This window comes from Triticum aestivum, chromosome 1D (assembly GCF_018294505.1).
Source record: "Triticum aestivum cultivar Chinese Spring chromosome 1D, IWGSC CS RefSeq v2.1, whole genome shotgun sequence".
Classification (NCBI taxonomy): domain Eukaryota; kingdom Viridiplantae; phylum Streptophyta; class Magnoliopsida; order Poales; family Poaceae; genus Triticum; species Triticum aestivum.
This window is the reverse complement of record NC_057796.1, coordinates 463,532,438-463,604,526: the sequence shown is the minus strand read 5'-3', so window position 1 is coordinate 463,604,526 and position 72,089 is coordinate 463,532,438. Positions and strand designations below refer to the sequence as shown.

Here is a 72,089-nt window from a genome sequence, read left to right as displayed (position 1 = left end):
AGTTACGTTGTGACGTTTGGTACACCCAAAGCATTCCTACGGTATCTGGGAGTTGCACAATCTCATGGTCTAAGGAAATGATACTTGACATTAGAAAAGCTCTGAGCAAACGAACTACACGATCTTGTGCTAGGCTTAGGATTGGGTCTCGTCCATCACATCATTCTCCTAATGATGTGATCCCGTTATCAACGACATCCAATGTCCATGGTCAGGAAACCGTAACCATCTATTGATCAACGAGCTAGTCAACTAGAGGCTTACTAGGGACATGGTGTTGTCTATGTATCCACACATGTATCTGAGTTTCCTATCAATACAATTCTAGCATGGATAATAAACGATTATCATGAACAAGGAAATATAATAATAACCTATTTGTTATTGCCTCTAGGGCATATTTCCAACAGTCTCCCACTTGCACTAGAGTCAATAATCTAGTCCACATCACCATGTGATTAACACTCATAGGTCACATCACCATGTGACCAACTTCCAAAGAGTTTACTAGAGTCAACAATCTAGTTCACATCACTATGTGATTAACACTCAATGAGTTCTGGTTTGATCATGTTATGCCTGTGAGAGAGGTTATTAGTCAACGGGTCTGAACCTTTCAGATCCGTGTGTGCTTTACGAATATCTATGTCATCTTGTGGATGCTACCACGCGCTACTTGGAGCCATTTCAAGTAATTGCTCTGCTATACGAATCCGGTTTACTACTCAGAGTCATCCAGATTAGTGTCAAAGTTCGCATCGACGTAACCCTTTACGACGAACTCCTTTTCACCTCCATAATCGAGAAAATTCCTTAGTCCACTAGATACTAAGGATAAGTTCGACCGCTGTCACGTGATCCATTCCCGGATCACTATTGTACCCCTTGACCAACTCATGGCAAGGCACACTTCATGTGCGGTACACAGCATAGCATACTGTAGAGCCTACGTCTAAAGCATAGGGGACGACCTTCGTCCTTTCTCTCTCTTCTGCTGTGGTCAGGTCTTGAGTCTTACTCAATACTCACACCTTGTAACACAGCCAAGAACTCCTTCTTTGCTGATCTATTTTGAACTCTTTGAAAATCATGTCAAGGTGTGCGTTCTTTGAAAGTATCATCAGGCGTCTTGATCTATCTCTATAGATCTTGATGCCCAATATGTAAGCAGCTTTATCCAGGTCTTCCTTTGAAAAACTCCTTTCAAACAACCCTGGATGCTTTCCAGAAATCATATCTGATCAACAATATATACTCATCAGAAATTCTATAGTGCTCCCACTCACTTCTTTGGAAATACAAGTTTCTCATAAACTCTGTATAAACCCAAAATCTTTGATCATCTCATCAAAGCGTACATTCCAACTCCGAGATGCTTGCTCTAGTCCATGGAAGGATCGCTGGAGCTAGCATACCTTTTAGCATCCTTAGGATCGACAAAACCTTTCTGATTGTATCACATACAACCTTTCCTTACGAAAACTGGTAAGGAAACTTGTTTTGACATCCATCTGCCAGATTTCATAAATGCAGCTAATGCTAACATGATTCCGACGGACTTAAGCATCGCTACGGATGAGAAAATCTCATCGTAGTCAACTCCTTGAACTTGTGAAAATTCTCTTTGCCACAAGTCGAGCTTCATAGACGGTAACATTACCGTCCATGTCCGTCTTCTTCTTAAAGATCCATTTACCTCAACAGCCTTACGACCATCAAGTAGTTCTCTCAAAGTCTATACTTTGTTTTCATACATGGATCCTCTCGGATTTTTGGCTTCTAACCATTTGTCGGAATCTGGGCCCACCATCGCTTCTCCATAGCTCGTAGGTTCATCGTTGTCCAACAACATGACTTCCAAGACAGGATCACGTACCACTCTGAAGTAGTACGCATCCTCTTCATCCTACGAGGTTTGGTAGTGACTTGATCCGAAGTTTCATGATCACTATCATAAGCTTCCACTTCAATTGGTGTAGGTGCCACAGGAACAACTTCCTGCGCCCTGCTACACACTAGTTTAAGTGACGGTTCAATAACCTTATCAAGTCTCCACCATCCTCCCACTCAATTCTTTCGAGAGAAACTTTTCCTCGAGAAAGGACCCGTTCCTAGAAGCAATTACTTTTGCTTCCAGATCTGAAATAGGAGGTATACCCAACCGTTTTGGGTATTCTATGAAGATGCATTTGTCCGCTTTGGGTTCGAGCTTATCAGCCTGAAACTTTTTCACATAAGCTTCGCAGCCCCAAACTTTTAAGAAACGACAACTTAGGTTTCTCTAAACGGTGTCGTCTCAACGGAATTGCGTGGTGCCCTATTTAAAGTGAATGCGGTTGTCTCTAATGCCTAACCCATAAACGATAGTGGTAAAGAGACATCATGGTATGCACCATATCCAATAGGGTGCAGTTATGATGTTCGGACACACCATCACACTGTGGTGTATCAGGCGGTATTAATTGTGAAACACTTTCCACAATGTCTTAATTGTGTGCCAAACTCGTAACTCAGATATCTCTATGATCATATCATAGACATTTTATCCTCTTGTCACGACGATCTTCAACTTTACTCTGAAATTACTTGAACCTTTCAATAATTCAGACTTGTGTTTCATCAAGTAAATATTCTCAGCATCTACTCAAATCATCTGTGAAGTAAGAACATATTGATATCCACTGCGTGCCTCAGCACTCATTGGACTGCACACATCAAATGTATTACTTCCAACAAGTTGCTCTCTTGTTCCATCTTACTGAAACGAGGCCTTTCAGTCATCTTGCCCATGTGGTATGATTTGCATGTCTCAAGTGATTCAAAATCAAGTGAGTCCAAACGATCCATCTGCATGGAGTTTCTTCATGCACATATACCAATAGACATGGTTCGCATGTCTCAATCCTTTCAAAAGCGAGTGAGTCCAAAGATCCATCTACATGGAGCTTCTTCATGCGTTTTATCCCAATATGACTCAAATAGCAGTGCCACAAGTATGTGGTACTATCATTACTTTTGGCATGAACATGTGTATCACTACGATCGAGATTCATTTTAGGTGCAAGACCATTGAAGGTATTATTCAAATAAACAGAATAACCATTATTCTCCTTAAATGAATAACCGTATTGCGATAAACATAATCCAATCATGCTCAACGCAAACACCAAATCTCGATGGTAGAGGGAGCATGCGATGCTTGATCACATCAACCTTGGAAACACTTCCAACACATATCATCATCTCACCTTTAGCTAGTCTCCGTTTATTCCGCAGCTTTTATTTCGAGTTACTAACACTTAGCAACCGAACCGGTATCTAATACCCTGGTGCTACTAGGAGTACTAGTAAAGTACACATTCATATAACGTATATCCAATATACTTCTGTCGACCTTGCCTGCCTTCTCATCTACCAAGTATCTAGGGTAGTACTGCTTCAGTGACCGTTCCTCTTATTACAGAAGCACTTAGTCTCGGGTTTGGGTTCAACCTTGGGATTCTTCACTAGAGCAGCAAACGACTTGCTGTTTCATGAAGTATCCCTTTTGCCCTTGCCCTTCTTAAACTAGTGGTTTTACTAACCATCAACAATTGATGCTCCTTCTTGATTTCTACTCTCGCGGTGTCAAACATCGCGAATAGCTCAAGGATCATCATAACTATCCCTGATATTTTATAGTTCATCACGAAGCTCTACTAGCTTGGTGACAGTGATTATGGAGAACCATCACTATCTCATCTGGAAGATTAACTCCCACTCGATTCAAGCGATTGTGGCACTCAGACAATCTGAGCACATGCTCAACGATTGAGCTTTTCTCCCTTAGGTTGCAGGCTTAAGAAACTTGTCAGAGGTCTCATACCTCTTGACGTGGGCACTAGTCTGAAATCCCAATTTCAGCCTTCGGAACATCTCATATGTTCTGCGACGTTTCAAAAACGTCTTTGGCGCCACAATTCTAAACCGTTAGCATTACGCACTGAACTATCACGTAGTCATCAAAACGTGTATGTCAGATGTTCCGCAACATCTACAGACGACGCTGAGGTTCAGCACACCGAGCGGTGCATTAAGGACATAAGCCTTCTGTGCAGCAATGAGGACAATCCTCAGTTTACGGACCCAGTCCGCATAATTGCTACTACCAACTTTCAACTAAATTTTTTCTCTAGGAACATATCTTAAACAGTAGAACTAAAGCGTATGACATAATTTGCAAAGACCTTTTGACTGTGTTCATGATAATGAAGTTCATCTGATTATTGAACTCCCACTCAGATAGACATCCCTCTAGTCATCTAAGTGATACATGATCCGAGTCAAACTAGGCCGTGTCCGATCATCACGTGAGACGGACTAGTCATCATCGGTGAACATCTCCATGTTGATCGTATCTTCTATATGACTCATGCTCGACATTTCGGTCTCTTGTGTTCCGAGGCCATGTCTGTACATGCTAGACTCGTCAAGTCAACCTAAGTGTTTTGCATGTGTTCCGAGGCCATGTCTGTACATGCTAGGCTCGTCAACACCCGTTGTATTCGAACGTTAGAATCTATCACACCCGATCATCACGTGGTGCTTCGAAACAACGAACCTTCGCAACGGTGCATAGTTAGGGGGAACACGTCTCTTGAAATTTTATAAGGGATCATCTTACTTACTACCGTCGTTCTAAGCAAATAAGATGCATAACATGATAAACATCACATGCAATTAAATAGTGACATGATATGGCCAATATCATCTTGCTCCTTTGATCTCCATCTTCGGGGCACCATGATCATCTTTGTCACCGGCATGACACCATGATCTCCATCATCATGATCTCCATCATTGTGTCTTCATGAAGTTGTCACACCAACGATTACTTCTACTTCTATGGCTAACGCGCTTAGCAATAAAGTAAAGTAATTTACATGGCGTTATTCAATGACACGCAGGTCATACAAAAAATAAAGACAACTCCTATGGCTCCTGCCGGTTGTCATACTCATCGACATGCAAGTCGTGATTCCTATTACAAGAATATGATCAATCTCATACATCACATATATCATTCATCACATCTTCTGGCCATATCACATCACAAGGCACATGCTGCAAAAACAAGTTAGACGTCCTCTAATTGTTGTTGCAAGTTTTTACGTGGCTTGTATAGGTTTCTAGCAAGAACGTTTCTTACCTACGTAAGACCACAACGTGATATGCCAATTTCTATTTACCCTTCATAAGGACCCTTTTCATCGAATCCGTTCCGACTAAAGTGGGAGAGACAGACACCCGCTAGCCACCTTATGCAACTAGTGCATGTCAGTCGGTGGAACCTGCCTGACGTAAGCGTACGTGTAAGGTCGGTCCGGGCCGCTTCATCCCACAATGCCGCCGAAACAAGATAAGACTAGTAGCGGCAAGAAGAATTGGCAACATCTACGCCCACAACTGCTTTGTGTTCTACTCGTGCATAGAAACTACGCATAGACCTAGCTCATGATGCCACTGTTGGGGAACGTAGCAGAAATTCAAAATTTTCTACGCATCACCAAGATCAATCTATGGAGTAATCTAGCAACGAGGGGAAGGGGAGTGCATCTACATACCATTGTAGATCGCGATGCGGAAGCGTTGCAAGAACGCGGATGAGGGAGTCGTACTCGTAGCGATTCAGATCGCGGTTGATTCCGATCTAAGCACCGAAGAACGGTGCCTCCGCGTTCAACACACGTGCAGCCCAGTGACGTCTCCCACGCCTTGATCCAGCAAGGAGAGAGGGAGAGGTTGGGGAAGACTCCATCTAGCAGCAGCACGATGGCGTGGTGGTGATGGAGGAGCGTGGCAATCCCGCAGGGCTTCGCCAAGCACCGCGGGAGAGGAGGAGGAGGGAGAGGGGTAGGGCTGCGCCGAAAGGAGACGTTCTCGTGTGTCTTGGGCAGCCCAAACCTCAACTATATATAGGGGGGGAGGGGGCTGCGCCCCCCTCTAGGGTTCCCACCCCAAGAGGAGGCGGCCAGCCCTAGATCCCATCCAAGGGGGGCGGCCAAGGGGAGGAGAGGGGGGGGCTAGGGTGGGCCTTAAGGCCCATCTGGACCTAGGGTTTGCCCCCTCCCACTCTCCCATGCGCTTGGGCCTTGGTGGGGGGGGGGGCGCACCAGCCCACCTGGGGCTGGTCCCCTCCCACACTTGGCCCACGCAGCCTTCTGGGGCTGGTGGCCCCACTTGGTGGACCCCCGGGACCCTCCCGATGGTCCCGGTACATTACCGATAACACCCAAAACTTTTCCGGTGACCAAAACAGGACTTCCCATATATAAATCTTTACCTCCGGACCATTCCGGAACTCCTCGTGACGTCCGGGATCTCATCCGGGACTCTGAACAACATTCGGTAACCACGTACATGCTTTCCCTATAACCCTAGCGTCATCGAACCTTAAGCGTGTAGACCCTACGGGTTCGGGAACCATGCAGACATGACCGAGACGTTCTCCGGCCAATAACCAACAGCGGGATCTGGATACCCATGTTGGCTCCCACATGTTCCACGATGATCTCATCGGATGAACCACGCTGTCGGGGATACAATCAATCCCGTATGCAATTCCCTTTGTCTATCGGTATGTTACTTGCCCGAGATTCGATCGTCGGTATCCCTATACCTTGTTCAATCTCGTTACCGGCAAGTCTCTTTACTCGTTCCGTAACTCACATCATCCCGTGATCAACTCCTTGGTCACATTGTGCACATTATGATGATGTCCTACCGAGTGGGCCCAGAGATACCTCTCCGTTTACACGGAGTGACAAATCCCAGTCTCGATTCGTGCCAACCCAACAGACACTTTCGGAGATACCTGTAGTGCACCTTTATAGCCACCCAGTTACGTTGTGACGTTTGGTACACCCAAAGCATTCCTACGGTATCCGGGAGTTGCACAATCTCATGGTCTAAGGAAATGATACTTGACATTAGAAAAGCTCTGAGCAAACGAACTACACGATCTTGTGCTAGGCTTAGGATTGGGTCTCGTCCATCACATCATTCTCCTAATGATGTGATCCCGTTATCAACGACATCCAATGTCCATGGTCAGGAAACTGTAACCATCTATTGATCAACGAGCTAGTCAACTAGAGGCTTACTAGGGACATGGTGTTGTCTATGTATCCACACATGTATCTGAGTTTCCTATCAATACAATTCTAGCATGGATAATAAACGATTATCATGAACAAGGAAATATAATAATAACATATTTATTATTGCCTCTAGGGCATATTTCCAACACGGGGCTACGGCCGCGGAGGAGGACGCGGAGGCGGACGCTGGGACGACCGTGACCCACGCCAGGAGTGGCGCGACCGGCCTCGTGAGGACCGCTGGCAGGACCAACCTCGCGAGGGCGCCTGGAGGGACCCGCCTCGTGAGGATCGCCCCCAGGGCAACGCCGGTCTTCCCCCACTGCCTCCACCAAGAAGGAACGACGATCACCACCAGGACGGGGGGGCTGGGGGCTTCCAGGAGCCGCGTGCAATCGCTTGCATCTTGGGCGGTTCCCAGGCCCCAGCCTCTCAGCGCATCTTCAAACAGTTCGCTCGCGAGGTGAACGCAGTGCTCCCCAAGCTCGAGGCCACGCGCCCGCTCAGGTGGTCCCAATGTGCCATCACCTTCAACTCGGCAGATCAGCTCAAGTGCGCAGCCACCGCAGGCGCCCTCCCTATGCTGTGCTCCCTAGTCATCAGCAATGTGCAAGTCACCAAGACTCTCATCGACGGCGGCGCAGGGCTCAACGTCCTGTCCGTCGACACCTTCGACAACCTCCAAGTGCCATATGAGCAGCTCCAGCCAACCAAGCCTTTCTCAGGAGTGCCCGATGGTTCCACCACACCAATAGGGCAGGTCCGCCTGCCTGTCACCTTCGGGGAGTGCAAGAACTATCGCACCGAGCTCATCGACTTCGACGTCGCGCACATCCGCCTGCCGTACAATGCCATCCTCGGGTATCCAGCCCTGGCCAAGTTCATGGCAGTCACTCATCACGGCTACAACGTTCTCAAGATGCCAGGAAGCGGAGGGATCATCACGGTCCCGTGTGAAGAGAGGGATGCGGTGTGCTCCCTTGAGCGCGCCTTTCAAGCCGCAGCAATCGACGACCCCGACAGCAGAAGTGAAGGCCCTCCGGAGACCACGCCGCACAGGACCTCAGGAGGATGGCGTCGCGGCAGGAGCCTCGTCAGGATCAGCGCCCGCTCCAGGGGCGCCTCCATCCATCGCATAGGAAGGCGCGCCGGGCGCCCTCCTTAGGCAGGGCTCGGGGGCTCTCTTCTGGAGAGCCTCAGACCTTGCCAACCTCACGAGGGAGGCGCTTGGGCACCACTTGGAAGCGTGCCTCACGGCACACCTTCCTCAGGAGAGCACAGGGCAAGGAGTGCCCATCACCCAGGAGTTCATCACCAAGACCACCCAGGAACTGCAAGAAGCAAGAGCCATGCGCGGCCACAGCCGCTCACAAGGCGCAGCTCCCCATCCAGGCGAGGATGCCGGGCTGCGTGTCTGCGTCGACGTCCCAGGGCTCAACGGGGCCGCATCTCAGGAGCGCTTCTGGCCATCGCGTGTGGGCCGCTGTGAGGGCCCACCACACAACTACGTTCGCATGCCCTCCGGCTTGCCGAGCGTGGCGTCGGCCTATCAGCGCAATCTATGGCGTATCCTGGCGGCTCAGGAGGCCAGGTACCACGCCGTCCTGGAGGAGATGGAGACAATCTTCAGGGAACCTCCTGAACCTCCAGAGCCTCCCGAGGCTCAGGGTCCCGGTGGCTCATGAGAAGCCATTCCTTCAGCGCGCGGCTTCAGCTGCACCAACTCTACTTCGTCTACAGAACCAGGTGACATCTTCCAAGTTCGTTTAAGCTGGGAGCGCCCCTCAGGCTGCATTATTCCCAGGCCACATGGGCCCATCCCTGTGGCATGTATCCCTTTTGCTTAAGTCTTTCGCTTACCTTGCTGGGGGCGCCCCTCGGGCTGCATCATCCCCAAGCCGCTCAGGCCAGACCCAGTGGCATGTATCGTCCTGCATTTATCCAAGTTGATCTTCTCTTCATGCTTAACCTGCCAACGGCTATCGCCTGCTCGATTGCCACCCGCCGCGGGTCTGTTTTGTAAGGGAACGCAGCAGAAAACAAAAAATTTCCGACCTACGCACCAGCCCAGGACCACTATGGAGACTGCATACATGGTTTGATCTTTTTCGTTACCGACTCGTAGCGCAGCGGGAAGTAGAGTCAATGACGATCGGCGGTGCAGATCCCCGCAGCTAGGATTTACAACCTCCCAACCGCGAGGATGTATACCCTCATCTGCTCCTCAGACAGCCCTCCAGGAGGCGGTCGAACAGCCCCCCGGATGGTGTCGCGAACAGCCCTTCGGGAGGACCTTCGAAACTCGAACGGTCACTCGGACAGCCCTTCGGGAGGACCTTCGAAACTCGGACGGTCACACGGACAGCCCTTCGGGAGGCACTCACGAACTAAGACCGAAACTACAATCTCTCTACAGAGTTGCACACATACGGTGTCATCTATCCGGCAGGGCTTCGCCGTCCAGAACTAGTTCCTGCCGGAAACCAGACAGCCTTACGGCTCTAGGAAACTCTTTTCGTGGGAGGGAGAGAAGAAGCCAGATAATGCATGGCATGTGTATGAGAGCAAGGGATGAGTGTGGAGGGCTGCCCCTCCACCTCTATTTATAGGAAATCCCAAGGGGAAGGGTAGTTTCACAAAAAACCCAAAATGCACATGAATGAAGTCCTTCCACAAGGACCTAGGAGTGAAACCAAGGAACAAGAGGGTCCCCAAGGGGGGATACCCCATGTGGCCGGCCACACCCCCATGAGGGGCCCAAAAAATGGCTCCTATCCATCCATGTCATCCCGAAGATCTTTTGGAGCAAAGCCCCAAAAGGTGGCTTTCCATAAAGTAACCATAAAGCTGATTTTCACTATTCACGACGACATTTTTCAGCGTCTGATCGAACTGAAAATATTTATGTGGGATAAGAACATTTCCAGTACCCACTAAAATGATTTTCAACGCGTTCCGAAACAATTCCGGTTTTAGTGATTTTCATCTGCGAAACGCATCTGAAGTGGCTCCGGCAGCTCCGGAACATTTCCGGTTTTTATCTCAGAAAATTCCAAAAAGCTTCCAGAATGATTCTGGCATCCTCCAAGAATTATCAGGCATGTGCCGAAACCAATTTGACTTAATGGTGTATCCCAAAACAACTTTTCGGTATCATCGAAACTTATCCGATGACCTCTCTCTGCGGTACGATTCCGCTGTCCGAAACTTTTCGGTTTCCGAAACTTTTTCGGTGATTTTCTCTCAGACTCCCTGTCTAGTATTCAGCAGATAGATGACCCTTAAGCGTGTGACCCTATAGGTTCGGTGAAGTATAGACATGACCCGGAACCCCTTCCGATCAATGATCAACATCGGAGCCGTGGACACCCATATTGACCCCTATACCCACATGAATAAATATTCGAGTGAACCTCCAGTTGCCGTGTGCTATTCCTGTTGCTTCGCGATATGTTACAAATACCCGAGGTGAGACATGTTGGCATTCCTGTGGATCAACAACTTGTCCACTATGCTAGTTACCTCGTTACCAGTATTGTTCTCTTTTCTCGTTATCGTGTTCCGGCATCCCCGTGATCAAATCACAAAGTGTCTGGCCAGACGATGATGGATACCATAACACCGAGAGGGCCCAGAGATATCTCTCCATCGTCGGAGGAGCAAATCCCAATCTTGAGCTATCAAGTTACTTGACACACTTTTCCATGAACCCGTAAGCCGCCGTAATAGCCACCCATTTACGGATGACGTTTAACAAACCCCAAAGTTCGTGAAGCAAGCACGAAGAAACTCGATACTCTCATGGTCTAAGGAATCATGCAAACGTTAACCATCTCTGTGTTATGTACCAATAAACTTGTGACGAATGAATCTCATAGCATAACATCAATCCGGGTCGATTCAACACAAATGTTCTCTTAACATTGTGCCCTCAAGGTTGCTGACATAGACATGCCCATGATCAGGAAAACATAACCATCATGCAACACTTGAGCTAGTCTTAGAGGCCAGACTAGGAATACATTTTACCGTTTATTATTCCACACGTGCATATGAGTCTTCCTCCGAGCCTCGTGGTTATTGCAGACTCGAGAACCATAGCAATTATAGCATGGAACATAAACATAATTATGAACTCGGAGATAAATAATATCATTTATTATTGCCTCTAGGGCATATCCCCTACAGACTCCCACTTGCACTGGAGTCAATAATCTAGCTTATGCTAATGCACTTCACACCTGTGGCACACCGGTTTAACTATGCTTCGCTTGTGGTATAGCCTGATGTCCAACGGATCTGATGACTTCAGTTCCGTGTGTATCTTTGCATGTCCTCGCGTTTTCACGTTTTCACAAAATTTATATTTTGTTTGGACTTGGCTTTGTATGTATGTGAATCACAGGTCGAACCTGGATTCCTCAGACTGAGTTATGGAGCAACTACCTGCAGTAGTGTCCCATTGTCAAAAGCCATCTTGGAACTATACTAAGTTCATGAATGAACTATATGATTCAACATCTTCTTTGTCGCTTCTAAAGCGTCAACATACTTAGCCCTTGTTATAGAATTCGCCACAGTAACTAGTTTGAACAAATTCCAACTAACTGTGCCACACATTGTGTGTTACACAAAACCCTTAATTTAAATCGAAAATCGCATGGAGAAAAGATGAAGACTGTATCGATGTAACATTTTACAACGAGCTCTTCATGATCTCTGCTTGCGAGAAAACCATGTCATCAGTACTTACGCTAGTACTCTGTGACATCTTTCACTGTTGTCCCATGATCAGTAATTTGATCACTTTGGTATCCATACTCGCAACACCTTGGGAGTATCGGACATATCTGGTTGTTTTACATACCATGGAATACATGATTAATCCAAACACAAAAGTGTGCGGAATCTACATCATGTATTTTACTCATCAGTGTTTTGGGACACCGAGTCTTGCAAAAACTCTTTCCATGTGACTTTGGCAAGAATCACTCCTTGGCGTTTTAAATGCTAAAAGGTTTTAGCATCTTGTCAATATGTATTCATTGCTTAGCCCCATAAGGTAAATCTATCTCCATAGATCATCATGCCTAATATTGAGGCTATTTAGCCTAAGCACTTCATCGAAAAACTATTTTCAAATGAAGTCCTAATTCGTGTCAAGAAATTTATTTCCAATTACCAATGTGCCAAGCACATAAGGTTTTTAGAAATATTATTACGCTCCCACTTACTTTCTTGAATTACAAGCATCTTCGTTACCCATTGATGAAGTCAAAACCCCTTTGACCATTTCATCAAAACACGAAGATTCCAACTCCATTTTGCTCTCTTCTGTCCATTGCTGGAACTCTGAAGTTTGCATACCTACTAGCATCCTCTGGATCGACAAATTACTTTGGACTATATCATATACAAGTCCTAGCTTTCATTTCCATCAGATGGAAATCCTTTTATCATCCATGTTTCATATCTCATGATTGAAATATGTATTAATTGCTAGTTCAACCCGAACCGACTTTAAGCATCGCTACGATGAAAACAACCTCATCGTAGTCAACGCTTGAACTTGTTATTTCAACAAGTCGAGCTTTATGGATAAAACATTTTATCCGTATCAGTTTTAAGTTCCATAAATATTCTTTAGACTCTAAGTCTTCCGAAAGGTGTATCAAGGTTTTAATCTTGAATCACTTATATGGAAACTAACTCGGGTTGTATTGGCATTTAGCCAATTCCGGAGTTAGGGCCCATCAATGCTTCCTTGTGTATCGTAGATATAATGTTGTCTAACAACAATATCTCGTTTGCGCACCTGAGAGGTTTGCACGAGCCTTGCCTACGTGGTTTAGCTGCAAGTTCGACCGAAGTTCATACATTTTATTGTAGAGACTTCCGTATCAGTCGCGGTAGGAAACTCTGGAATTACTTCCAAGGTCTCTTTCCTTTGATCTGATGACGTGGATATTGTTTATCTCGTCGAGTTGCACTATTCTCCCACTTACCTTTTTGAAAGAACCATTCTCTTTAAAAGCACACCGTTTCGCGGCAAAACTATTTGCCTCGGTATAGTGAGGGAGGAATACCCAACATTTTGGTATAACCTACAAAGTAGCACTTGTCTGATATGGAATAGGTTTGTAACCTTTTACACAAGCCCCATATTCCAAATGTTTAAGAAAAGATATAACATGGTTGGGCGTACCATACCATGGCTTCATTTCAACAGACCCGATGTAGCTCTTTTCAGTGTAAAAGCCGCAATCTCTAAAGCATTACTTTAAAAGGGATAATGGCAAATTTATTTATGTCATCTTTGACCTTACCATGTCATAAATGGTTTGATTACATCTCCACGGACTTTCCACTTTCAGTGGTGTTCCGGGAGGTGCAAGTTATGAAACCCCTTTCACAACTCATCAGACATTCGCTAAACATGTAACTCAAATATTCCTTTGTGCAATCAAATTGCAGAAACATAATTTTCTTGTTACAATAACTTCTACTTCATTTTTGAGAACCTTTCGAATGATTTCAAAATATCCAGACTTACGTCTCATCAAGTAAATATCCATATATCTACTTGAGTCATTTCTGAAGATAAATAAATCCACCACTAACAACACTTATCGGACTACACACATCAAATGTATGATCACTAATAAGTTTGTTGTTCGTTCCTTATGGCCTGTGAATGGTATTTTAGTCACTTCACTTTTCGGAGGAAAGTTGCAAGTGTCAGATGATTCAAAATCAAAAAGACTTCAAAATCCATCATAATGGAATTTTTCATGCGGGTTTCTCCAATGTGACCAAATGTAGTGCCACACTTGTGTGGTATTCTTTTAGTCTTGCGACATTTAGCGTCAGTGTTATGGATGTATCATATTACCCTCAATATTCATAACATACATCCCATCGATGATGGAAGTATGGCCTTTATGTTATTCATAATACTTAACAACAATTGTTGTTTTTATGAACAACTCTTTTGCAACAAACATTGTGCAATGGGCTAGAGTGTATGAAACTCTAAAATGAATTATGAAAAGTAAACCCAGAGGTATTGTATTATTATAAATATTCATAACATACATCTCATTCATAATGAAAGTATGGCCCTTGTGTTATTCAATACCCATACATCTCCATGTATTCTAGATCGAAACCTGCATCTACGCATAGCACGGCTCTTGATGCCACTGTAGGGTAACGCGACAGAAAACAAAAATTTTCCGACCTACGCACCAGCCCAGGACCACTATGGAGACTGCATACATGGTTTGATCTTTTTCGTTACCGACTCGTAGCGCAGCGGGAAGTAGAGTCGATGACGATCGGCGGTGCAGATCCCCGCAGCTAGGATTTACAACCTCCCAACCGCGAGGATGTATACCCTCATCTGCTCCTCAGACAGCCCTCCAGGAGGCGGTCGAACAGCCCCCCGGATGGTGTCACGGACAGCCCTTCGGGAGGACCTTCGAAACTCGAACGATCACTCGGACAGCCCTTCGGGAGGACCTTCGAAACTCGGACGGTCACACGGACAGCCCTTCGGGAGGCACTCACGAACTAAGACCGAAACTACGATCTCTCTACAGAGTTGCACACATACGGTGTCATCTATCCGGCAGGGCTTCGCCGTCCAGAACTAGTTCCTGCCGGAAACCAGACAGCCTTACGGCTCTACGAAACTCTTTTCGTGGGAGGGAGAGAAGAAGCCAGATAATGCATGGCATGTGTATGAGAGCAAGGGATGAGTGTGGAGGGCTGCCCCTCCACCTCTATTTATAGGAAATCCCAAGGGGGTAGGGTAGTTTCACAAAAAACCCAAAATGCACATGAATGAAGTCCTTCCACAAGGACCTAGGAGTGAAACCAAGGAACAAGAGGGTCCCCAAGGGGGGATACCCCATGTGGCCGGCCACACCCCCATGAGGGGCCCAAAAAATGGCTCCTATCCATCCATGTCATCCCGAAGATCTTTTGGAGCAAATCCCCAAAAGGTGGCTTTCCATAAAGTAACCATAAAGCTGATTTTCACTATTCACGACGACATTTTTCAGCGTCTGATCGAACTGAAAATATTTATGTGGGCTAAGAACATTTCCAGTACCCACTAAAATGATTTTCAACGCGTTCCGAAACAATTCTGGTTTTAGTGATTTTCATCTGCGAAACGCATCTGAAGTGGCTCCGGCAGCTCCAGAACATTTCCGGTTTTTATCTCAGAAAATTCCAAAAAGCTTCCAGAATGATTCTGGCATCCTCCAAGAATTATCAGGCATGTGCCGAAACCAATTTGACTTAATGGTGTATCCCGAAACAAATTTTCGGTATCATCGGAACTTATCCGATGACCTCTCTCTGCGGTACGATTCCGCTGTCCGAAACTTTTCGGTGTCCGAAACTTTTTCGATGATTTTCTCTCAGACTCCCTGTCTAGTATTCAGCAGATAGATGACCCTTAAGCGTGTGACCCTATAGGTTCGGTGAAGTATAGACATGACCCGGAACCCCTTCCGATCAATGATCAACATCGGAGCCGTGGACACCCATATTGACCCCTATACCCACATGAATAAATATTCGAGTGAACCTCCAGTTGCCGTGTGCTATTCCTGTTGCTTCGCGATATGTTACAAATACCCGAGGTGAGACATGTTGGCATTCCCGTGGATCAACAACTTGTCCACTATGCTAGTTACCTCGTTACCAGTATTGTTCTCTTTTCTCGTTATCGTGTTCCGGCATCCCCGTGATCAAATCACAAAGTGTCTGGCCAGACGATGATGGATACCGTAACACCGAGAGGGCCCAGAGATATCTCTCCATCGTCGGAGGAGCAAATCCCAATCTTGAGCTATCAAGTTACTTGACACACTTTTCCATGAACCTGTAAGCTGCCGTAATAGCCACCCATTTACGGATGACGTTTAACAAACCCCAAAGTTCATGAAGCAAGCATGAAGAAACTCGATACTCTCATGGTCTAAGGAATCATGCAAACGTTAACCATCTCTGTGTTATGTACCAATAAACTTGTGACGAATGAATCTCATAGCATAACATCAATCCGGGTCGATTCAACACAAATGTTCTCTTAACATTGTGCCCTCAAGGTTGCTGACATAGACATGCCCATGATCAGGAAAACATAGCCATCATGCAACACTTGAGCTAGTCTTAGAGGCCAGACTAGGAATACATTTTACCGTTTATTATTCCACACGTGCATATGAGTCTTCCTCCGAGCCTCGTGGTTATTGCAGACTCGAGAACCATAGCAGTTATAGCATGGAACATAAACATAATTATGAACTCGGAGATAAATAATATCATTTATTATTGCCTCTAGGGCATATCCCCTACATGTTTATCCCATGCAATCCGCTTACACGATTGAAAGGGGGGATCCTGAGCATCGCGACTCAGGAGCTCTTACTGGCTCTCCAGCCCTCACCCCCTGGCCTTGACCACGGCATCACGACCTGGCATATCAGCGGCGGCTGAGCTCGCTCGAGGGCCGGGACCTGAGGACGTAGAGCGCTTGCATCTAACCGCCTTGCAGGAACATACAGTCACCAAGACTCAAGACCAGGCGCAACCCACCTTGAGGTAGGGCCTCGTGAGTCCCGTGCCGGCTCACGAGTGCCCAGATACACCTCGCAGCCCTACCATGCAAGCCACGTGTCAGGGCGGGGCTGTACACGCCCCGGGGTCTCCTCCCGGAGGGGGCCCCCCATCCCACGCCCAAGTGGAAGCACCATGCTCCGCGCTGGCTGACGACACTGCCGAGGAGCGGCTATGCCCATGCACAAGCGGAAGCACTATGCTCCGCGCTGGTGATAAACAATTGAGGGCGACCCCACGGTTGTGCCAACCTCAGGGAGCCCAGAGCTCAACGCCCAGCCTTACCGCAACGCCTCCCCTTGGGAAAGCCGCGAATGGGGGCTGGGCACGAGGGCTGCGCTCGGGTCACGCCCAAGCGCACGCCACCTAACCAGGTCCCCCAGACCTGGGCATCGCGCGCCCCTCCCGAGGCCTCGGCGAGGGCAGGTATGGAAATTGTTTGCACGTCAAGGGGGACTCCTGAGCATCGCGACTCAGGAGCCTAATTGGTCACGTAGCCCCTCACTCCTTGGTCCGTCCTGGTCTCTGGTCGGCCCAATGGCGGTTGAGGTATGCGCGGGGCCGGGCCCTGCCGACGTAGAACATTAATCTACCCCCACGAACTCTCCCTATATGCTGTTTGCGCGTCAAGGGGGACTCCTGAGCATCGCGACTCAGGAGCCTAACTGGTCACGTAGCCCCTCACTCCTTGGTCCGTCCTGGTCTCCGGTCGGCCCAATGGCGGTTGAGGTATGCGCGGGGCCGGGCTCTGCCGATGCAGAATGCAAAGCAAATAGGAAGGAAAACGCGAAATCTCGAAGCAAATATTACAAGCATATTGTCCTCACAATACCAAATAAAAGTTTAAACGCCTCCACGAGGCCTGTTACATGTCGCAGGAACGGAACGGGAAGAATGGCCGCGGGTCACCTCTAGACGTCGCCGTCGCCTGTGGAAGGCGCTCCCTCATGCTCGGTTTGTCTTCACCACCAGCTGCAAGGTCGACGACGCCGGACAGAAGGGCGGAGACGAAGCCGCGGAACCTCCTCAGCAAGGCCCCCACCTGATCCTGCATGGCCGCGGCAGCCGCCTCGTACTGATCTTCAGCTACAGGATCCAGCAACTCGTCAAGGCAAGCGTTGGGGTCACGAAGGTGCAGGTGGCTAAAGACGCGAGTCAGCGCGGCTGAAGACAGGACGCGAGCTTCTGCCTCCGCCATGGGACCGAGGCCATCAACGACCTCCTCAAGCGCCTTCACCACGAGAGGAAGCAACTGGGCGGGGCCGTCCTCATCAGTGTCCAGAGGCTTCTCCAGGCCGTGCTCGTAGAGCGTCTTCAGCGCCGTGCGAGACCTCTTCTCGAGATCGGCAAAGGCCATGCGGTCTTCTGCTAGGACTCGCGCCTTGGCGTCAAGATCGGCCTCCCTCGTCCTCATCTTCCGCTCCAACTCTTCCAACCGGTTGCGCTCGGCGGCCTGCTTCTTCCCCAGCTCCGCCAACTCTGCATCACGGTTCTTGACGGCTTCCTCCCGGGCCTTCATCTCCTCCTCCTTCGCTTGGCAGCAGTACACCTCTTCGGCGTGCTTGTCGCGCAGGCTCTGCAGCTCGCCTTCCAGCACTTGGCAATGGTCACGGGCGGCCTTGGCGTCCTTTAGAGCCGCCTCACGATCGGCTGAAGTGTTGGCGGCTCCTTACTTCTCCTTCTCGGAAGCCGCAGCAGCTTGGACCAGCGTCGCGTGAACTGCCATGTTGGAGTGAAGCCAGCCAGAGGCCAGCTCCAGACGCCCGGCCACCAGGCGTGGGTCCGCGCTCAGGACATCAGCCTGCAGCTAGGTCATCTCCGCAAGGGCACGCTCCAAGACGGCAGCAGGAGCAGAAGGACCAGGGAGTGGAGATGCAGCAGTGGGAGGAAGCGACATCATCACCAGGGCTTGGGAGACCGCGGGTTCCGGAGCAGCTGGGACCTCGTCAGCCGCGCCAAGTACCGGCACCTCTGGAGCCAACGGGGCCATCAGAGCAGACTCCACGCAGCGAGGCTCCTCTTGGCCTCGCGAGGACGATCGGGCTGGGGAGATCCGGGCGCTGTTGCCTCCTTTCTCCGCGGGAGGCACGGCCGCTGCGTCTTCTTTCCTCTTCTTCGTCGAAGATGTCGGCCTGATCAACCAAGGGCGAGTATCAGGAAACGACGAGTACAAACAAGGACAAGGCGAAGCTTAAGACACTTACCGATCCACTGCGACGTATTCCACTAACCGCTTGAGAAGCTTGAAGCCTGTCAGCTTCGGGACCTGAGGAGCAGGCGTTCGGGCTCCGGCGGCACCAGGCGGAGCAGAGGCAGAGCTGGAGCCAGCCCCAGAAGGTGCCAGGGCAGGGGCGGCACCGCGAGCTACCAGCGACGACCTACCCTTCGTCGGGATGAGGGGTTGCTCTTTCTCCCCTTGGAAGGCGTCGGCCTCGGCATCATCAGGAAGGGCGCGGAGAATCTCGGCCTTGCTCAGGGGGGAAGTCTCCCCCACCTCTTCCAGGGTCTTCTCCGAGTCCTCCTCCTCTTCTCCCTCTCCGCGGGACTCACCAGAAGACACCTCCACCGGTTTCTGTGCCGTAGGAACTCCCGGAGGCATTGGCGGCACCAGCCCGCGCGCATCAAAGGTCGGCCTGGAGGCGACAAATTCCTCCCGGTCCCTGCGTTGGAACAGGGGAACGAAAGCGCTAGGCGGGTACTCCTGGTTGTCCCCGACTATGAGGCGCAGGACGGCGTCCAACTCATCGCCAGGCAGGTCCCCTGGCCTCAGGCGGGTCTTGTTCTCCTCTTCTTCAAGCTCCCAGAGGGGGCGCGCGCGCACCTGGAGTGGGGCAACCCGCAGCGTCAAGAACTCCCTCAGGAGCATCGCCCCTGTTACCTTGGTCGCCCTCGCGTTGCCCGGCCTCAGGTCGGTCATCATCTGCCCCAGCACCAGCGATGCCCGCTCGTCGACAAGCTCCACCTTGGGCCACCCCCCGTTGGGAGGGGGCGCCGCTGTTGGCAACGCCAGACGTGGGTCGGCGCGCTGGGCATCCATCATGACCCATTTGGATCGGATGTTGTCGGCCCTCTTCCCGGTGCTCGAGATCGAGTTGGCCTTGCCACACGCAACGAAATTAGCACACCCGGAGGTGTGCTCGCCGCTGACGCAGAGGAAGAAGAAATGGCGAAGGAGTGTCACGGACGGCATAAAGCCCAGGTACGCCTCGCAGTAGTAGGCGAAGATGGACAGGAGGAGGACAGAGTTGGGATGGAGATGCAACGCTTGCAGCCCGTAGTGGTCGAGGACTTCATAAAAGAAATCAGAGAAAGGAGGAACCAACCCGACAGCAACGCTGCTCGAGAAGAAGGGGAAGAAGGTGCTCCCCTCAGGCTCTGGCTCGTCGGACGCGAGCCGGAGCTCCGTCTTCCCCCACTCGTTGCTCTCGCCCGTTGTCAGCAGGCGCACGGAGGCGAGGCTCTTCTCCGTAATGGTGGGTGCCTCGAGGGCCGGCTCATACCAAGCCGGAGACGAGGAAGCCTTGACCTTGCGCGGCGCCATGGGCGGCAGATGCAGAGTAAGGATTGAGCAGATCTGGAGATAGCGGCGGCAAAGAGCGAGAAATGGGATCTGGAGCGAGACAAGGAAGAGGCAATGAAGGAGAGAACTGCCCGCGCCAGCCTTTGTCAGGGTAAGCAGTTGCCGAGGCAGCGTGGGGAAGCGAAGACGCCCACGTCCAATCAACCGCCACGCGTCAACCGAGGCCGCAGGCTTTTGGGGCCCGCGGTGCTCCGAACTTGACCCTTGGCTTCACCGCGAAGCCAAGCCCGAGCGCACCTTGGGCCCGGGGGCTACTGTCGGCGTTCTGGGAATGGGGGTCCCCAGACTTGCCTGCCTGCGGCCCACAGCGTGGCTAAGCAGCAGGCCATACGGCCCATCTTCGTCAACAAGGCACCCAAGACCCTCGCGAGGGTCCAAGCCTCGCGAGGCGGACGACGCAAGACCTCCTCTGGAGTGGCCTAGCCAGGCAGGCTCACGAGGAGCGGAGATATCAAGGCGAGGCAAACCTCGCGAGGCTCTCGTGACGTGAGGCATGACGAACGGTACCAGGCGGGTGCCAGGCGGGCGGCAGTGCGCACAGCGTCTCTATTTCCTCTTTGGTGCTAACGAGGCCAGCGCAGGCGAAGAGTACCGAGGCATCAGGCAAATGTTGCCATATTGGTGCAACGAGACCAAGACCGGAGGACGGCAAGGCGGAGGTCATCGTGGAGCCCAACACGACGTCACCCCAGAGCTTTTCGCAGGCGAAGACCGCTTTTGTCAGGATAGCTTGTACTAGCTGTCCCCCTTCAAATTTACCCGACATTGTTGGCTCCCTTCCCGCTCGATATTTGGGAAGAGGACCAGGACCTTTATAAATAGGACTAGCCACCACAGTAGGAGGCAACTGATCCCGAACTAGATCGAATCCTCACGCCACAAGTTCACAACCACAAGAACACCTCAACCTCAGGAGGCTGTTCTTCCCTTGTACTGTTCATTATCAGCCCAAGAGGCAATCCACCACCACCACACTGGAGTAGGGTATTACACCACAACGGTGGCCCGAACCAGTATAAACCACGTGTCTTTCTGTGTTGCGAGTTCGTCGAGTTCGTCCGCGAGATCTTAGCGAGCTAGAGCGTAGATCGGTAGGAGGGAGAGACTTCGCGCACACCCCAGTGTTCGAACCTTAAGGGTTTGCCAGAACCCCACATCCGACAGTGGTCAGAAGGACAAAAGCTACTGGTCCATGGCTGGCTCCGTCAATACACAATGCAATCATCTCAGTGGATGGCTCCTGCTCTGTTGAGGATGATACTGCGTCATCAGGCATGAGTCTTAATAGGTCGGATGGAAGTGTGATATTTGCAGCTTACCGGTTCTTGTTCAACTGCAAAGATGCCTTAGAAGCAGAAATTCATGCACTGATGCATGACATGACTCTGGCGTTGCACAACACTGATGACCTAGTGGTTGTGCAATCAAATTCTTCAGAGTCTTTGGCGACTCTCTCTAGGGATGGTTTGTCACATTCGACTTAGGGTCATTTGGTTGTTCAGACTAAGTTTTTGTTGAGACGAAAAACGGTTTCCCCCCGCTTTATAGATAAAGTACCATCACCACAACATACGAGAAGAAGATACAAATGCACTCCACCACCGCACTCAACGCACACACCCAAGACAAGATACAAAGGTGCCGAGCACCGAAAACACTACCCCAATGACGACTAAGCACCTTAATGATAAGCCGAAGACCTCCATGAACATGAACAATTCACCGAGGAGCGGTGAAACGGACACAGCCAGAGCGGGGACTCCAAGACGATGCCTTCAGGAAGGATACGACCGTAGAAAGCCGTCATCATCTGATCCCAAAGATCAAGTTTTCACCCGGAGTGACACGCAAGAAGTGGGAGCACCACGACGTAGCCTGCAAGGAGGGGAATGACGTCCACGGACGCCGCCTCCGTCGGTCAGTACCGGGACTGGGCAAGTGGTGAACCGTGGTGCTCCTACCCCTCCGTCGCAACCCCGCTCCGCCAACCACCCGCATCCATGCCGCCCAAGCGACCATGGCTTCCCACCTGCACCCGAGCCGCGCGGTCAGCCCACGACCACTGCGCCTCCCACTACCAGAGCCGCCGCCCTGCCTCAAGACCGCCCCGATGACCACCCAAGGCCGAGACTTTGAACAAATCTGCACCCCAACCGCCTCCGAGACTGTCGGCAACCACCCCGCCTCGAGCAACGCCGGAACCGAGAACACATGATGGTGGGGAAGGGGGAGGGGGAGGAGTGGCCCACGACCATGATCGACGGCAACCTTGTGCCGGCGATGGGCAGCTCGACAGCGGAGCCCCCGTCCCTCCAACCAGCTCCCCGCCGCGAAACCACCAGTTTTGCCCCACCCTGCCACTGGCTCAGCCCCGCGTGAGACCATGGCAGCAGCCCATCTCCGGAGCAGAGGAAGCAGAGCCCTCGTCGCTGCGTCCATGGATGGGCACCAGGGGAGTCTCCCGCGTCGTGTGACGTCGACCAGCTGCAAGGGCCCGACTGGGCAGCGGTGCACGTATCTCCACCCGCTGCCGCGCCGCCCCCCTCCCGCCCACGAGCCATGGTAGGGGAGGCCAACCGCGACCCAGGTCGCCCGCGACCCACGGTGCCAGAGGCGGATCTGGGTGTGCTGGCGCGATGCAGCCGCCGCCACCACCAGCCTCCAGCCCGCACCACCTCCGCGCCGCCCGTCGCATCGCTGTCACGCACCGTCGCCGGCCCACTCCGGAGCTCCGCCGAGCTGCCGCGTCCAGCGCCGAGCGCTGCATCTGGCCTTAGGTATCCAGCCCGCGCCGCATCCCTCGCGCGCGGAGACGAGAGGGCCCCGCCGCCGCCAGCGCCTCCCGGCGGCAGAGAGGGAGGAGGGAGGGACCGGAGGCGGCGCTAGGGTTAGGCCCCCCGAACGCCCGCGGGAGGAAGGGGGCGTACCCGAAAATCTCTCCAAGTACAGTACTAAATTCAAGTTCTTGATGAAAAGGAAAGAGTTCATTCATGTGAAGTTTAAACGTGTTCAAATAGGGTAGCAGATCTTCTAGCGTTGTATAGTCATATTGAACGTAGCACTGTTGTATGGCTACATAGAGGACCACCGTGTATCGCGGAGCTTATGCCTGTCGATTATAACCCTATTATCTCAGAATAAATTTCTTTCACCCGATAAAGGAAAGACAAAGTCGTGCCCCACTTAACTCGGGAGAAGAGCTGCGCGTATAAAGCTGCCTCTAAAGAAAGAAGTTGCATGTATAGTTGCCCAACAATGGTTTGCCTCGACGGATGAGAACGGTACATGGCACAAACTTACGTTTAAAAAAAATAGAAACAAGCTATAGATGTAGATGTTTACAAAAACGTATATACACTCATAAAAATGCACGTATGCACACACTATCCATGCGGGTCTTGAAATTGATGAAATCATCACAGACAACTCACTATTGATAAAAACATTTGCCTCTCGCTGAAAAAATATTCCATCTTTATAAGACACCAAAGCGTTAAATTTTGGGTCTGATCCCTAGTCGGTTGGCGACACCGCTGTCATCCTAACCTTCCAACTATAAGTTGGTTCTCAAGCTTACGTCTTTTTATCATGTTGATTGATGAGGATGTAGTTCCTCCTTTCAATTTAGTCCATCAAAGATGTCAACCAAACCGGTACTTTGAGCTTGAATTTTACAGTTTAGTCCAGAATAGCACATGCCATCATGGAATGTCAACATGTCGTGTGGCGTCCGTGTGCTTACCTTAGGATGGTCTTAATGAAACTATTATTGGAGTTGTCACATCGGATTTACGAGTAATGGAAGAGGAAGAGAAAAAAAGTTGAGATATAGATTTATAGCCATCGGTAGCACAAGCTTCAGAAAACTTTGTGAGAGGTGTACTAAACATTCATGTGGGATTCGGCGTGTCTGAGGGCGTTCGCTCGGAATGGCTAATAATCTAATGTCAAACAGTTAGCATTTAGCAAAATTAAACTAGTAGTAGATTTCTTTACCCAGTAAAAATAGAAAATAAAAATAAGCCATTGGGTCACCATGATTTGCGTCCACCTAGCATAGCGCAGGGACAAAATTTGAAGTAGAGATGACCATTAGCCTCTTTATAATTGTCTTTTATGAATCGTCTAAACTATGGGTTCAACAATACCTTGAAATGCTTATTCCATACGTTCAGGTTATTCCTTTATAAAAATATTATATTTTTTTGAGACATAAAAATATTATATAATATTTTTTTGAGCAACCAACAGCAATGGGCCAGCCAAATTAGCCTGCTCGCCCGGCGGCTCGGCACTAGGTCAGCCTGCCTTTGCTAAAAAACGACAACAAAAAAGACAAAACTAGATGTCACCACTCTTTTCTATAGACTTGGTCAAACTTCAGTTTGACTAAAAACAAGGCTAGAACTTTAATTCGGTACAGAGATAGTACATGTCCTTTTTTATAAAATTATCCTATGATACACAAATCTTACGGATCAGGTTTGGCCTTGGAGGATCGGATTGGCATCAAGTGACTTAGAAGGTATCTCCGGAATGGGTACACAGTTTACACAAGTTCTCTTTCGAGGAAATCAAAGCAAGAATCATGCGGGTTTTTTTTTTGGAATTTCAAAAGGTTAAATGTTAGTTATATATCCACACAACTGGACGAAGAAAAGGAGACCACTAGCAAGCACCTAGGAGTGAAGGGTGAAAGTACAAACATTGACAAACATAGGACGCCCTTCATTTTTAGGTGTTTTTATGTGAGTTCGTTTAGGGTTTCTGTCCTGTTCTGGAAAACGAAACGGCGGCGGCTCTCTGAAGATGAAATAAAGTTCTCTCCGCCTCCCCCCGTTCCAGTGATGCGTTAGCGTCATCGGAGGGCGTGTGGAGGTGTGTCTCTGCTGGATCTCGCGGGATTCGGCTGATGCTGGTCTTTGGTGGATCTGTTTGGATCCAGTTTTTGTTTGTCTTCGTTCCCGTGTCTACAATTTGGACTCTTTCGATCTATACTTCAGTTCATCGGCGACGGTTGTTGTTCTGGTGCACTGGTCCTGTGGGGGCCTAGCACGACGACTTCCCGACTGTCTACTACAACAAGTTTGGCCCGACTCCGGTAAAGGAGGGGTGATGATGGTGGCGCGCCTTTGGGTCGCTCCAGTGCTTGTAGTCGTCGCTAGGTTGTCTATGGACATGGATGTAACTTTTATTATTTTTGTGTTCTTTGTACTGCCATGGGATGATGAATAGTCAGAAGTTTTCTCGCAATTTTTTTTACAAACATTGACACTTGATATAATCCAGAATTATCTAATTAGTTGCACACAAACTTAATAGTCTTGTACATTACAAACCTCTGCCAAGTTATTTGCTAGATTCAACACTTCTATATACCATACAAACTATATCATTGGATATTTTAGGATACTACAAAAGCGATACATATAATACATGCACATGTTATATCGTGGAGTAAGGTTGGTTTTCTCAAATATATAAAACAATTACTAACAAGAGTTTTTTTTGAAGAAATTTCATAGTAAAAAGTATCTTGCGATATACAATACATTTTCCGTTCAGAAAAGAAAATCACAATGACAAATATTTAAACTTATTATAAATATTTATCTTAATATACAAAAATGTGTTTACATTGCCTAAAAATAGTATCCCTAGCAATATATCAAAACATGTATTAATAAAAAAAGCATTCACATGATTATTTGTAATGAAATAAAAAAGTTTGGTATAAATAATTTATCTTGTAAATATATCATCTTTCGGATTGGTTATTATTGGTAGAGTCGGAACATGGTGACGATCTCTTTGAAGGGCAAGCTTACTATCAAATTGAGAATACTACAGAAGGTTCACCATTACCTTGTATACTATTTATTATATTTATTACTTGGTCGATGTCTTATGATACCATTTGGTCTCGCTGCCTACCACATGTTTGCAACCTCCATATTTCCATGATAAAGCCTCAAACCTCCACCACCTAGCAAACCGTTGATTGATTATATTACTGCTTGCTCAACCCCTCTTGTAGAGTTGCTAGTTACGGGAGCAGGGTTTTCCATGTGACAACATGAATATCTTTGGGATAACATTATTACCAGGCTTAATTGTTGAACTTGAATATACATTTGGCCAAGGGTTGAAGGCTCAGGGCTTTGCCCCGGTGTTTTGTCCCACTCTGTCCACCCTAGTTTTCGTTATACTGGCTGTTATGCTTATGTCTTTGTCCCGGTGTTACGTACCGTGACTATCTATTCTTGTGGGTATGCAAGCGAGAAGAGGACACCGTGGGGTTATGAATGACTCGTAGGCAGGTCTTCAGGATCACTTATTGATCAACTAGTTGCGAGCTCTTATGCATAGGTTTATCTTATCTTGTTTTAATATTCGTATGACTAGTGGTTTACATTGCTAAATATTTGCTACAACCTCTGTTGGAAAAGGCAGTGTCTAGGAGGCGCTTAGGCACGCCTAGGCGCTAGGCAATGGCCAAACGCCTCGCCTAGGGCATAAATGGAGGTCTAGGCACGTCAAGCAAGGAATTGCCTACCCGAGCAAGAAACCATGCGACATACTGCACTGATATGCCAAACGGGTTATATTCCAATGGCAGTAGATGGTAATTAACTTATTTATATGCCCTAAACTAATATCAACACCCATATAATACTCACAAATACACTACGAGTAAAAACTATATTACCGCCTAGGCCGCGCCTAGGGCGCTTAGGCATCGCCTAGGCACTACGCGAAGGCCAGCCGCCTCGCTTACGCCTACCGCTTTTTCCAACCTTGGCTACAACCTAACCACGTAACCATATCATACCAAAAAGTGTTGGTAGTCTTATGGTGTGTTTGGTTGCGGAACAAAGTGGAATGGAATGTCATGGTTCCATTCCACTAGAATGGGTCGGTTCCATCTCTGTGTTTGCTTGAGCACAATAGATGGAATGGAATGGTTTTTCGGTGCTTGGTTGGAGAGATTGAATCGAATGAATTTGGTTCCGCTCACAATAATTTATAACTCCACTTGCAAGCATAAGTAGTTTTGAACAACATTTGAATTTCACAATGATTTATCACTGAAATATATAACCTGATATTTGATTGTTTATATATAAAAAATGGTAGTCACAGCAACTTTTCAGAAAATAAATAACAAATATTGATGAAGCACAAAATCTAGATCACAAAGTATTAATAACAACAAAAATTGTTACTACCAGTCTCAAGTCTCAACACAGAGCACACAAAGTTAGCACTAATCAAGTTGAGTACTACTGATTATTGGACGGAGAATGCCAAGTTAGAAAGAACCAATCGAAGAAGCTTGCTCTTGTCGCCGCTGGCCGGCTAGCTGCCGGGAAGGAGACGAGCCGAGCCGACCACCGCTTATCTGCTCTGCTTCCCAACAAATCGGCTGCATCTGACCTGCCATCGTTGCTGCCTACTGGGTGAGAGGAACGGGAGGAGGGAGCAATCAGCTGCTGCTTGACGAGAGAGAGACGGGGGAGGAGCCATCGTTCCAGAGGGCGAGCCGAGGGAGAGGCCGGATTGAGAGGGAGCCGCCCCGTCCTTTCCCAGATCCTTGGTCGAGGGGCAGGAGACGCGGCGAAGCTGCATCTCCGACGAGGGGAAGGAGACGCCAGCGAGGCTGCATATCCAACCGCGGCGAGGGGGTGCCATAGAGGAGGGGAGGTATATGCCCTCCGCCATGCCCATCGAGGGAGAGAGAGTGGGGCGCCGCGCAGGACGCCTTGAGCGGGGGACGACGCGAGAGAGACGCGTTCCGCGTGGTCCGGCTAATTTGGAGGAACCACCCGGTTCGGCATATAGGGGGAATATTCCTCTCCAGGGAACCAGGGCGTTCCGTTCCCTTTTTCAACTAAACACAGGAATCGCTCCCAGGTGCAGGTCCGACCCGTTACATTCCACTTCATTCCCTGAACCAAACACACCCTTAGTACCCTTGGTAATGTACTTGTTGAGTCCCCAAAGGCCCACATATACCGCAACAACTCCAGATGATGTCTTCAACAGCCAGGGTCACTATGATGGAGACAGAGGCAGATACTATGTGACTCTTGGTTACGATCACGATAATCACTAGGATGGGATACCGGTTGGCAGCCTGGGAATAGCATGATGGACGTTGCTTATTTATTTTCTAGCCTCTTAAGATTATTTGGATTTTTTCCATGCCTGGAACCTTGCGTTCTTGATATGTATGGATGATGTATTGTTGGGTCAATGTCGACCTCTGCCTGGTGCCATAATGTTATCTCGTATTTACGCATATATCTTGTTAGTTGTACTTGTTTTGATGGTCACCATGTTACCGAAAAATGACAATTGCATGCATGATTATTAGTCATATGTTGGGGCGACCCAAAATGTGCTTCTGTCTTTGAGAAAGATTGCAAAGTCTTCTTGTAGCTAGGACCACATCTCGGGCGTTGCAAGTTGGTAGAGAATAATTTATACGAAAAGTACATGTCTCTGTGACCTTCCAGGACACACTTGGGGCCTTGCAACACTTAGTAATCACATACTAGACAATGTTGCTACAAACATTCTTCATGCCAACATTTTGGCGTCGTCGTTGGTGAAAATTTTATCCCTCACCTTCGACTGCCATCTTCGCGCTGATAAGAGAGGGGACTCCATATCATTTAGAGTTTTATATTCTTCATTTCATTGTTAATCATAGTGTTGTGCGAATAAAATCACTCTCATTCAATTTTACAGTGCAATGAAGTTTGAGAGGTTTGTATCATTGCAAATCTGATTATTTTGATTTGATAATTTTATGTTATTGTGTCAAGTTTCTTTTATTGGTTTGATTCTTTGTAGATTTAAAATCTTTCATCTACACCTTGGTCAAGATATTTTGATTCGATAGCCTGCACTTCTAGGGGATCATCCATGCCCCAAATACATTCATCGATCAAGGATTCCCATATTTTCGGATGAGTGACTCAAAGGGCTTTTAGAAACCTTTATTGGTAATCAAGTTCGTGTGGGTGAAAGAGTGGTAGCATCATTGCCCTGGTCTAATTGCAATCTCTTTACTAAAGTCTTTCAAATATTTCGTCTTGCCGATATTGATACCACATAGATGATGTTTCCAAGAGATTTCATTGCATTTGTTAGTCATATGACTTACTATGTATTTCGTTTGATCTTACATCCAAATCAATGTACTATAATAATTAAGAGTATGAAGAAAATAACAGGTGTTTATCGGAAGAAGAAAAAGTTGTGGAATGATGGTTTGCCTCGTCGGATAACAACAGTAGATGGAACAAACTTACACCTTTTATCATGTTGATGAGGATGTAGTTCCTCCATTCACTTTAGCCCATGAAGATGTAAGCCACATCGGTATTCCCAAGCTTGAATTTTATAGTTTAGTCCAAAATAGCACATGCCACCATGGAATGTCAACCTATCGTGTGGCGTCCACGTTGCTCACATTCAGAGAAAGTATAATTAAAGTGATATTAAATAGATTATAGGAATTTTCACAACAAATCTATGAGAGTTGGAATAGAAAGAAGAGGAACAAGACGTAAATTTATCGTCACCAGTAGCATGAGCTCCAGAAAATATTGTGAGGAGTGTATCAAACGTTAATAACATACTAGTACTTTTCCGCAACAAAAAGAGAATAACGTAATAGTACTAATATATAGCTAAGTACTAATCCCTCCGTCTTACTTTGTACTAAATCAACGCCACTTATTTTGAGACGGAGGGTATACTTGAATGAGCTATGTATTAGACTGACACTAGATGACATGAGAATGAGATAGAGCCAACAGTTATATTAGTCATGCTCTTACAAATTTATGGGGTTGCTCTGTGTTGGGTATGTAGATAGGGTAGGATTAGATGACATCGATTTGGTGGAGAATTTGGCACCAATCCGGAGGAATAATTCCATGGCCCTCCTTCCCCTTGCCGGTGCTATTGCTGCCGGCATGTGGGCGACTTGTTCATCCTGATGATCTACGGATCGAGCGGTGGTCTGGCTCCCTTCTCCATCGGTGGCAGCAGCGGCTCGAGGGTAGATTTTTCTCCTCATGGATCCTTGGAGTCCATGAGTTCTTGGCTCCTTCGGTGAGTGGACGAAGTGGCGACAACGACCTTGTCAGGTGAGTATTGTCCCCCTCTTCTTCATCGTGGCGCCGTCGAGCTCCCCACTGGCTGCACGGAGGATGGGTCTAGGCATGCTTATGGAGGAGGGTCTGTGGATGTTGGATAAGATTCGTCGGCGTTGCCATTCTGTCCGGTGTGCTGGTCCTTCGTGGCCGAGGCTGGTAGACTTCCCGACCGTCATGGTTGTCTTCGAAAGAATGTTTGCTCCGGCAATGGAGCGGCAGTGATGACGGCGCGCCTGCAACCCGCCCCGACGAGAGTGTTCTTCGTTGTGCGGCCTGAGGACGTAGTTGTAATTTTATTTACCGTTGGGGGTCCTTTGTACTATGGATGAATCTTCAATATAATCCAGAGGTCTCTTCGCAATTTTTTTTAAATTATGAGTTTGCTTTAGGATTGTTTTTGGCAAAAAAAAACTTAGACTTTAAAGGAATTCACACTAGCAAAGCTCCACGTGCCCCAAATCATTCATGGGTATGCTACCCCTTTCCCTGCCATTCCACTCCTCCTATTTCTGAGTCTTTCTCCCAACTAGGCAAAAATATGATGTGGCATCTTTCATAATCCGCCTATGCCACCCTATTATACTTGCTCTTTGAGTCCGAGGCAATGATTCATAGGCTTTTTCCCATCATTACAATGCATGATGGTGCATGGATTTCAATTAGTTTGTTTCTTGAGACTTGTTTAGTTAGATGGGATCAATCAGGACTTTGGTTTCATCCATGTGGATGAGCGGATTAGACCACTCACACCGCTTTGATAGAAAAGCTTTTTCGAATTTGGAGGAGGCCGACTTAATTATAGTGAATGAATGCAGCCCCAACACATGGAACGGTTCTTCGTAAGGCGTTTCATCCCGATTGAGTCGAGTTCTCATTGTCAATAGTGACACAACATGTTCTCCGACTAATAGTGACACCCGCTATCCTCCACCCTGCGATCTCGTCAAGGACCATGGATGGGAGGTCGATTGCTGTCTTCTGCTCGTTGACCCTGTTGAAGACCCTAGCATTCCTCTGATTCCAAAGGGCCCATGCTACCTTCTCAATAGTAACAAGACACAATCTTTGACTAACGGTGGTCTCACGTTCTTCAACAACCAATAAAGGCAACCAATAGGAGCCGTTGCCAATTTCCGCAAGCATCTCCTCTTCCCACGATGTCCCCGCCACTTTCTCTGCTCCAGAGTGAGCATTCGATGTCCATCCTCTTTTCATCTAGTATTTTTTTTAGAAAACTCTATTCATGTAGTAATAATATTGGTTAGTATACTAGTGCTACTAGTGAGTTGTACGTGCTTTGCACGTGAGTTGTTAGATATCGTTACAATACAATGTTGACAGACAACTAACAGTTACATATTACGTGTATGAAGTTCAAGATACAAATTGGTTACTAATGATAGCCAAAACCATCGAAAAAGGAAACCTTAGCTGCATGGTGCTCCAATATGTGTATATAACACATTATATGTATGGACCTTAAGTGTTGCAGCATTTGGTGAAAACTCTCTGAAAAGATATATGGACTGTAAGAAATTGTTGATCAGAAGTCTTTCATCTTGACTAAAAATTCGCAAGTAATCTCATAAATAGATACACTTTTATTCAAGCGAGAAACTCTACTGGAGCAATAGCACAACAAGAACTCTAATGGAGCAAGAGCATGCGCGAAAGATTCTAGAATAAATGAGAAGTTTGTAAAGATAGTATATGTAATAAGTACAAGGGTGTACTATGTTTTTAATTATTGGAAACTTCTAGATATTACACATGGCAGAATCTGATGTAATTGATAGGAAATCGAATGGTCAGCAATGCTTGGATTTGCCACCTCTTGACCGTCAGATTGAGTTCATCCAATGATCCATATTCAAACTTATTCTAACACTATATAGTGGTATGGATATTAAAGGGATGAGGTTAAAATTTCGCACCGGTCCCTCAAAATCTCAGGTCCGGCTCTGTATCTAGCATGGCTCTCCAGGCCTGGGCATCATGCAATTTGACCATTTTGTAAAAAAAGCAGATTGGTTTTTTTAGCTAAAGTATTCTACTCCGTTCCATAATGTAAGGCGTTTTTTAACACTACACTAGTATTAAAAGACGTTTTATATTATGGGACGGAGTAGAAAAATGTCAGATTTGTCGTTTTTCGCGGGCAGAGAAAGCACCACAGGAGAAAAAGAAGATAAACACGCGCGAAACCACGAAACCGGGAGACGGTTGCAACCTCCACGACGCCACCGCGTGCGTCACGAGGTTCTGCCTCGCGGCCGCGTCCACGAATATTCTGGACTCCTCCAGCGCTAGAAACCGCCTTGCCCAAAACTTTCTCCAAGACCATGCTCCGCCGTATATAAGCCGGGTCGCGTCCCCCTCCCTCCCTTCACCAAGCCAAGCGAGCAAGCAAGCAAAGCCAACTGATTGATTGAAGCAAAGCCATAGAGCGTGCGTGCAAGAAAGAAAGCATCGGCCACCGGAGCCGCTGCAGGAATCATCCCCGCCTCCAACCAATCCAGTATGGACAAGGTGCTGGCCTTCTCCATCCTGAGCGCGTCGCCGGCCGACGTCGCACCCGGCGCCGGCGCCAGCTGGGCTCGGTTCTCCTGGCAGGGGAGGAAGCTGCGGGACGACGAACAGGCCAGAGCAGGGCAAGAGGGGAAGCAGGGCGGTCCGCCGGCGGAGGCGGAGCAGGAGCCGGACAAGGGGAAACCGCCGACGTTGCGGCCGCGGTTAGCGCCGGAGTTCGATGGGATCGACTGCTTCGAGACCATCGTGTGCCACTGATGAGCTCGTGGTCTAAGCCGCGCGTGTGAGACTTGTTCTTTCTTCGTTCGATCACCGTACGATCAGCGTGTCCATTTGTTGTGAACTTGTGCTTCTAACTGAAGCCGTGTGTTGTACAGAATACAGAGGTAGAATGAAACCCATTTCGCTGTGATTATTTGGATGAGCTTTGGTTTTTAAGGCTTGACGTCATGACGTAGCATAGATGTTCAGTCAAACTAATCCAGAATAACCGCCCAATCCGATAAGTGGTGGACACGTGTGAACTACAACTTTGATAGATGTCCAAACTACCCTCACACCGAACCACAGCTTGCTACACCACCCAAGAACCAGCACACGCGTCACGTAGAGGAGGGCTTGGTGTGGTACAACTGCAGCTCGGCCCCGCATGGCAGTCCCGCATAAACTATCTTGGGATTCAAAGAACTATCCATAGTTTATTAGTTCCCTTTAATTTAGGTCAAACTTTAACCTTCAATTTAGGTAAAAAATGGTTATATACAATAAAAGTAGTGTCATTGAAAACCTCTTTCCAATATAAATTCAACAATATAAGTTTTATGACATACAACATATATTTTATCAGTCAAATCTACAGCCAAAATTTGACACAGAATACTAAGGGGACCAATAAATCCGGACGAAGTTAATAACATAGTAGTACTTTCCCGGAAAAAAGAATAACACAATAGTACTAATATATAGTTAAGTGCTACCCCCTCATCTTACTTTGCACTAAATCAGTGACACTTATTTTGAGACAGGAGGTGTACTTGAATGAGCTATCTATTAGACTGGCTCTGGGTGACGCGAGAAAGAGATAGAGCCAGCGGTTATATTAGTCATGCTCTTACAAATTTATGGGTCTGCGTTGCGTCGGTTGTGTAGATAGGGTAGGATTAGATCTATTTGGCTTCGATTTGGTGGAGGATTTGGCGTCGATTCGGAGGAATAATTCTACCGCCCTCCCTTCCCCTTGATAGTGCTACTATTGCCGGCATGTGGGCGGCGTGTTCATCCCGCTGATCTACGACTCGAGCGGTGGACCCGCTCCCTTGTTCGTCGGTGGCAGCGGTGGCTCAAGGGGAGATTTTTCTTCTCATGGATCCTTGGAGTCCATGAGTTCGTGGCTCCTCCGGCGAGTCGGCAGCGACGGCAACCTTGTCATGTGAGTATTGTCCCCCTCCTATTCGTTGTGGTCTCGTCGAGCTCCCCATTGGTGGCATGGAGTATGGGTCGAGGTGTGTTTATGGAGGTGGATTTGTGGATGCTGGAGAAGATTCGTCGGCGTTGGCATTTTGTCTGATGTGCTGGTCCTCCGTGGTCGACGTTGGTAGACTTCCCGATCGTCACGGCTGTCTTTGGAAGGATGTTTGCTCCAGTGATGGAGCGGCAGCAAAGACGGCGTGCCTACAACCTGCTCCAGCAAGAGTGTTATTCATTATATGGCCTAAGGACGTAGTTGTAATATTATTTAGTGCTCGGGTCCTTTGTACTATGTATGAATCCTCAATATAATCCAAAGGTCTTTTCGCAAAAAAATAAAAAATTATGGGTTTGCTTTAGGATTGTTTTTGGCAAAAATCGATGACTTTAAACAAATTCGCACTAACAAAGCTCCACGTGCCCCAACTCATTCATGGGTAAGCTACCCCTTTCCCTGCCATTTCACTCCTCCGATTTCTGGGTCTTTCTTTGAAGTAGGCAAAAATCTGATATGGCATCTGTTATAACTCGCAAAAGTCCGAGGAAAAGATTCAGAGGCTTTTTCCATCATTACAGTGCATCATGGTGCGCGGATTTCATTTAGTTTGTTCCTTCATGCTTGTTTGGTTAGATGGTATCAACCAGTACTTTGTTTCATCCATGTGGATGAGTGGATCAGACCTCTCGCATTGTTTTCATAGAAAAACTTTTTCACATTTGGAGGAGGCTGGGGTGGGGAAGCTTTCGACCTAACTAGTGGTTGGGGCGCCACGTTTGAGACAAAACTGTGCACACATTTTCATTTAAAAAAATACATAAAGTCCTCGTCTCCGTCTAAAAAAACATCTCAGAAAAAAATAATCCTCACCTTCATCTAAAAAAAGGAAAAGAAAAAAATACCACCACAACCTACCAGCGAGTGCCACTTTACATAATCCTCAATTTAAAAAATACCAGAGGTCCTCACCTCCATCTAAAAATAATACATTTAAAAAATAATCCACACCTTCATCTAAAAAATATTCCAAAAAAATTCTCACCACGGCCAACCAGCTTGCGCCACGTGGCATATCTGGTTGGCCACCCTTCATGGGTTTAATTAGGACGAGGCTTGCCTGCTCCCGTCCCGTGCTCCCATCCAGTTTTCGTCTCCCACGTCCCTTTTCTGGCCCAAAAAAAGTCGTCGTGCTCCCGTATTTCCCCTGTACCCAATACGTAGTCCCCTCCTTCCCCTTTCTCCTCACCTTCCGACAGCCGAGCGTGGACAGCGGAGAGATCCAGTGAGTCAGTCGGCGTCGTTCCCGTCCCAGATGCTGTCCCTCTCCTGCCGCAACGCAGCCTCCGCCTCATGGTTCGTTCTTGCGCCAAAGAGATGGAGATGGTGGAGCTCGGGGCGGGGATAATGGAGGTGGTGATAGTGGAGGTCGTGGCGGCGGCCGCGGCGGCGGAGGCCGCGGCGAGCGACGAGGGTGTCCCCCTTCTAGCGGCTATTCCAGGCGTGTGGCGCCGTCTTTGGTGCCGCTGGCACCATTCCCGTGCCTGCCGAGGTTGGCTTGCCCCGCTCCCTCTCTTCCTCCTCTGTACTTCTGCACAATTCAGATGTCTAGTCTGATTTCTCCGCCATTTAGTCTCTGATCTGAGCTATTTTGTATGTAACTACTGGTATTTGAGCACACAAGCACAAGGGGATATTGCAAATTAATTTGGTCCATACAGAGATTTCTTAATAGCTCAACTTTTGTTGTGCAAAATGGTAGATCGAAATTAGCTTCTACATGTCCTGGATACCTATCTAGCTGTGTTTAAGTTGACAATTAATTTATATCATTGTTCTGTGCGTACTGAAGGTGCTCAGCTTGATTTACTTTTTCTAACAAGATGGTTAATTTTAGGATGCAACAAAAGGAAAGCATAGTTTAAATGCAGTGGATTCAGTCTTGGAAAGGTCTTGCATTGCACAAAATACTAATGATGTCGTGTACTGATTGAATAAACTGAAATTTAATTAGCTAGTGGTGGTGATGTTTGCATACATGATGAGGCCAGAAGACGGTTCAGTGAAGTGAACAAATTACTCCTTTCATCGATGCATGCAAAGTCATATTTTTGGGTTGATAGTTCATACTGATCTGCGTGACAGTGGCACTTCATTACCGCAGTGATCGACTACTGGTCTGCTTGTCAGGTTAGGCAAAAAAGTGTAGTTGGTAATATGTACAGTTTATACCTGATGCAAACCAAGCCTAACTGCATCTTGGTTCACATTGCTTGTATAGCAGTATAGAAAGTAGAAATCACAATATTCCTATTAATCTCATCCAACCCGAGGGCTACCATTGTTTTGCAACTTGTCTATAATGAGTTAACAATAATTACAACAGATGAAAAGTGGAAACGTAATTCCTGTGTTCCATTCATAGTCCTTTAAGCTATGAACACATGGTAACACGGAAAATAAGTGAAATATGTTTAATTAATATAGATAGTATCCTTCAATCCATGGTCGTATACTCATAGTTTCTAATATAGTTGCAAGAAAATACATGAGATAAAACTCTATAACATCGATTAAGCAGGCTTCTGTTGGAAGAATGGTAGATCTTGTCCTGGCATCATCGTAGGGGTAGAGGCACCGATGGTGAGATTATTTTCTTGGAAGGATGATAGATTCTGTCCTAGCATCATCATAGGGGTGGAGGTACCACTGGTAGGATTCTGTTGTTGGAATAAAGATAGATTTTGTGCTGGCATCATCGTAGGGTTAAAGGTACCACTGGTAGGATTCTGTAGTTGGAAGAATGGATTCTGTCCTGGCAACATCGTAGGGGTAGAGGTACCACTGGTAGGACCATGTTGTGCCAAATAGGGGTATAGATGATTTGGCAGAGCTCCCAGATGACCCTATCAAAATAAATAGCAAAGCTTAGGTCGTTAAAAATTAAAAAAGGAGAAAAATTTACAAGTAGCCTTCTTATACCATTTGGGCTGGGTTGTATTGTGGTAGATACCCCGGCATTTGGTTTGTCAAAGGCATTCCAGGTTGTAGTTGTAAAGAATCGGCGGTCTTCTTTTTCTTCTTTTTTTGCTTTCTCCAAGTCACCAACGGGTCTTGCTGATCCTGGTCCAATATTTTCTCCCAAATGACCCTATGAAGATTAATAGCAAGCTTAGCAACACTGAAGTTTGAAAATGAGAAAGTTAAGAAGGGCAGACTTCCTATATACCAATAAGATTTGGTTATACATAGGCATTTGAATTGTGAAAGGCATTTCAGGTTGTAGTTGTAAAGAATCATCTGTCTTCTTTTTCTTATTTGTTTTTGCTTTCTCCAAGGCACCAACGGATTTTGCTGATCCTCGTACGGTCTTCTCCTTGACCTTCATACCTCTTGGCCTGCATAGCCCCTCGTTATGTTTTGAAACTCTACTAGAGTCGATGTTCGGACCTGCAACCATAAAGTTAAATGTAAGAATCAGTTTGAAAAGACTCCATGCAAGTAGTAGTATAGTATATACCTTCTGAAATAGAGGAATTACCCACATCTGGGTTTGGATCTGGATCAGTTCTATTTTTCAAGCATTTCTCCACATCTCGTGCTAGCTGCTCTGCGCATTTAGCAGCCATGTCAAATGTTTCATTGGACTCTGCGGTACGAGCAGCTATGTGGATAAACATTCTGCACAAGTCTTTGTAGAAGCTAGACATTCTTGCTTTTAAATCCTCTTGCAGATTGCGATTGCTTGTTATCTCTAGCACTTTGGCATCAATTGTCCATCTATTCAATACATGCTGTTTAGGGATATGCTTGATATTATTAATATCAAGTATCTTTAAGCAATGAGAGCAGAGGATTCCAGCAAATTCAAATTTCTTGCAACTACAATTGACTTTCTCTTCGTTCGGGTCAAATCGGACAACATGCTCACGTTGTGTGCCATGAAATTTTACTGTATAAACCTTCTGCTCTTTGTCACTATCATCACAAAGAAATGTGTCGTAGTTGAGGGTCCGAAGCACTTGCTCCTCAAACATCTTGAATATTTCTGGAGTATACGTAGTTGCAGCTTGCCTTAATACATAGCTATCTACTGCCTTCAGCTTGGGAGTAGTTTGTGACGCCTTGAAGTCACACTTCACCTCTACAAATCTTTTATCTGCAACTAGCCGCTCAAAATGCTCGAAGAAAGTAAGCATGTCATATTTAATACTAATGTACCGCTTCAGCTCATTATTCATGCTTTCACTTCTTTGGGTAGTGCTCATGTGGGCTGAGAATGTATTTCTGCCATACACTAGTGCCCATTGCTCCCTTTTCTCAAACAGCCTTTGCAGCCATGTATTGTCACGTAGACCATATCTGTCCAACATTCTATTCCATTCATTTATAAAATCGTCTTCTTCCTCAATATCATATATACAATGCTGAAAATCAGCATTGAACTTCTTATATTCTTCAACAACCCCAGCAAGGTGCTTGCAAGCATTTTGATTCATATGCCACACGCAAAGTCTGTGCTGAGACCGAGGCAGGACTACACTGATTGCCTTGGCCATTGCTGCATCTTCATCGGTCAGGATTGTCCTTGGATGTTTCCCAGACATAGCTGTTAGAAATGTTCTAAAAAGCCAACCAAAACTTTCAGCTGTTTCATCATAGAGAAGTGTGGCACCAAAGACAGTAGTTTTCTTGTGATTATTGACCCCAACAATTAAACCAAATGGACGCCCATCATCTAGTTTCCTATATGTGGTGTCAAAGCATATAACATCACCAAATAATGCATAGTCTGAGATCATTTTTTAGTCAGCCCAAAATATATTAGTTATCAGATCATCCTCGTCAATTTGAATTGAATAGAAAAAATTGGGATCTTCTTTTACCTTCTTCTCCATGTATTCTAACACTCCCCCGGTGTCACCTTTCTTTGCTTGCAGTGTTCTCTTAGAGTACAAACGATTTTTCATATCTTCGGGTGCAAACCCAAGATTTGGAAGTCCACATGCTTCTTTGGCCATAAGATCAATAGTTGCTTTATTCGAAATGCCTACAGACTTTGCGACCTCAGCGTTTGCTATTTGTGCTTCTGTCACTTTCCTTTGGGACCTTAAATATAAGGCCATGTCTCCAGTGGCAAGATTATGGTTGTGTGCAGCCTCAAATTCGTAGACATAATATAATCCGCTTTTCAGACTTATCTTCATATGGGCTTCACAACCACATCGTGTTTCAGGCCTACTGTAACTGAACGAATCATCTCTCTTATCTTCTGCTCGGAATCCTGTCAATTAAAATAAGTATCTTGGTGAAACCAAAAGTAATATAACTAAAACAAAATACAAGCAGCCCATACCTTGACGGGAGCATGTAAATGTCCGTTGCTCTATCACGGAAGAATTATTTACTTTATGTTGACTCCCTCTTCGGATGCTAAAACCGATAGCTTTTGCATACTTGTTATAAAAGGAGTAAGCTTCCTCTTCAGATAGAAATTGCATGCCAACCTTTGGTACCCTTTCATCGATGCAATCTGTTGCATTGCTAGGAGCCGTTTCATGCACATCCTATATGAGTCAGTATTCACTTTAGTTAATACTCATATGCTTGACAGTTAGATTTTTCAAAAAAGGTTCACAAACAAATTACCTTTTAGTTGCCCTTGACACAAGTAATCAATTCATGTCGCAGTTTTGTAGTCTAACCATTCAGTCCTCATAATCATACTACATTTGTGTCTACATGGCCACACTACTGGAATACTACTTGTAAACTAAATTGTTGTACAACTATTTGAATCTAAATCAACTGTAAAAGATCATAATGTTGATTTTGTGAGACTAATATTGATTATGGATAAAACAACAATTAGACATCGGATTTTATTATGTACGGCAGGCCGTGAAAGAATAACATATTCTTGTATATATAAGGTTGAAATAGCATGAACGACCTGACTAAGTTGTGAAAAACTGCTATTCCTTTTGTTCCTACATGGTTGTACAAATGTTGAAATCAGATTTGCATAGATCTTACACGATCATGATCAGTATTTTTGATTTGTTTGTCAGCAGGAGAAAGTAAGTAACCAGTTCGACAAAAAGGACAAGAACAATGAAAAGAGATCAAGAAGAATATGAGTCAGATTTCTTACTTCTGGTCCTGGAGATCCATTGCCGTGTTCATGGTTCCCATGATCACTGCTTGAAGAAACCATACGGGGCAATAATTTCCTTTGTTTAAACCTCGGATGGCTTGATATTTGCAGACTTTGCTATCTGCCTGAAATTTGTTCGTTGGATGCAGTCAGGCTCCAGATTGCAAATATCCTTCCGCCTGTGATTTAGGATCTAGCGTTTGTGAGGGTTTGGCTCATACCTCGGTTTCTAAGTTGGCGCGCAAAATAGTTAGATTGGCGGACATTTTTCCTCCAGAATCAGTCGCGAGTATTACGTGAGGGAGAGAGAGAAACGGAAATACGTTGATTCCTTTTTTTTTGGGCCAGAAAAAGGACGTGGGGGAGGAAAACTGGGCCAGCCGTTCGATCGAGAATGAGTGGAACGGGAGTATGGATGGGAGCACGGGACGGGAGCAGGCAAGCCTCGTCCGTTTAATTAATGGGTTTAATTATAGTCGATCAATGTAGCCCTCACACATGGAACGGTTCTTGGTAAGGCGTTTCATCCCGGTTCAGTCGATTCCTCCTTGTCAATAGTGACACGACATGTTCTTCGACTAACGGTGGTCTCACGTCCTTCAACGGTGGAGGTAGGCATCTCCTCTTCCTGTGGTGTCCCCGCCGCTTACTCTGCTCGAGACTGAGCATCTCATGTCCATCCTCTATTCATGTAGTTTTTTAGTTGTTGAGAAAGCTCTCTCCATGTAGTAATTATACTGATTAGTATTATAGTGTTTTCTTTTACGAGTAGTATTATAGTGTTATATTAAAGGGGCCACGTTAAACAAAAAGCTTTTGAGCATAAAAATCCAACTCAAAGAGGAACCTAGAGCCAGGGCTCCGCCTCCCCCTCCAAGAAAGAAAGTTAGGGTTCGTGCCTCTCGCCGGCGCCGGCGCAGGTCCGCCTCGTCTACGGTGGCCCTAGGGCCATGGAGGCGCGGTGGATCCTGGCAAGGGCCGGCGGGAGGGCTCCTTTTTAGTCGTTTTTTTCAATCTTGTTAGGTTTTGTGTCCTACTCAGGAAGGCGGGACGGCGGCGGCTCCCTGAAGATGAAATAAAGGTCTCCCCGCCTAGCCCCCGTTCCGGCGATGCGTCTAGCATCGTTGGTGGGCGTGTGGAGGTGTGTCTCCGGCAGATCTATCTTTGATGGATTTGCTCGGATCTCGTCGTTGTTCGTCTACGTTCGTGTGTATTCAGTTTGGATCCTTTCAATCTACGTTATTTTTCATCGGCGCCGGTTGCTGTTCTGAGGTGTTGGTCCTATGGGGCCTTAGCACGACAACTTCCCGACTGTCTTCTACAACAAGTTGTGGCCGGCTCCGGCGATGGAGGGGCGATGACGGCAGCGCGCCTTCGGCTCGCTTCGGTGCTTGTAGTCGTCGCTAGGTGGTCTACGAATCTGGATATAATTTTTATTTCTCGTGTTCGTTGTATTGCCATGATTGAAGATGAATAGATTGAAAGTTTTTTCGGAAAAAAAAAGACCACGTTAAAACTTTGCCCTGGACCCCCGAAATCTGGCCCTGTATCTAGCATGGTGTCTCAGATCCGGACGTCAAGCAAATGAGCCATTTTGTCAAAAAGAAAATTGACTTCATTTCATGCTAAAGTTTCAAAAAAATAGGACATCGATAAGGACCGAACGTTCAGTTTGGGCGCCTCCCAGACCGAACGAGAAGTTCGGTGCGACAGGCTGCCCCCTACGAACGAAATCGTTCGGGAGGAGAGGCCTCCCAGCCCGAACGCTCCTTCCCGTCGCTCCTACAGGCCTAGGCCTTTCTCTTTACAGAAAAAAAGCCCACAAGAACGAAAAACCCATGTTTTTGTTGTGACAAAAATAGACATTGTTCGTTTGCACGACAAAAAATGCTATGGTCTTTTGACATGCTATGAAAAAATTTCACATGCTCGTGAGTCCATAATGTAAGTACACTAAAATAATATGGGAAATCTACTAAAAATTGTTCAACAATTTGCCATGTTCTGCAAAAAAAAAAAGTTTGTTATGTTATACTCAAATTTGCCATCTTCGACATTTGTACAAAAATTGCCACGTTCCCATGGCAACTAGCAGAAGTTCAACTAGAGATTTATTTCATGCATCACCTTATATTAGAAGTAAAAATTGCCATGGCAAAACAAGTAAAAATTGTCGTGCCATTAAAAGTAAACATTGTCATGGCAAAAAAGAGTAAAACTTGCCATGACAAAAATAAAGAAAAAATTGCCATGGCAAAATGATATAAAATTTGCCATTTCATTTAAAGTAAAACCGTCATGGCTAAGAAAGAGTAAAAATTGCCATGGCAAAATGATGTAAAATTTGCCATGTCATTTAAAGTAAAATTGCCATGGCAAAAAAAGTGTGAAACTTGCCGTGGCAAAATAAAGTAAAAATTGTCACGGCAAAGATAGAGTAAAATTTGCCATGGAAAAATGAAGTAAAATTTGCCATGTCATTTAAAGTAAAATTGCCAGGGCAAAAAGTATTAAAAATTTGCCATGGAAAATAAAAGTAAATTTTCCATGGAAATGAAGTAAAATATTTCATATGATACTTAGAAAAAGTATCAACTAAAATTGCCATGGTCTAAAAATATACAATTTGCCGTGGACATAAACTAAATTTGCCATGGTGCATAAACTAAATTTTCCACGATGCAGAAAAGAATTTTTGCCATGCATCTATTTCTTCCTCGAAGGAAAAAGAATGGAAAACAGTAAATACCATGGCAAAAGTAGCTCCGTAAGATCATGTCAACTGTGCATATATGAATCTGCCATGCTAATTAAATAAAATAGATTGCCATGTGATGTTAAACAAATTTGACATGGTCTACATAGTAGGGTCATGACAAAGGTCACTACCTAAATATCATGGCAAAAATTGCCATGATATACTTGTTAGGGGCATGGCAAGGTCGCTACCTGAAATATGTCATGTTTGACTAACCTACTTCTAAGAAATTTGCCATGTCAATGTGTGAAAACATGTGATGTGTCACTTTAGGAAAAAAATGCCATGCGACCAAATGCAAAATTTATCTATAAATGGAAAGTGTGAGTAGACAAAAAAAATATGAATTATGTCATATGATTATTTGCCGTGTCACTCCACAGAAATTGCCACATTATTTTGAATATTTCTCCTAATTTTGTCATGGCCTACTACTAACCTATCTCTTAACACAAATTAAAACTCAATACGAATCAGCTACCAACCAACAAACAGTTGAAGGCCATTTGATTGGGCAAAAAGAACAAGGCAACTATTCCAAGTTAGTATAAGAGAAAATGTCATGCATGTAGTGCGCACTTTCTTCGTCTCATAAAAATGTTGCCATGTTGCATAAAAAAGAAGAAGAAATTTGCAATGCTCACGGAAAAAAAAAACATGCTGAAAAAATGACACGGCAATTTTAGAGATTGTGAACTTTGGTGAAAATTGCCATCACAGAAACAAAAAAAAGTCACTATATAACATGGCCAAAAAAAGTGTGAATGTGCCATGGCAAAAAAGAAGACTATATTGCCATGGCAATTTAGAGAATGTAAAAATAGACAATATTTACCATGTTTCTACACAAAAATTGCCATGACATCTCTACCGCCAAAACAAAAACTACATATTGAAAATGACCTTGGTAACTATGGGTTTAAAGTTCCCATGACGTTTCTACCGCTATAAGATGATTGAACCATAATGATCTTCTTGAAAGATGTCAAAATATAGGAATTTGCCATGGAAATTATTGTTGTTTCCCAAACAAAAAACATGGCAAATTTGCAATGCGGGTGCATATCAAACTTGCCATCACTGCAAACAAATTTGCCATCATTTTTAATGGGTCACATTTTTATCTGTAACTTGCCATCTGTTCTAGAACAAACCACAAACTGGCAGCCTACAAAAAATGTTGGAGCGATGTGCAATGTCAGTACACAAAAAACACTGGGGATTTCACATCCTACAGCTGATACAACATGGACGACCTGGAGGTGTCGCATATGCAGGATCAGAGAAACAAAAATCAGAGATTCTGACCAAATAAATAGGCGAGCAGTGGCCTGACTTTACCTGCGAGAAGAATGGGCGAGCAGCGGCCTGCCCTGCGGGGACGAAGATGATGAAGGTAGGCGGGGCGGGGGCCTGCATCTGCGACCGAAGTGGCCGGAGCGGTGGTGGTTTTCAGAATGCCGACCTTCTCCCGATGTCACCAGCGCCACCGGTGGCGTCAGACCCGACACTCCGGCGCCGTGTAGCTCCTTTCACCGCGCAAGGAGCTGGCTCCCCCGCGGTCCTCGCCGCCGCAAACAGCTGGTTCCCTGCCGCACTCGCGCTCAAGCTCTCCAACCGAGATATGTCGGAGCACAACCTGCGGTGTCTCCTCAACCATGGCCTCAAGTCGCACTATTTTGAGGACGGCGCAGCCCGCCTCGCCTCCGCTGCTCCTCGGCCCTCGCCTGTGCCGCTCGTCGGCGCACGCCTCTGCCGCTCAACGCCTCCGACGCGAAAATACTCCTCACGCCCGCGGTCGCCTGAGGGAGTGCGCCGCAATTCCCTCCGGCCTCTGCCCCGAGACGGGACGCGCCGCCGCGTTGTCCAGGGCGAGGACCGCCGCCGCTACTCGCCCCTTTCCTCCACCGCTCCTCGCCTCCGACGCGGAGAGCTCGTCTCGCGTGCGGCAACCAGAGGGAGTGCGCCGCGAAGGCTTGCGGCCTCCAGCCTCTGCTCCGAGACGGTAGGCGCCGTCGTGGTCGCCGGCGACCACGCGATCTCATCGGCGTTATCTGCTCACTCGTCTACAAGTCAACGAAAGGAAATGAGAAAGCGGTGGGGAGGTAGTGGGGAAAGGATTAGGACGGGCCGTTCGGCACGAGTTGCTGCTTTTTCGAACGAGAAAAGGCGTGACGTGTCAGACCCCGTCTGCTGTAAGATTCGTGCGGATAATTCAATGGTAGAAAAGTCGTTCGGGCTGAGATCCTAGAGCGTGGCACGTTCGGCACTTATCAATACCGAAAAAAAATCATATTTGTCAAATTTCACGGGCAGAGAAAGCAGCACAGGAGGGAAAAAAAACACGCGCGAAACCCCGAAACCACGAGACGGTTGCAACCTCCACGACGCCACCGCGTGCGTCACGAGGCTCTCCCTCGCGGCCGCGTCCACGAATATTCTGGACTCCTCCAGCGTTACAAACCGCCATGACCAGAACTTCCTCCATGACCATGCTCGCCGTATATAACCAGGGTCGCGTCCCCTCCCTCTCTTCACCAACCCGAGTAAGCAAGCAAGCAAAGCCACAGAGCGTGCGTGCAAGAAAGCATCGGCCACCGGAGCTGCTGCAGGAATCATCCCCGTCTACAACCAATCGAGTATGGACAAGGTGCTGGCCTTCTCCATCCTGAGCGCGTCGCCGGCCGACGTCGCCCCCGGCGCCGGCGCCAGCTGGGCTCGGTTCTCTTGGCAGGGGAGGAAGCTGCGGGACGACGAACAGGCCAGAGCAGGGCAAGAGGGGAAGCAGGGCGGTCCGCCGGCGGAGGCGGAGCAGCAGCCGGACAAGGGGAGATCGCAGTCGCCGCCGACGTTGCGGCCGCGGTTCGCGCCGGAGTTCGACGGGATCGACTGCTTCGAGACCATCGTGTGCCGCTGATGAGTGAGTGAATCACGAGCTGCTCGTGGTCTGGCCGCGCGTGTGAGACTCACATGATTCTTTCCTCGTTCGATCACCGTACGGTCGGCGTGTTCATTTGTGGTTAACTCGTGCAGCTTCTGACTGAAGCCGCGTGTTGTACAGAATACAGAGCTACTGTATAAAGAAACCCATTTCGCCGTGATTATTTGGATAAGCTTTGGTTTTTAAGGCTTGATGAGACGTCATGACGGAGCAGAGATGTTCGGTCGAACTAATCCAGAATTGGAACCGCCCAATCCGAAAAGCGGTGGACACGTGTGACCTACAGCTCGCTAGATGTCCAAACTACAACCACACGCTGCTACACCACCCAAGAACCAGCACACACACGTCACGTCGAGGAGGGATTGGTGTGGTACACCTGCAGCTCGGCCCCGCATGGCAGTGAGTTGGACGCGATAAATGGCCTCACGAGACTCGCAGCTAGCCCCGAATAAGAAGGAATCGAAGACCCATTTAACACGAATTTAACCATAGTAATATATACTCGCTCTGTATCGTAAAAACCTTGTATATTATGGGACGGAGCGACCCAGGAAGTAATAATTTCTCGGTCATACATAGTTACATACAGTAAATAGAACATGAGCATATAATTGATGATCAGAATTTGACCTAGATTATGAAACAGCCTTGTATAAATAGATTGAGGGCGTAGATATTTTTAGTGGGCTGAAAAATCTGAAAAAATTATAAGCCATTGAGACAATATAATCTATATTTTCGCATCACCATCATTTGTGTCCACCTAGCACGGAACAGGGACTAAATTTAAAGTAGCTTGATGATCATTAGCCTCTTTACTTTTCAATTATGAATCATCAAAGCCATGGGTCAACAATACCTCAAAAACTTAGGGCGGACATACCACCTTCTTGTCCACCCCTAACCCAAGACGGGTAAGGCAAACTTTTCTTCTCAGACATCACCGGTGAACCCGTGCATTTGCCTCCCCTCTGCTCAGGTTATTAGTTTAGATTAGGGTTTCCTAGTGATTGCAGATGCGGCACTCAGGCGGGTGACAGTGTTTCTTCTTCGAGTTTGCCTTCCGAGCTTCGTTCCCCCTCGAGTTCGTTTGTTTGGAAGTGGTCGACGGAGCTTCGGCGTAGATTCCCGTTGACTCCTTGGGGTGACGAGGTTAGGGATTCTCTTTATGTGGCGAGACTTGGTGTCAGGTGCTTTAGATCTATGCAAGAGTTCGACGGCGATGAGTGGGCCTACATGATGTTGGTTCTTAGGGTCGCATGCACAAAAACTTTCCGGCTGTCATCAACAAGGTCAAGTTAGTTCCGATAGAGCGACAACAGCGATACTTGGGCGCTCTTTCTGACTGCAGTAGTAGTCGTTCAGTGGTCTTGAAATCTTAATATAATTCTTATTATGTTCGAAATGCTTTTGTACTTACGGCGAATTCTTATAATTGATCTGACCCTTTCTGAAATGAAAAAAAAAACCTTGAAAATTTTATTGCATGCGTTCAGGTTGTTCCTTTATAAGAAGACGCAGGTGGTGCTGGACCTAAACGAGCTCGCCAAGTACAGAGACACGTACAAGAGATACTGGTTCCCCGATCGAGGCCAAACAGGTGGTGAACTGATTGCCGCTCGTCTTCCGTGAAGGTGACGGATCAGATCGAACACGTGTCTTCTGCGATCGGTTACAGTGCTGTCTAACAGATCGGCCAAACGATGACAACCTACTTGATTTGTTTGTGTCATGTTTGGAGTGGAGAGATACTGTGCTCGCTTTTTAATTCTGTAATCGTGCTTGCTTGCTTATTCTATCAACATTAAGCTATTTGTTTAGTATGGAGCATGTAGCGACGCTCAAGACCAAAATCTCAGATCTGCTTGATTCCAACACTGCATCAGCACACTGTGATTATGCTAAGCCGGGGTCCTTATCCACAATTCGACAAGGTTCCGTCATAGCAGGTCTAAGCAATGTACTCCCTCCATCTTATAATATAAGAGCGTTTTTTTTTAATATCAGTGTAGTACTTGTAGGGCTGGGTGCATTAGAAGCCAGGATTCAGAGGACGGGTCGTCGACCCGTTGATTGGGCAGCTGAGGTAGCTGCCAGCCCACCCGAGTTTAAGTCCCGGCTTGGACGCGCGGTGCTCGTGGAGTTTCTTCAATAAAAAAATGTCAACGAGGGTTAGCCCTTGGGTTGGTCTCATTTTTTTTTATAAACCAGGATTCAGAAAATCCGGTTTCATTTAGCAATGATAGACTGGAAGAAAGTGTCTGTGAGTACGCGTTTTGTAGGACCGGACACGAGATGGCGTGGTGGCGCCCCTCCCTTTGGTGTGGTCCTCCAAGCATTCCTCCTCTCCAGCAAGGGGGTGGTTCGTCCGTTTGTGGGCTGTCGTGGGGGCTGTTAGTGTGGCCTGCCATTTCTCGAGGTTTGGCAGGGTGGTTGTGGGCGGCTTTGTGTGAAACCTGAAGTCTTCGACGGTGTTTGATGTCGGCAGCGGCAGCCCACACGTGTGCCCCCAAGAGCTCACTAACTTCTCTTCGGGCTTTGGGCTTGTTGGTAGTGGAATTCTGATTTGCCGGCGACAACATAATTGTGCTTTTTTTTGGCACGATTGTCCCTTAAGGAATTGTGTGGTTGATTTCTTTTTTGCACGTTTGTTCCTTAATCAATCGTATGATGCGTGGTTTTTTACCTACTTTTTCCTTATAAACCAGGCCACTCTTTTTTGTTTTTCTATCTTATTAATAAAATCGACAGAGCTCCTGCCATGCACTTCAAAAAACACGCACACAAAAAAAAGATATCCGTTGTTTTTGCTAGTTATTCTTCCTTGTTAATGCTTTTTAATTGTTATGTGCATGAACACATTTGTGACTTGAAGTTCTTGATTATGTATATCAAAATTTCGCCGAAACGCATATTTTATCTTCAGCCTAAGCTTGGCAAACAATACATTTCCTGTTTAATTTGCTGCATGGTATTTTTTTTATTATCAGACTACGACGGTAGTTCCTTTGTTCAATTCCCATGAGTTATTCTAGCTCAATGCAATAGTCATCTAACTCAGCTCCCTTCCAGCGCTCATAAAGTATGGCACCATTTTCTATGATTGATCTAATGTTCAGATTCAGATAGTACTTTTTTTTTTGGTTCAGTTAGGTGATTAGTTTCTATACACCCTAGGCAACTCTGGAAAGTTAAACTACATGAGAAAAATCTTATATTCTACAGATTTTTCTTGTATAGTCTATAGACTTGGTCAATCTTTAAGAAGTTTGACTTAAGGCAAAATTAGAACAACGGTTAATTTGAGAGAGAGAGAGAGTGTACATGATTTTTTAATAAAATTAGCGTATGATACAGAAATCTTATTGAATAGGTTTAGAGAAATTACACGAGCTTTTGTTTTGAGGAAACCAAAGCAAAAAAATCAAGTGAAAATTTTCCAATTTGCAAATGTTTAAATTCTACATATTCCCAGAATCTGACCAGAAATGAATACCGCCAACAAGCGGTTGTGATAGTAAGATTAAAGGACAACATTGGCACTTCATATAATCTAGAATTACCGAATTAGTTACACATAAATTTAATAGACTTGTACTTTACAAATCTCTGCCAGATTCAAACACTCCAAAGCACTTTACGAATTGTTCTTTAGATATTTATAAGGATTCTACAGAAATGATACATATAATACATGCACATATCCTTTCGTAAAAAAACATGTATGTATTATATTGTGGAGTAATGTGGTAATGTTGGTTTTCTTATATTTTTGTACTAGAAAAGCTATTGTAACAAGAGATTTTTTCCAGGCTTTCCATATACTAAACAAAATCCTTTCTATACAAAACATTTTATTTCATTGGCTCTGGAGAATGTATTTTCAATTATAAATATTGGAACAATATGACAAATGTGTACCTTAATATATGTAAATATGTTAAATTTGCGACTTCGCTAGTTATACCAAAAATATTATTAAAGACAATATATCAAAGGTTGTATTCCCAAGAAATTGAATTTTCATGGCATCATTATTTAAACAAAGTAGAAAAAATTGGTATAAATTAATTAAATTGCAAAATTTCATGACATTATTATTTACAATCCGCCACCAACCAGCACCGAGACCTCACCTACGAGCTCAGCGAGAGCGAGTTTGCTGACCTGGACTAGGAAGATTTTCTAGGCAGGTACGGTTCGTCCTACGACGACGCCGGTGATGGTACGGGCGTCACAATGCCCGCAAACAGCAGCGACGCCGAACTGTGACCGTCTAGCATCGATGAAGAAAGCACCTTGGAGGCTCTGCCTCCGCCCAACATGGAACAGAGGGCAAAGGGCGTCGTCGTGCCGGTTAAGTCCCAAACCTGATCCATTTCAACCTTAACTTGTTAAGCATGCACAGTGGTTAACAATTGTTTTGTCCTTAGATGAATGAATACAACTAGTTGTTGGGCGTTCATGACGGTTGCCACGATCGAGGCTCTGAAGTGGATCAAGAAAAGGAATCTATTGTCCCTCTGAAAGAAGCAACCGATGAACTGTGACCAGTATGATGGCGGGTCCTTCCACAGAGCCTTGAAGTGGATTGTGGCGAATGGCAGCCTCGTCATGGAGGCAGAGTACACAAATGGCAAAGAACAGAAACAACAATAGAAGAAGCAACCCATCCTCACATCGAGCGCCATGCCATCTATCATTTTCACCACGAGGCAGACAACCGTACATACCGGCACCGCTACCGACACACTTCCAAGCGCACTGTGAGAAACAAAGCCCCTCCCCCCACCTCCCGCGCGGAACACACCGAATGAAACCGGCCACCAAAACTCATCTGCAACCCAACTCCACTTGGAGTCATTATCATCCTCAAGCAAAAGAGCACGCCACACGATCTAGGGTCACCACCTTAGAATCCCTGCAACAAGCAACGGCAGAACCCGCAAACCAAGACCAGTCTAAGACAGTGCCTCCAGAAAGGACTTCAACATTGGAGTACTGCCATCAGCCGTTCCAAGAACTTACAACAAAGTTCCCTGGACTGCAAGAGAGGAGAGTGTAGACCCTCGAACGACAACGCCTCCCTAGGGGCTTCTGCAGGTTTTAAGCAACAGGCAACCATACCATGTTGCTGTAAAAGCAACCTTGTAAGATTAGCTATGCAAAAAAAAGTGCTTAGGTGACTCCCAGTTACTTCAAAAACCCGACTCCAAAAGTAAGGTTATCTCAAAAATGTTATTCTAGCTCACACCACTTGGGTGAATAGTAAAATCCAAAAAAAGTAACAATAAAAAATGTATCCTTTTGTGATAAATATCGATGAATGCTTTCTCTTATGTGCAATAAATCGTGATGGGGTGAAATTCGTGGAGGCCCGGACAAAAAAACGATGTTTCAAAATGCGTTTTTTTCGAGAGTACGCCAATAGCATACCATAATTTTGTAGAAGGCAGAAAGTTAATTACAAGAAGCCGACCTTGAATGCGAACATTTAGGTCGGTACACACGCAACACCGCGAAAAGCACTAGCCTACTCTCTCACAAAAGGATCTAAACCTCCAGCTCCTAGGCCTGCAAGCTTCCACTCCTTGATCTCGGCCAACACCATCTCAACTAGTTCAGGTGGGGTTCTTTGTTGCTGTGTTCTGTTGAAAACCCTGGCGTTCCTTTGCTTCCACAATGCCCATGCAGTTGCTATTATGAATGAGTCGAATCCACGGAGAACTTTCCTCGAAAATCTCCCTCTTTGCACCAGCCACCACTCGGTGAACTTCTCTTCCGTGGTCGGCACTTTCACATTGACCTGTAAAACATCGAAACATCTGTGCCACACCTCTTTGGCATAGGTGCAATGTGCGAGAATGTGATCCACGCAATCAACCTCCTGTAGACAAGTGAAGCAAGTGGAAGGCTTATCTTGAAGGCCATGACGCGCACGCCGATCGCTTGTCCACAGCCGATACTGCACCATGAGCCAGGCGAATATTTTGCAACGTAGGGGGGCCTAGCTTTTCCAGATACATGTAGCAGTGGGGGAGGCGATGAGTCCCATGCAGAGCCTGTTGTACACTGGTTTGGCAGTATAGCAGCCTGAGGCGTCGGCAGGCCAAATGAACTGGTCCACTGCGTCCGCATTGATCGGGACGGTAGCCATTGCTTGGCACAAATTGGCCACCTCAATATGAGCCATGAAGGAGAGCTCTCCCTGAACATCAAGAGTCCACGTGTTGTTCACCATCGCCTGCTTCACAGTTCTGGTGTTTTTCTGGCGGGTCCCAACCAAGGCAGTGATCAACGGGGCGATCTCGCTGACCGTAAATTCGTGGATCCACCTGTCCTTCCAGAAGTAGACCCTTTCGCCATTGCCCACCACAATCTTGATCATACTGTTGAACACCATGCTGGCCTCTTCATCCTTGGCCAACCTAATGCCTTGCCATGGCCTCTCGCGATCAACGCGACACAACCATTCCCATCTCACTCTCAGGGCAAGCGCTTGCTTCCTGATGTTCTTGATCCCGAGGCCACCATATCTCGTCGGGCGGCAAACTGTGTCCCAGGCCACTACGCACTGACCTCCATTCGATTTTTCTTTGCCCACCCAGAAAAACGACCTCAAGCACTTGTCAATCTCCTCGAAAACCCAGTCTGGTGCATTGAGGACCATGAGTTGATGTATCGGCCTCGCCGCAAGCACGAACTTCACCAGGACGAGACGCCCAGGTTTCTGCATGAGGCCTCGCTGCCACGCCGGGAGTAGATTCTTGGTTTGATCGAGCAGCGGTTGCCAGTCAGCACGTGTCAGCTTCCGGATCGCCAGTTGGATGCCCAAGTACTTACAAGGGAAGCGTCCCATCTCGCAATGCAGCAGATCAGTCACTCGTTGTCTATCACCATCCGTTCCTCTGATCAAAACAACCGTGGTCTTGTTATAGTTGATACGTAGCCCTGCAGCTTCCCCGAAAATCTCAAGTGCAGTCCGCACAAAGTTCAGATCCTGTACTGAAGGCTTGATGAACAAGACCACATCATCCACGTAAAGCGACAACCTCTGAGTAGGGGAAATACCACACAAACTGCTGATCACTCCTATCTCCGAAGCTTTAGCAAATAACCTTGTGAGAACATCCATGGCAATCACAAATAGCATGGGAGAGACAGGGTCCCCTTGGCTCAACCCCTTCGTGTGATGAATCGTGCGTCCCGGGATGTCATTCACAATTACCTTAGTGCTGGCAGAGGCAAGAACTGTGATGATCCAGTTTAACCAGCGCGGGCCAAAACCTTTTGCTCTCATGACTTCAAATAGGAAGGGCCACGATAGTGAATCAAAAGCGCGGGAAATGTCAAGCTTAAGGAACAACCCTTGCTCCTTGCTGCTGTAAACTTTGCGCGCCACCTGCCTCACAAGCAGATAATTGTCATGAATGCATCGTCCTCTAATGAACGCCGATTGGTTGATACTGACAATCTCAGGCATTCTTGCGCGAGCTCTCGTTGCTAGCACTTTGGTGAATAATTTGGAGAAGTTGTGAGGAAGAATGATCGGGCGGAAGTCCCCAATGGCTTTGGCATTTTCCTTCTTGGGAATAAGCACAATGTGTGCCAAGTTAAGCTTACCAAAACCCCTGGTGTCACCAATGTATAGCTTTATCATTGCCGCCATGATGTACAGCTTGATCAGCGCCCACTGTTGGAAATATGCCCTAGAGGCAATAATAAAATGGTAATTATTGTATTTCCTTGTTCATGATAATTGTCTATTGTTCATGCTATAATTGTATTAACTGGAAACCGTAATACATGTGTGAATACATAGACCACAACATGTCCCTAGTAAGCCTCTAGTTGACTAGCTCGTTGATCAATAGATGGTTATGGTTTCCTGACCATGGACATTGGATGTCATTGATAACGAGATCACATCATTAGGAGAATGATATGATGGACAAGACCCAATCCTAAGCATAGCACAAGATCGTGTAGTTCGTTTGCTAAGAGATTTTCTAATGTCAAGTATCGTTTCCTTAGACCATGAGATTGTGCAACTCCCGGATACCGTAGGAATGCTTTGGGTGTACCAAACGTCACAACGTAACTGGGTGGCTATAAAGGTGCACTACAGGTATCTCCGAAAGTGTCTGTTGGGTTGACACGAATCGAGACTGGGATTTGTCACTCCGTATGACGGAGAGGTATCTCTGGGCCCACTCGGTAATGCATCATCATAATGAGCTCAATGTGACTAAGGAGTTAGCCATGGGATCATGCGTTACGTAATGAGTAAAGAGACTTGCCGGTAACGAGATTGAACGAGGTATTGCGATACCGACGATCAAATCTCGGGCAAGTAACATACCGATAGACAAAGGGAATTGTATACGGGATTGATTGAATCCCCGACATCGTGGTTCATCCGATGAGATCATCGTGGAACATGTGGGAGCCAATATGGGTATCCAGATCCCGCTATTGGTTATTGGCCGGAGAGGTGTCTCGGTCATGTCTGCATGGTTCCCGAACCCGTAGGGTCTACACACTTAAGGTTCAGTGACGCTAGAGTTGTTATGGGAAATAGTATGTGGTTACCGAAGGTTGTTCGGAGTCCCGGATAAGATCCCGGACATGACGAGGAGCTCCAGAATGGTCCGGAGGTGAAGATCGGTATATTGGACGAAGGGTATTGGAGTCCGGAATTGTTCCGAGGGTACCAGGCTATGGCCAGCATGTCCGAAAGGGGTTTCGGAGGCCCCAGCAAGCGTTGGGGGCCTTATGGGCCAAGGGGAAGGGGCAAACCAGCCCACTAAGGGGCTGTGCGCCCCTCCCAACCCCTCTCACGTAACGTGGAGAGGTGGGGGCGCCTCCCATAGGGCAGCCACCCCTCCCGGCTTGGGGGGCATGTTTCCCAGGGGTGGGGGCGCCCAAACCCATCTAGGGTTTCCCCTGTGGCCGCCGCCCCTCCCCTAGGGAACCCTAGGGCGCCTCCTCCACCCCCCTTCCCCCTATATATAGTGAGGGAGAGAGAGGGCAGCCGCACCCCTTGCCTAGCGCAGCCCTCTCCTCCTCCAACTCCTCCTCCTCCTCCTCCGTAGTGCTTAGCGAAGCTCTGCCGGAGAACCACGAGCTCCATTGCCACCATGCCGTCGTGCTGCTGGAGTTATCCCTCAACTTCTCCTCTCCCCTTGCTGGATCAAGAAGGAGGAGACGTCCCCGGGCTGTACGTGTGTTGAACGCGGAGGCGCCGTCCGTTCGGCGCTAGATCGGATCTTCCGCGATTTGAATCGCCGCGAGTACGACTCCATCAACCGCGTTCTTGTAATGCTTCCGCTTAGCGATCTTCAAGGGTATGAATATGCACTCCCTCTCTCTCGTTGCTAGCATCTCCTAGATTGATCTTGGTGACACGTAGGAAATTTTTGAATTATTGCTACGTTCCCCAGTAGTGACATCATGAGATAGGTCTATGCATAGTTTCTATGCACGAGTAGAACACAAGTTGTTCTGGGTGTCGATTTGGTCAATTTACTTGCCGTTACTAGTCTTGTCTTGATTCGGCGGCATCGTGGGATGAAGCGGCCCGGACCGACCTTACACGTACGCTTACGTGAGACAGGTTCCACCGACTGACATGCACTAGTTGCATAAGGTGGCTAGCGGGTGTCTGTCTCTCCCACTTTAGTCGGACCGGATTCGATGAAAAGGGTCCTTATGAAGGGTAAATAGAAATTGGCATATCATGTTGTGGTTTTGGCGTAGGTAAGAAACATTCTTGCTAGAAAGCTATAGCAGCCACGTAAAAAATTGCAACAACAATTAGAGGACGTCTAACTTGTTTTTGCAGCAAGTGTCATGTGATGTGATATGGCCAGAAGGATGTGATGAATGATATACGTGATGTATGAGATTGATCATGTTCTTGTAATAGGAATCACGACTTGCATGTCGATGAGTATGACAACCGGCAGGGGCCATAGGAGTTGTCTTAATTTATTGTATGACCTGCGTGTCATTGAAAAACGCCATGTAATTACTTTACTTTATTGCTAACCGTTAGCCATAGTAGTAGAAGTAATAGTTGGCGAGACAACTTCATGAAGACACGATGATGGAGATCATGGTGTCATGCCGGTGACGAAGGTGATCATGCCGCGCCTCGAAGATGGAGATCAAAAGGCGTAAGATGATATTGGCCATATCATGTCACTTTATGATTTGCATGTGATGTTTGTCATGTTTACATCTTATTTGCTTAGAACGACGGTAGCATAAATAAGATGATCCCTCACTAAAATTTCAAGAGATGTGTTCCCCCTAACTGTGCACCGTTGCGAAGTTTCGTTGTTTCGAAGCACCACGTGATGATCGGGTGTGATAGATTATAACGTTCGCATACAATGAGTATAAGCCAGATTTACACATGCGAAACACTTAGGTTGACTTGACGAGCCTAGCATGTACAGACATGGCCTCGGAACACAAGAGACCGAAAGGTCGAACATGAGTCGTATAGTAGATACGATCAACATGGAGATGTTCACCGATGATGACTAGTCCGTCTCACGTGATGATCGGACACGGCCTAGTTGACTCGGATCATGTATCACTTAGATGACTAGAGGGATGTCATCTGAGTGGGAGTTCATTAAATAATTTAATTAGATGAAGTTAATTATCATAAACATAGTCAAAAGGTCTTTGCAAATTATGTCGTAGCTTACGCTTTAGTTCTACTAAGATATGTTCCTAGAGAAAATTAAGTTGAAATTTGATAGTAGCAATTATGCAGTCTGGGTCCGTAAAACTGAGGATTGTCCTCATTGCTGCACAGAAGGCTTATGTCCTTAATGCACCGCTCGGTGTGCTGAACCTCGAGCGTCGTTTGTGGATGTTGCGAACATCTGACATACACGTTTTGATGGCTACGTGATAGTTCAGTGCGTAATGTTAAACAGTTTAGAATTGAGGCACCGAAGACATTTTGAAACGTCGCGGAACATATGAGATATTCCAAGAGCTGAAATTGGGATTTTAGGCTCGTGCCCACGTCAAGAGGTGTGAGACCTCCGACAAGTTTCTTAAGGCTGCAAACTAAGGGGGAAAAGCTCAATCGTTGAGCATGTGCTCGGATTGTCTGAGTACTACAATCGCTTGAATCGAGTGGGAGTTAATCTTCCAGATGAGATGGTGATGGTTCTCCATAGTCACTGCCACCAAGCTATTAGAGCTTCGTGATGAACTATAACATATCAGGGATAGACATGATGATCCGAAAGTAGAAATCAAGTAGGAGCATCAATTGTTGATGGTTAGTAAAACCACTAGTTTCAAGAAGGGCAAGGGAAAGAAGGGATATTTCATGAAACGGCAAATCATTTGCTGCTCTAGTGAAGAAACCCAAGGTTGAACCCAAACCCGAGACTAAGTGCTTCTCTAAGGAGGGGAATGGTCACTGAAGTAGAACTACCCTAGATACTTGGTAGATGAGAAGGCAGGCAAGGTCGACAGAAGTATATTGGATATACATTATATTAATGTGTACTTTACTAGTACTCCTAGTAGCACCAGGGTATTAGATACCGGTTCGGTTGCTAAGTGTTGGTAACTCGAAAAAAAGGCTACGGAATAAACGGAGACTAACTAAAGGTGAGATGACGATATGTGTTGGAAGTGTTTCCAAGGTTGATGTGATCAAGCATCGCATGCTCCCTCTACCATCAAGATTGGTGTTAAACCTAAATAATTGTTATTTGGTGTTTGCATTGAGCATAGACATGATTGGATTATGTTTATCGCAATACGGTTATTCATTTAAGGAGAATAATGGTTACTCTATCTATTTGAATAATACCTTCAATGGTCTTGCAATTAAAATGAATGGTTTGTTGAATCTCGATCGTAGTGATACACATGTTCATGCCAAAAGATATAAGATAGTACCACATACTTGTGGCACTGCCACTTGAGTCATATTGGTATAAAACGCATGAAGAAGCTCCATGTTGATGGATCTTTGGACTCACTCGTTTTTGAAAAGATTGAGACACGCGAACCATGTCTATTAGTATATATGCATGAAGAATGTCCATACAGATGGATCGTTTGGACTCACTTGATTTTGAATCACTTGAGACATGCAAATCGTACCACATGGGCAAGATGACTGAAAGGCCTCGTTTTCACTAAGATGGAACAAGAAAGCAACTTGTTGGAAGTAATACATTTTGATGTGTGCAGTCCAATGAGTGCTGAGGCATGAAGTGGATATCGTTATGTTCTTACTTCACAGATGATTTGAGTAGATGCTGAGTATATTTACTTGATGAAACACAAGTCTGAATTATTGAAAGGTTCAAGTAATTTCAGAGTGAAGTTGAAGATCGTCGTGACAAGAGGACAAAATGTCTGTGATATGATCATAGAGATGAATATTCGAGTTACGAGTTTGGCACACTATTAAGACATTGTGGAAATTGTTTCACAACTAATACTGCCTGGAACACCATAGTGTGGTGGTGTGTCCAAACATCATAACTGCACCCTATTGGATATGGTGCATACCATGATGTCTCTTATCGAATTAGCGCTATCGTTTATGGGCTAGGCATTAGAGACAACCGCATTCACTTTAAATAGGGCACCACACAATTCCGTTGAGACGACACCGTATGAACTATGGTTTAGAGAAACCTAAGCTGTCGTTTCTTAAAAGTTTGGGGCTGCGACGCTTATGTGAAAAAGTTTCAGGCTGATAAGCTCGAACCCAAAGCGGATAAAGGCATCTTCACAGAGTACCCAAAACAGTTGGGTATACCTCCTATTTCAGATCTGGAAGCAAAAGTGATTGTTTCTAGAAACGGGTCCTTTCTCGAGGAAAAGTTTCTCTCGAAAGAATTGAGTGGGAGGATGGTGGAGACTTGATGAGGTTATTGAACCATCACTTAAACTAGTGTGTAGCAGGGCACAAGAAGTTGTTCCTGTGGCACCTACACCAATTGAAGTGGAAGCTTATGACAGTGATCATGAAACTTCGGATCAAGTCACTACCAAACCTCGTAGGACGACAAGGATGCGTACTACTTCAGAGTGGTACGTAATCCTGTCTTGGAAGTCATGTTGCTAGACAACAATGAACCTACGAGCTACGGAGAAGCGATGGTGGGCCCGGATTCCGACGAATGGCTCGAGGCCATAAAATCTGAGAGAGGATCCATGTATAAAAACAAATTATAGACGTTGGAAGAACTACTTGATGGTCGTAAGGCTGTTGGGTGCAGATGGATTTTAAAAGGAAGACGGACAATGATGGTAAGTGTCACCATTAAGAAAGCTCGACTTGTCGTTAAGATGTTTTCCGACAAGTTCAAGGAGTTGACTGCGATGAGACTTTCTCACTCGTAGCGATGCTAAGAGTTTGTTGGAATTATATTAACAGTTACTGCATTATTTATGAAATCTTGCAGATGGGATGTCAAAACATTGTTTCCTCGACGATTTTCTTGAGGAAAGGTTGTATGTGATACAACCAGAAGGTTTTGTCAATCCTGAAAGATGCTAACAAGTATGCAAAGCTCCAGCAATCCTTCTAAGGACTGGAGTAAGCATCTCAGAGATGGAATGTACGCTTTGATGAGATTATCAAAGATTTTGGGTTTTTACAAAGTTTATGAGAAACTTGTATTTCCAAAGAAGTGAGTGGGAGCACTATAGAATTTTTGATGAGTATATGTTGTTAACATATTGTTGATTAGAAATGATGTAAAATTTCTGGAAAGCATACAGGGTTATTTGAAAAGTGTTTTTCAATGGAAACCTGGATTAAGCTACTTGAACATTGAGCATCAAGATCTATAAGGATAGATAAAAAACGCTTAATAGTACTTTCAAATGGATACATACTGTGACAAGATTTTGAAGGAGTTCAAAATAGATCAGCAACGAAGGAGTTCTTGCCTGTGTTACTAGGTGTGAGTATTGAGTAAGACTCAAGTCCTGACCACGGCAGAAGAGAGAGAAAGGACGAAGGTCATCCCCTATGCTTTAGACGTTGGCTCTATAGTATGCTATGCTATGTACCGCACCTGAAGTGTGCCTTGCCATGAGTTAGTCAAGGGGTACAGTAGTGATCCAGGAATGGATCACATGACAGCGGTCGAACTTATCCTAGTCTCTAGTGGACTATGGAATTTTCTCGATTATGGCGGTGGAAAAGGAGTTCGTCATAAAGGGTTACGTCGATGCAAACTTTGACACTAATCCGGATGACTCTGAGTAGTAAACCAGATCCGTATAGTAGAGCAGTTATTTGGAATAGCTCCAAATAGCGCGTGGTAGCTGCATCTACAAGATGACATAGAGATTTGTAAAGCACACACAGATTTGAATGTTGCAGACCCGTTGACTAGAACCTCCCTCGTAAGCATAACATGATCAAACCCTAGAACTCATTGAGTGTTAATCACATGGTGATGTGAACTAGATTATTGACTCTAGTAAACTCTTGGGTATTAGTCACACGGCGATGTGAACTTTGAGTGTTAATCACATGGTGATGTGAACTAGATTATTGACTCTAGTGCAAGTGGGAGACTGTTGGAAATATGCCCTAGAGGCAATAATAAAATGGTTATTATTGTATTTCCTTGTTCATGATAATTGTCTATTGTTCATGCTATAATTGTATTAACTGGAAACCGTAATACATGTGTGAATACATAGACCACAACATGTCCCTAGTAAGCCTCTAGTTGACTAGCTCGTTGATCAATAGATGGTTATGGTTTCCTGACCATGGACATTGGATGTCATTGATAACGGGATCACATCATTAGGAGAATGATGTGATGGACAAGACCCAATCCTAAGCATAGCACAAGATCGTGTAGTTCGTTTGCTAAGAGATTTTCTAATGTCAACTATCGTTTCCTTAGACCATGAGATTGTGCAACTCCCGGATACCGTAGGAATGCTTTGGGTGTACCAAACGTCACAACGTAACTGGGTGGCTATAAAGGTGCACTACAGGTATCTCCGAAAGTGTCTGTTGGGTTGGCACGAATTGAGACTGGGGTTTGTCACTCCGTATGACGGAGAGGTATCTCTAGGCCCACTCGGTAATGCATCATCATAATGAGCTCAATGTCACTAAGGAGTTAGCCACGGGATCATGTGTTACGGAACGAGTAAAGAGACTTGCCGGTAACGAGATTGAACGAGGTATTGGGATACCGACGATCGAATCTCGGGCAAGTAACATACCGATGGACAAAGGGAATTGTATACGGGATTGATTGAATCCCCGACATCGTGGTTCATCCGATGAGATCATCGTGGAACATGTGGGAGCCAATATGGGTATCCAGATCCCGCTATTGGTTATTGGCCGGAGAGGTGTGTCGGTCATGTCTGCATGGTTCCCGAACCCGTAGGGTCTACACACTTAAGGTTCGGTGACGCTAGACTAATTATGGGAAATAGTATGTGGTTACCGAAGGTTGTTCGGAGTCCCGGATGAGATCCTAGACGTCACGAGGAGCTCCGGGATGGTCCGGAGGTGAAGATCGGTATATTGGACGAAGGGTATTGGAGTCCGGAATTGTTCCGGGGGTACCAGGCTATGGCCAGCATGTCCAAAAGGGGTTTCGGAGGCCACGGCAAGCGTTGGGGGGCCTTATGGGCCAAGGGGAAGGGGCAAACCAGCTCACTAAGGGGCTGTGCGCCCCTCCCAACCCCTCTCACGTAACCAGGAGAGGTGGGGGCGCCTCCCCTAGGGCAGCCACCCCTCCCGGCTTGGGGGGCAAGTTTCCTAGGGGGTGGGGGCGCCCAAACCCATCTAGGGTTTCCCCTGGCCGCCTCCTCCTCCTCTAGATCCATCTAGAGAGGCCGGCCCCCTCTCCCCTTCCCCCTATATAGTGAGGGGGTGGGAGGGCAGCCGCACCCCTGGCAAGGCGCAGCCCTTCCTCCTCATACATTTCCTCCTCCTCCTCCGTAGTGCTTAGCGAAGCTCTGCCGGAGAACCACGAGTTCCATTGCCACCACGCCGTCGTGCTGCTGGAGGTCTCCCTCAACTTCTCCTCTCCCCTTGCTGGATCAAGAAGGACAAGATGTCCCCGGGCTGTACGTGTGTTGAACGTGGAGGCGTTGTCCGTTCTGCGCTAGATTGGATCTTCCGCAATTTGAATCGCCGCGAGTACGACTCCATCAACCGCGTTCTTGTAACGCTTCCGCTTAGCGATCTTCAAGGGTATGAAGATGCACTCCCTCTCTCTCGTTGGTAGCATCTCCTAGATTGATCTTGGTGACACGTAGGAATTCTTTTTGAATTATCGCTACGTTCCCCAACAGTGGCATCATGAGCAAGGTCTATGCGTATATTCTATGCACGAGTATAACACAAAGTAGTTGTGGGCGATGATTTGTTCAATTTTCTTGCCGTTACTAGTCTTATCTTGATTCGGCGGCATTGTGGGATGAAGCGGCCCGGACCGACCTTACACGTACACTTACGTGAGACAGGTTCCGCCGACTGACATGCACTTGATGCATAAGGTGTCTGTCTCTCCCACTTTAGTCGGATCAGATTCGATGAAGAGGGTCCTTATGAAGGGTAAATAGCAATTGGCATATCACCGTTGTGGGTTTTGCGTAGGTAAGAAACGTTCTTGCTAGAAACCCATAGCAGCCATGTAAAACATGCAACAACAATTAGAGGACGTCTAACTTGTTTTTGCAGGGTATGCTATGTGATGTGATATGGCCAAAAGGATGTGATGAATTATATATATATATATATATGTGATGTATGAGATTGATCATGTTCTTGTAATAGGAATCACGACTTGCATGTCGATGAGTATGACAACCGGCAGGAGCCATAGGAGTTGTCTTAATTTATTGTATGACCTGCGTGTCAATGAAAAACGCCATGTAATTACTTTACTTTATTGCTAACCGTTAACCATAGTAGTAGAAGTAATAGTTGGCGAGACAACTTCATGAAGACACGATGATGGAGATCATGGTGTCATGCCGGTGATGAAGGTGATCATGCCGCGCCTCGAAGATGGAGATCAAAGGCGCAAGATGATATTGGCCATATCATGTCACTTTATGATTTGCATGTGATGTTTGTCATGTTTACATCTTATTTGCTTAGAACGACGGTAGCATAAATAAGATGATCCCTCACTAAAATTTCAAGAGATGTGTTCCCCCTAACCGTGCACCGTTGCGAAGGTTCGTTGTTTCGAAGCACCATGTGATGATCGGGTGTGATAGATTCTAATGTTCGCATACAACGGGTGTAAGCCAGATTTACACATGCGAAACACTTAGGTTGACTTGACGAGCCTAGCATGTACATACATGGCCTCGGAACACAAGAGACCGAAAGGTCAAACATGAGTCGTATAGTAGATACGATCAACATGGAGATGTTCGCCGTTGATGAGTAGTCCGTCCCACGTGATGATCGGACACGGTCTAGTTCATTCGGATCATGTATCACTTAGATGACAAGAGGGATGTCTATCTAAGTGGGAGTTCATTAAATAATCAGATGAACTTAATTATCATGAACATAGTCAAAAGGTCTTTGCAAATTATGTGGTAGCTTACGCTTTGGTTCTACTGTTTACGATATGTTCCTAGAGAAAATTTAGTTGAAAGTTGATAGTAGAAATTATGCGGACTGGGTCCGAGGATTATCCTCATTGCTGCGCAGAAGGCTTATGTCCTTAATGCACCGCTCGGTGTGTGAACCTCGAGCGTCGTCTGTGGATGTTGCGAACATCTGACATACACGTTTTGATGACTACGTGATAGTTCAGTGCGTAATGCTAACGATTTAGAATTGAGGCGCCAAAGACGTTTTTGAAACGTCGCAGAACATATGAGATGTTCCAAAGACTGAAATTGGGATTTCAGACTGGTGCCCACGTCAAGAGGTATGAGACCTCTGACAAGTTTCTTAAGCCTGCAAACTAAGGGCGAAAAGCTCAATCGTTGAGCATGTGCTCAAATTGTCTGAGTACTACAATCGCTTGAATCGAGTGGGAGTTAATCTTCCAGATGAGATAGTGATGGTTCTCCATAGTCACTGCCACCAAGCTATTAGAGCTTCGTGGTGAACTATAACATATCAGGGATAGACATGATGATCCTTGAGCAACTCGCGATGTTTGACACCTTGAAAGTAGAAATCTAGTAGGAGCATCAATTGTTGATGGTTAGTAAAACCACTAGTTTCAAGAAGGGCAAGGGAAAGAAGGGATACTTCATGAAACGGCAGATTAGTTGCTGCTCTAGTGAAGAAACCCAAGGTTGAACCCAAACCCGAGACTAAGTGCTTCTGTAATGAGGGGAATGGTCACTGAAGCAGACCTACCCTAGATACTTGTTAGATGAGAAGGCAGGCAAGGTCGACAGAAGTATATTGGATATACATTATATTAATGTGTACTTTACTAGTACTCCTAGTAGCACCAGGGTATTAGATACCGGTTCGGTTGCTGAGTGTTGGTAACTCGAAATAAAAGGCTACGGAATAAACGGAGACTAGCTAAAGGTGAGATGACGATATGTGTTGGAAGTGTTTCCAAGGTTGATGTGATCAAGCATCGCATGCTCCCTCTACCATCGAGATTGGTGTTAAACCTAAATAATTGTTATTTGGTGTTTGCATTGAGCATAGACATGATTGGATTATGTTTATCGCAATACGGTTATTCATTTAAGGAGAGTAATGGTTACTCTGTCTATTTGAATAATACCTTCAATGGTCTTGCACTTAAAATGAATGGTTTGTTGAATCTCGATCGTAGTGATACACATGTTCATGCCAAAAGATATAAGATAGTACCACATACTTGTGACACTGCCACTTGAGTCATATTGGTATAAAATGCATGAAGAAGCTCCATGTTGATGGATCTTTGGACTCACTCGTTTTTGAAAAGATTGAGACATGCGAACCATGTCTATTAGTATATATGCATGAAGAAAGTCCATACAGGTGGATCGTTTCGACTCACTTGATTTTGAATCACTTGAGACATGCAAATCATACCACATGGGCAAGATGACTGAAAGGCCTCATTTTCACTAAGATGGAACAAGAAAGCAACTTGTTGGAAGTAATACATTTTGATGTGTGCAGTCCAATGAGTGCTGAGGCATGAAGTGGATATCGTTATGTTCTTACTTCACAGATGATTTGAGTAGATGCTGAGTATATTTACTTGATGAAACACAAGTCTGAATTATTGAAAGGTTCAAGTAATTTCAGAGTGAAGTTGAAGATCGTCGTGACAAGAGGACAAAATGTCTGTGATATGATCATAGAGATGAATATCTGAGTTACGAGTTTGGCACACAATTAAGACATTGTGGAAATTGTTTCACAACTAATACCGCCTGGAACACCATAGTGTGATTGTGTGTCCGAACATCATAACTACACCCTATTGGATATGGTGCATACCATGATGTCTCTTATCGAATTACCACTATCGTTTATGGGTTAGGCATTAGAGACAACCGCATTCACTTTAAATAGGGCACCGCGCAATTCCGTTGAGACGACACCGTATGAACTATGGTTTAGAGAAACCTAAGTTGTCGTTTCTTAAAAGTTTGGGGCTGCGACGCTTATGTGAAAAAGTTTCAGGCTGATAAGTTCGAACCCAAAACGGATAAATGCATCTTCATAGAATACCCAAAACAGTTGGGTATACCTCCTATTTCAGATCCGGAAGAAAAAGTGATTGTTTCTAGAAATGGGTCCTTTCTCGAGGAAAAGTTTCTCTAGAAAGAATTGAGTGGGAGGATGATGGAGACTTGATGAGGTTATTGAACCGTCACTTCAACTAGTGTGTAGCAGGGCACAGGAAGTTGTTCCTGTGGCACCTACACCAACTAAGTGGAAGCTTATGATAGTGATCATGAAACTTCGGATCAAGTCACTACCAAACCTCGTAGGTCGACAAGGATGCGTACTACTTCAGAGTGGTACGTAATCCTGTCTTGGAAGTCATGTTGCTAGACAACAATGAACCTACGAGCTATGGAGAAATGATGGTGGGCCCGGATTACGATGAATGGCTTGAGGCCATAAAATCTGAGAGAGGATCCATGTATAAAACCAAAGTATAGACTTTGGAAGAACTGCTTGATGGTCGTAAGGCTGTTGGGTGCAGATGGATTTTAAAAGGAAGGCAGACAATGATGGTAAGTGTCACCATCAAGAAAGCTCGACTTGTCGTTAAGATGTTTTCCGACAAGTTCAAGGATTTGACTACGATGAGAATTCCTCACTCGTAGCGATGCTAAGAGTCTGTTGGAATTATATTAGTAGTTACTGCATTATTTATGAAATCTTGCAGATAGGATGTCAAAACATTGTTTCCTCGACGATTTTCTTGAGGAAAGGTTATATGTGATACAACCAGAAGGTTTTGTCAATCCTGAAATATGCTAACAAGTATGCAAAGCTCCAGCAATCCTTCTAAGGACTGGAGTAAGCATCTCGGAGTTGGAATGTACTCTTTGATGAGATTATCAAAGATTTTGGGTTTATACAAAGTTTATGAGAAACTTGTATTTCCAAAGAAGTGAGTGGGAGCACTATAGATTTTTGATGAGTATATGTTGTTAACATATTGTTGATCAGAAATGATGTAAAATTTCTGGAAAGCATACAGGGTTATTTGAAAAGTGTTTTTCAATGGAAAACCTGGATTAAGCTACTTGAACATTGAGCATCAAGATCTACAAGGATAGATAAAAAACGCTTAATAGTACTTTCAAATGGATACATACTGTGACAAGATTTTGAAAGAGTTCAAAATAGATCAGCAAAGAAGGAGTTCTTGGCTGTGTTACAAGGTGTGAGTATTGAGTAAGACTCAAGACCTGACCACGGCAGAAGAGAGAGAAAGGACGAAGGTCATCCCCTATGCTTTAGACGTAGGCTCTACAGTATGCTATGCTATGTACCGCACTTGAAGTGTGCCTTGCCATGAGTTAGTCAAGGGGTACAATAGTGATCTAGGAATGGATCACATGATAGCGGTCAAACTTATCCTTAGTATCTAGTGGACTAAAGAATTTTCTCGATTATGAAGGTGGAAAAGGAGTTCGTCGTAAAGAGTTACGTCGATGCAAACTTTGACACTAATCCGGATGACTCTGAGTAGTAAACCGGATTCGTATAGTAGAGCAGTTATTTGGAATAGCTCCAAGTAGCGCGTGGTAGCTGCATCTACAAGATGACATAGAGATTTGTAAAGCACACACGGATCTGAATGTTGTAGACCCGTTGACTAAAACCTCTCTCGTAAGCATAACATGATCAAGCCTTAGAAGTCATTGACTGTTAATCACATGGTGATGTGAACTAGATTATTGACTCTAGTAAACTCTTGGGTATTAGTCACATGCCGATGTAACTTTGAGTGTTAATCAGATGGTGATGTGAACTAGATTATTAACTCTAGTGCAAGTGGGAGACTGTTGGAAATATGCCCTAGAGGCAATAATAAAATGGTTATTATTGTATTTCCTTGTTCAGGATAATTGTCTATTGTTCATGCTACAATTGTATTAACTGGAAATCGTAATACATGTGTGAATACATAGACCACAACATGTCCCTAGTAAGCCTCTAGTTGACTAGCTCGTTGATCAATAGATGGTTATGGTTTCCTGACCATGGACATTGGATGTCATTGATAACGGGATCACATCATTAGGAGAATGATGTGATGGACAAGACCCAATCCTAAGCATAGCACAAGATCGTGTAGTTCATTTGCTAAGAGCTTTTCTAATGTCAAGTATCGTTTCCTTAGACCATGAGATTGTGCAACTCCCGGATACCATAGGAATGCTTTGGGTGTACCAAACGTCACAACGTAACTAGGTGGCTATAAAGGTGCACTACAGGTATCTCCGAAAGTGTTTGTTGGGTTGGCACGAATCGAGACTGGGATTTGTCACTCCGTATGACTGAGAGGTATCTCTGGGCCCACTCGGTAATGCATCATCATATTGGGCTCAATGTGACCAATGAGTTAGCCACGGGATCATGCGTTACAGAACGAGTAAAGAGACTTGGCGGTAACGAGATTGAACGAGGTATTGGGATACCGCCGATCGAATCTCGGGCAAGTAACATACCGATGGACAAAGGGAATTGTATACGGGATTGATTGAATCCCCGACATCGTGGTTCATCCGATGAGATCATCGTGGAACATGTGGGAGCCAATATGGGTATCCAGATCCCGCTATTGGTTATTGGCCGGAGAGGTGTCTCGGTCATGTCTGCATGGTTCCCGAACCCGTAGGGTCTACACACTTAAGGTTCGGTGACGCTAGAGTTGTTATGGGAAATAGTATGTGGTTACCGAAGGTTGTTCGGAGTCCCGGATGAGATCCCGGACATCACGAGGAGTTCCGGAATGGTCCGGAGGTGAAGATCGGTATATTGGACGAAGGGTATTGGAGTCCGGAATTGTTCCGGGGGTACCAGGCTATGGCCAGCATGTCCGAAAGGGGTTTCGGAGGCCCCGACAAGCGTTGGAGGGCCTTATGGGCCAAGGGGAAGGGGCAAACCAGCCCACTAAGGGGCTGTGCGCCCCTCCCAACCCCTCTCACATAACCAGGAGAGGTGGGGGCGCCACCCCTAGGGCAGCCGCCCCTCCCGGCTTGGGGGCAAGTTTCCTAGGGGGTGGGGGCGCCCAAACCCATATAGGGTTTCCCCTGGCCGCCGCCTCCTCCTCTAGATCCATCTAGAGGGGCCGGCCCCCTCTCCCCTTCCCCCTATATATAGTGAGGGGGTGGGAGGGCAGCCGCACCCCTGGCAAGGCGCAGCCCTTCCTCCTCATACATCTCCTCCTCCTCTGTTGTGCTTAGCGAAGCTCTGTCGGAGAACCACGAGCTCCATTGCCACCACACCGTCGTGCTGCTGGAGGTCTCCCTCAACTTCTCCTCTCCCCTTGCTGGATCAAGAAGGAGGAGACGTCCCCGGGCTATACGTGTGTTGACCGCGGAGGCGCTGTCCGTTCGGCGCTAGATCGGATCTTCCGCGATTTGAATCACCGCGAGTACGACTCCATCAACCACGTTCTTGTAACGCTTCCGCTTAGCGATCTTCAAGGGTACAAAGATCCACTCCCTCTCTCTCGTTGCTAGCATCTCCTAGATTGATCTTGGTGACACGTAGGAATTTTTTTGAATTATCGCTACGTTCCCCAACAGCCTTGTGATAAAAAGCTCCAATAAAGCCGTCCGGACCCGGTGCCCGATCCGGAGGGATTTCCTTAATAACATCCCAAACCTCCTCCTCCGTGAAAATCTCCTCTAATTGCGTGAGGTCAACGGCTTCCATATCCAGTGCATCCATGTCGACCGTGTGCTGTCTGTTTTGAGTGACACCAAGCAGATTATGGAAAGTATCGAAGAAGATCTCCTCTTTCCTCTGCTGATCCGTTTCGATCACTGCCTCATGCTCGATGCAAGGAATGAAATTCTTGGAGTGCCTACCATTTGCTGTCAACTGGAATAACTTGGTGTTGGCATCCCCTTCCCTCAGCCACCTAATCCTCGATCGTTGCCTCTTGATGGTCCTTTCCAACGAGGCTAAACCCAATAGTGCAAGCTTTAGCGTTCTGCGCAACCAGAGCTCGGCCAGAGATAGCATCCTGGTCTCTTGCACTTGGTCTAGTCTGAAGATAACCCAATTTGCAACATCCATTAGCACCTTGATATTCCCCGTACGGCGCTGGCCCCTGGCCTGAAGGCAAACAACCGTGTTTCTGTATAAACCATCCAGCCTCCTTGAACGGGTCGACGATGGACTCGTCACACACCCAAGCATCTTTGATCGCTTCATCAAAGCCCTCTAGCTTCGTCCACTAAAGCTCGAATCTAAATCTATTCTTTGGGCAACAGTGCATACTAGTGGTTAGATGCAAAGGCGCGTGGTCGGAGACGCTCGATGACAGCGCTTGAAGCATCTTGTCGGGATGACCCAGGTCCCAGTCAACCGACACGAGGATTCTGTCAATCTTGGTTAGAGTCGGTGTATCCCTCTCATTCGACCAAGTGTACATGCGGCCGTGCATGTAGAGCTCCTTTAGTTCATGATCATCGACAAAGCTCTGAAACTTCGACATCATAGCCCTATTGATGTTTGCATTGTTCTTCTTGCATGCACGCAAAATCATGTTAAAGTCTCCCATAATGAGCCACGGCCCAGGACAGACCGAGCGCCGGTTGCCAAGCTCCTGCAAGAACTAAGTTTTAGGCATGTCTCCTTGGGGAGCGTACACCGCCGTGATCCACTAGGACGAGCCATCCTTGGCGTGTACCCTTGCCGTCAGAAAGTTAGTGTCGAACTGCACGTTATCCACCGTAAGAATAGTGGTGTCCCACGCCAATAGAATCCCTCCACGGGTCTTCATCGCCGGCAAGTACACGGAGCCGTCAAAAGACCGGCCTAGACATTCTAATATCATAAAGTGATCCATTACATCTAATTTAGTCTCCTGAAGGCACACTAAGTTAACTTCCACCGTGGCCACAAAGTCCTTCACCGCCTTCCTCTTCGCCGGGTTGTTGAGGCCACGCACATTCCAGCAGAGAATTTCGGGGTTGTATTCCATCATAAGTGTGGCAATCTCCAGCGCCAATCGGATCTCAGACCGCAATGATCGCTCTGCCCTCTCTCCCTTCCAGCTCAGCTGCCTCTGGCAAAGCCTTGCCAAACAGCGCAGCTATCACCCAAACGCGTTGCTCTCTAAGAGGAGAGTCGAACAGCCACATGAGCTCTTGAACTGCCTCCTCATTCGGCACCATGTCCTCGGGGACCAGACCCAACGTCCTCAGGAGCATGTTTTCTACTGGTTTTGGCTTGGCTGGGCCGCTACTTGCTGTGCCCATGCATTTTGCAGCGCGGGTGGTGCGCTTCGAGTGAATGGTTCAGCCTCGGGCCGTAGCGTCGAGGCCTGCACCTCTTTCAGCAATGGGGGTGCAAGCTTCTTCACGATGTTGGCACAAAAAGTCTTCAATCTGTCAAATGCCACTGCATCTAGGCCATTCGAACCCTCTGATGAGTGTCCACCACCACTGATAGGTGCGGTAACTGATGACCCACAAGTATAGGGGATCTATCGTAGTCCTTTCGATAAGTAAGAGTGTCGAACCCAACAAGGAGCAGAAGGAAATGATAAGCGGTTTTCAGCAAGGTATTCTCTGCAAGCACTGAAATTATAGGTAACAGGTAGTTTTGTGATAAGATAATTTGTAACGAGCAACAAGTAACAAAAGTAAATAAAGTGCAGCAAGGTGGCCCAATCCTTTTTGTAGCAAAGGACAAGCCTGGACAAACTCTTATATAGAGAAAAGCGCTCCCGAGGACACATGTGAATTATGTTGGAAATATGCCCTAGAGGCAATAATAAAATGGTTATTATTGTATTTCCTTGTTCATGATAATTGTCTATTGTTCATGCTATAATTGTGTTATCCGGAAATCGTAATACAAGTGTGAACACATAGACCATAACATGTCCCTACTGAGCCTCTAGTTGACTAGCTCGTTGATCAATAGATGGTTACAGTTTCCTGACCATGGACATTGGATGTCATTGATAACGGGATCACATCATTAGGAGAATGATGTGATGGACAAGACCCAATCCTAAGCAAAGCAC

General features: G+C 46.3%; 2 protein-coding genes and 1 pseudogene across 2 annotated transcripts; 2 read left to right on the top strand and 1 right to left on the bottom strand.

Moving 5' to 3' along the window:
• The first annotated feature begins 32,903 nt into the window (after positions 1 to 32,903).
• Positions 32,904 to 33,474, top strand: LOC123182993 (uncharacterized). Its single transcript, XM_044595711.1, has one exon. The coding sequence runs from the start codon at positions 33,045 to 33,047 to the stop codon at positions 33,309 to 33,311; it is 267 nt and encodes an 88-aa protein (XP_044451646.1). The 5' UTR covers positions 32,904 to 33,044; the 3' UTR covers positions 33,312 to 33,474.
• Positions 33,475 to 36,803: 3,329 nt separating this feature from the next.
• Positions 36,804 to 45,547, bottom strand: LOC123182992 (protein FAR1-RELATED SEQUENCE 5-like; annotated as a pseudogene).
• A 402-nt stretch (positions 45,548 to 45,949) lies between these two features.
• Positions 45,950 to 46,534, top strand: LOC123182990 (uncharacterized). Its single transcript, XM_044595710.1, has one exon. It carries the CDS (start codon positions 46,072 to 46,074, stop codon positions 46,345 to 46,347), a length of 276 nt encoding a protein of 91 aa, XP_044451645.1. The 5' UTR covers positions 45,950 to 46,071; the 3' UTR covers positions 46,348 to 46,534.
• Positions 46,535 to 72,089: the final 25,555 nt, after the last annotated feature.

What these genes read in the sequence shown, in the direction of transcription:
- LOC123182990 (XM_044595710.1), top strand. Translation starts at nt 46,072, where the DNA reads ATGGACAAGGTGCTGGCCTTCTCCATCCTGAGCGCGTCGCCGGCCGAC.
- LOC123182993 (XM_044595711.1), top strand. Translation starts at nt 33,045, where the DNA reads ATGGACAAGGTGCTGGCCTTCTCCATCCTGAGCGCGTCGCCGGCCGAC.